Source organism: Euphorbia lathyris, chromosome 4 (genome assembly GCF_963576675.1).
Source record: "Euphorbia lathyris chromosome 4, ddEupLath1.1, whole genome shotgun sequence".
Classification (NCBI taxonomy): Eukaryota; Viridiplantae; Streptophyta; class Magnoliopsida; order Malpighiales; family Euphorbiaceae; genus Euphorbia; species Euphorbia lathyris.
In genome coordinates this window covers 11,757,460-11,829,548 of record NC_088913.1, presented here as the reverse complement: position 1 = coordinate 11,829,548, position 72,089 = coordinate 11,757,460, and the positions used below count along the sequence as shown (strand labels likewise).

The window sequence follows — 72,089 nt, the reverse complement described above, 5'->3', positions numbered from 1 at the left end:
GAACCTCCAAGCCAAACTATGGAATTTGAATGCCCAATTAAAGAAGCTACAGGATAAATGCGATCCGGCAGCCGAACATAGGGAGCTAGCAATCTCTCAACAAATTGATGACCTATTGCTATGCAAAGAGATAATGTGGAAACAACGGGCACGGGTCGACTGGCTACAAAAGGGAGATCGAAACACCACGTATTTTCATGCGAGATGCACTGAACGAAAACACAATAATACCCTGCGCAGAATCAAGAATACTGAGGGGAACTGGGCCACGGGGGACGAACGAATAGCACAGGTAATACTGCAGTATTTTTCTGATCTATTTACAAGTTCAGACGACGCTGGAAGAGAGGATTTTTCTGATCTATTTACACATTGCAGTATTTTTCTGATCTATTTACACTGATATTGTGCAATATATACTGAATATTCTTAATTCTGGAATCATGCCTGAAAATCTGAACCACACTTTCATTGCTTTGATTCCTAAAATTAAGAATCATGTGGAAACAAAGGATCTCCGACCAATAGCTTTGTGCAATGTGCTATATAAAGTGGTATCGAAAGTCCTAGCTAACAGATTGAAAGTCGTTCTTCCTGAAATCATACATGATACTCAATCTGCGTTTGTCCCTGGAAGGCTAATCACTGATAATGCCATCATTGCTTTTGAGGTCTTCCACAGTATGAAATCAAGAACGGAGTAAAGGGCAATTTTGCGCTTAAAATTGATATGAGTAAAGCGTATGACCGGATAGAATGGGATTTCTTATGGTTAGTTTTGGTTAAAATGAATTTCCCGACACAGTTTGTAAAGCTGATTATGATGTGTATTTCAACGGTTTCAATATCTTTCCTGATAAATGGTTAGCCTCAGGGTCTTCTACACCCAAATCGGGGATTAAGACAGGGAGATCCTATTTCCCCATATTTGTTCCTTATTTGTGCCGAGGCACTGTCTGCCAGCATCAGGAAAGAATTAGAATCGGGTTCTATACATGGAATTAAATCCAGCAGAAACGGTCCGTGTATATCTTACCTATTTTTTGCAGATGATTCCTTGATTTTTGGCGATGCAAATGAAGCTGAAGTTGGGAAAATTAGAACTCTACTACAGCGTTATGAACTAGCCTCCGGAGAAATGGTGAATTATGACAAATCTGAAGTATTTTTCAGCTCTGGCGTCCCAAATGTGAAGAGGGACATAATCTGTAATCTCCTCAGGGTTCGTGAGATGGGGGCATTCCCAAAGTACCTTGGACTACCTACAATAATAGGGCGCTCGAAAAAAGAAATCTTTGCAAATGTACGGGACTGGACAATCAGAAGAATCCAGGGATGGAAAGAGAAATTGCTTTCGACAAGAGGGAAGGGGTATTAATTAAGGCAATCATTCAGGCTATACCACAGTATATCATGTCATGCTTCTTGTTACCGGAAACTATATGTGCTGAAATTCAACAAATGATAAGTAAGTTCTAGTAGGGTGGAAAGGATGGCAAGCGAGCTATGCACTGGCTCTCATGGGAAGCGGTGTGCCAAACGAAGGAGAAAGGGGGATTGGGATTCAGATGGATCTGATCTTTCAACATTGCCTTAATTGCTAAACAATCCTGGAGAATCTTAACTCGGCCTGACTCATTATGCTCAAGGGTGTTAAAAGCAAAATATCTTACCAATTCGGACTTCCTGACTGATGTCGCCTGTCCTAAGCCGAGTTATTTCTGGAGGGGACTGCTGAAAGCTAAAGAATTTATGAATGAGGGGTTGCTATGGCGAATTGGAAATGGGGACTCGGTGAAAATTTGGAATGACTACTGGCTCCCCACGACCAATGCAAGACGGCCACTGGTTTGTAAGGTAAGCCTGCGGCCGACTTTTGTCAGAGAACTTATAGACCCGGAGACTAAGAAATGGGACACAATGATATTAAGAAGGTACTTCATCGATGACGATGCAAGTGAAATCCGTAAAATTCAGCTAAGCTTCCGACACCCAGTGGATGAACTATACTAGGGAGGTTCAAAATTTGGAGAATTCACGGTAAGGAGCGCGTACTACATAATTGAAGCGAAGCGTCAAACACAATTAGACACCCTGGAACAGTCAACAAACAACGCTCAGCTGCAGAAAAATATATGGAAGATAAAGCTGCCGACGAAAATAATCCACTTCATGTGGAAACTATCCAAAAACATCATGTGCTTCATGAATCTTGCATCTCATGGTATTCAGGTGTCAAAAATGTGCCCTTTATGTTTATCAACTGATGAAAATGTTTTCCATGTTTTTATTAACTGCAGGTGGTCACGAATGTTCTGGAAATCGGCTGGTTTATCTACACGCGTGGAAAAGATTTCAGCTCAAAATATCCAAACATGGATGATCAGCTGTCTTGAGGCATTAAAGGAGCAAGAAGAGCAACGTATTTGGGCGATGCAGTGCTGGAAATTGTGGTTCAGAAGAAACAAATTCATTCACGACTTGAAATGGCTAATTGATGCGGTCTTACAACAGCAAGCAAAAGAAATACTATTGGACTGCCGGAGATTAACGCCTGAACAGACAACCCCCCGTTATCCCAATGCTGCCAGACCGCGACTCTACGAGAGTTTGGTCGTTCCCCCAGTTGGTGTGATTAAAATAAATAGTGATGCCAAATATGGGGGCCAAGGCCAAGCGTGTAGGGTGGGTTTGGTGGCCCGAGACTCATTGGGGAAAATTATGGCGTCCGTCGGTATCCCGATACAGAGCTGCGCTTCAGTTGAAGAAGCAGAATTGCAAGCCATCCTCGAGGGTATTTATCTTGCGAGGGATTGCAGTTTCAACAAGGTCATTTTCGAATCAAATGCAAAGATAGTAGTGGATGCGTTAAACTCGGGATCTCTCCCACAATCGTGCATTCTGTTTATCTATCAGGATGTTCTAGCATGGTGTTCGATCTTTCGCGAAGTGTCATTCTCATTTGTACCTAGAGAGGGTAATCGTGTAGATCATCTAATAGCTGAATGGGCGACACCACTAACCCACTCTTTATTCCTTATTGAGGATGTTTCCGCCCCTATTTGACATTTAGTTCATTCTGATGTAAACTTTCCTACTGATTAATCTACTATTTTTTCCAATAAAAAAGTAAACATATTTAATATTCAATTTTTATTGTCTTTACCATTAAAAAAAGTAAACATGTTTAATTTTCTATTAGTTCTTACCAAAAAAAAAAAAAAATTTCTATTAGTTCAATGCTAGTTTCTAAAAAAAAATAATAATATTTTTACAGTTTTAACGCGTTGGAGGCTAAAAAATTTTTGCCCAGCCCTAACGGGCGAGACTTTGAAAATTTACCGTCAACCGCACGGTTAATTTTGAATTATTTTTTTTTTGACGTTTTGAAATTTATTTTACTGATATGTTTGAGCCCCGGGTCATCTGGGGTCCTGGTTCCGCCACTGAGGATTCCTAAAGGATGAGACAAACGCTAAACCTAAATAAACACTAAAATATACAAGTATTGACACACGGTCTGGGACCTTAACTATTATCTCTAAACCTATTCTTATCCCTTCTATTCGGTCATAAATCATAAACTGACTTAGAGAGTGGTTGGTTGCTCATTTTCATGCTCTTTTTTGTCTTTTCACTTCAAAATGGAGAGCTTTAGGTGTTTAGTTAGGAACTTCTGTTTGCCTTTTACACCTAAAAAGTAACATTTTACGAAAGCAGGGAATCCATGCCTTTTAGAAAACAGATTTTCCCAACAACAAACAATAGATAAAACAAACGGGCCCTTAGACATCAGAGTGGGTTCGTCTAACCCCGGTCTCATCTGACCTATATACTGTTTTGTAGGCTCATTACAGAATTGGATCATCGTAACGGCTTTGACACATCAGCAGAATCAAATAATCAGTTACATTAAATATGCACCTTTATTATTATTATTATTATTGTTCCCTAAATACCTTAGTACTTAGACGTTTTTAATATTTTATTAGGACAGATAGTACATAGTAAAATTCGTCTTTGAAAACTCAACTGAAATTGAATTTAATACCTTGTTGCATGTGACAAAAACTCTAATCCTTTTATTTTTAAATTCAGAATATGTATTATTTTAATAATCTAAATACAGTATGAAAATATGTGTTAGGTACATTTTTCAATAAAAAATAATTGGGTAAATTACACTTATGGCCACTAAAGTTTATTTATTTACATGATATGGCCCTTAAATTGAACTTGATAATCGTGTATTTGAACCTTGACTAATTTGTCTCTGTCTTGCTGAATCTTTCTTGTTTTGACCTGTAAAACAGTTAGAAAAGGCTGGAGACCGACGAACTCGCTTCGATGCCAAAGTCAGTCAATTGCTTATGACTTTTCTCTCTCAATCTAATTCATGCTAAAACATATTTTTTAGTATAGTGAAGATAGTAATAGCCTAGGAAAAAGAATCAACGAGGGAGCTTATCTGTATGGAGGTGAGAATTGATCCGGTGAGCGCAGGTATGGATGCTCAAATGCTAGAGGTCAAGGATACTGGCTCCCCACTTTGTGCACGCATCTTGCGGGAGCCAATGTCTTCAGGGTTCAAATGTCCATACTTAGAGAAATATGATGGAATCAGAAATCCAATGACCCTTGTAAACAACTTCAAAAGTGCACTGGAAACTACTAAGGCCACTGATGTCGTTATGTGCCACCTTTTCCCGACCACTACGAAGGAAGTGGCATCCTACTAATATGAGAAGTTGCTCGCGAGATCCATTCAGACCTTCAATCATATGGTGAATGAATTTTATCAACACTTTATCACATTCGTCTCTGAAAAAAGTCATCCAAGATCTCAACTACTTAGCTCAAGAACCTAGAAAAACCCTTTGAGAATGGGTGGATCGGTTTCAGAAAGTAGCATTCCAGATCTAAAACCTTAGCGTTGGTGTTGTTGTCTACGCTATGTCAATCTTTGTCCCAAGAATTAACCACGGGAAAGCCCAAAACATTCCCAAACCTAATGGAACGGGCCAGAGATTTCGTTAAATGGAATGGCCACAGACTCAACCCCTTACAAAAAAAAGCACTAGTGCAAAGGATCATTTGGATCTAGATAATAAGACGCACAAGGAATAAACCATAACGTAACTTCATGTCTCCCAATGTCTCTAGTAAATAGGTGTTGTAATTATTGGAAAATAACAAGCAACACATTAAATATCCCTTAAAATTGAAATAAATTAGAGCGACACGGAAACATGGCATGTTGTGATTTCCATAAGAGTGAGGTTCACGATACCAAAGATTGAATATAGTTGGAAATCAAGCTGGATAAAATGGTCGAAATGGGAATACTTGACTGCTTCTTGAAGAAGACATCAAAAGTGCTTACTACCGAACAAAAGAAATCACTAGTTATGGAGCATGCTCCCCAAGGGTTCATTAATGCGATTTTCGGAGGAACACCAAGTGATCATAGGACAAATAGAAAAAATTCCTATAAAGATAAGCAAAGGCTTTAGGAGTTGAACTTTGAGTTTTCGTTCAGCAGTTTGAAAAAGATGCTTGAACAAGCTCATTAGGATGCCCTGGGAAGCAATAAGGCATATTGTGACTTCCACAAGAACGAGAGTCACAACACCACAGATACAGGATAGTTAGAAATCAAGCTGGAGAAAATGGCTGAAAGGGGAATACTTCACCACTTCTTGAAGAAGTCATCAAAAGGACATGTTACTCAATGAAAGAAATCACTGGCTATGGAGCATGCTCCCTGGTAGTTCATTAATGTGATTTCCAAAGGAACACTAAGAGATCACACAATGAATAGAAAAAAGACACAAGCAAAGGCTTCAAGAGTCAAACTTTGAGTTTTCATTCGACAGTTTGAAAAACACACGTAAACAAGCTCACGAGCATGCTCTACTAATCGACATGATCATCGAGAATTTCACCGCTCGAAATGTATGACATGGGTAGCTCCACAAATATCATCACCAATAAGAGTTACGAAGCTTTCAAGATGAACTAGAATATACTTGTTCCGACCCAATCTCCTTTGGCTGGAATCAATGGCCACACGATCTGATTGCTAAGAAGCATCATGTTAAAGATAGAAATTGGTGAGGGGTCAATTCGACTTCGGCTAATTGGTCGGATTTTGGTTCTGTGATTCAACACTGTAAAAAGCTTTTAAGCATAGGTATGATTTTCAAGTGTCTTTTTCTCCTAGGTTAGCGAACTAGACTGCACATACTATAGCTCGTAATGCCCGTTCCAATACTAGTCAAAATTTTTCTTACTCGGCTCCCAAGCGCTTTGTAAGAACTCTATGATTACATTTAGGGTGTTAACGAGCCGAGCCGAGACCGAACCCTGTCAGGCTCGGCTCGGCTCGGCTCGAAACTCGATGAGCCTTGAAATTTCAGGCTCGGCTCGAGCTCGAAAAGCTCGCGAGCCTGAAATTTTTAGGCTCAAATCGAGCTTCACACATGCCCGGCTCGAAAAAAACTTGCGAGCTCGATTCATCTGTATTCAAAAGTGTTTTTTTTCACATTTTCTGAATTAATTTTAACGTATAATAGTTTAAAACTAAATTTGAACTTTATAAAACAAATTATACACTACATTCAATTACAAATTCAAAAGAAGTCATCTTTAAAAAAAATTCAAAAGAAGTCATAAACTCATAAAATTAAAGAAATATATAGTTTACATTAAATTCAAGGCTTAATGCATACCCAGCCTCCTAAAGTTGTCCATTTTATTCATTTAAACCCCCTCAACTCAAGGGACATCCTTTTAACCCCCTTAACTTACCAAAAACACTACTATTTGTGATCATAATCCTACGTGGCATTGACTTGGTCAGTGATTGAGCTTCACGAATTGAAGGCGCGTGAAAGCCCTAAATTAATCAATTCCAACAGTTAAAAAAAAACCCATATTTAATACACAATTAATCAAAAAATCCCTAAATTCCATTCTCTTCTTCCTCGACTCTTCTTTTCCTGTGAATTCCACTGTGCTCATCTTCTTCTTCGCGTGAAAGCAGCTCTTCTTCAGCAGCTCTTCTTCGCGTGAAAGCAGCTGTTCTCATTTCACTTCAGCCGCTCTTCTTCACATCGCGTTCTGTAATCGAAATCGAGTTTCACGGATTTTCATCTTCGTCTTCAGCGTTTCTTTTCTTCTTCACGGATTCCATTTTTCTGGTTTTTTTTGTGTTCTGTAATTGAAATCAAGTTCAATTTTCATCCGGTCAGCTGTTATTGAAAGAGAAATCTGTTCATTCGGTCATTGGGCTTAGTGAAATCGAAATCTTCTTTTCTTATCGAAATCGAAATCTGTTAAAATCTGTTAAGATCTTTGGGAAGTTAAAAACGAAAACGAAAAATAAAATTGAGATATAAAAATTAGAAGAAGTGAAGGGGAAGAGAAATTAAACCTGGAATTTGTGATTGAATCATTAGGAAACAGAAGTTGTTTGGATTCCTGGAAAATGAAAGCATAACACAAAGAGAAAGAGAAGAAAGGAGAAGGTAAAGGAGAGAACAGAAAGTTTTAAGTTTTGAGGGTTCTTTTGTCTTTTCACTATAATTGTTAGAGGGTATTTTAGACTTTTTCTTTACATTGCTGACATGTCAAAATTTGCTGCCACGTGTCGAGTACGTGTAGTATACGAAAATGAGTTCAGCTCAACATTTAAAAAATAGGGGCCAATAGTAGTGTTTTTAGTAAGTTAAGGGGGTTAAAAGGATGTCCCTTGAGTTGAGGGGGTTAAATGAATAAAACGGATAACTTTAGGGGGTTGGGTATGCATTAAGCCTAAATTCAAATAAAACATAGACTAAATAGGTACTATTTAAAAAAAAGTTATTTATTACAATTTTTCATATTTATTAATAATAAAATATATAACATATTATAAATTAAATATTAATAAAATATATTAATTAAAATATTCGAGCCTGCTCGCGAGCTTTCGAGCCAAACCTCTCTAAGTTTGGTATTGGCTCGTTAATGTCTCGAGCCGGTCGCGAACTCAATTCGAGCCCTATCGAGTCGAGCTTTGATCGAGCTTTGACCGAGCCGAGCTCGAATAGTTCGCGAGCCACCCTAGCTGATTAACACCCCTAATTACATCTTAATGAAGTTTCTATTTCTCTTTTTTTAGAAAAAAAAAGTTAAGACTTTGATAAGCTCAACCCCATCACCTCATGAAAATGTCAACTTATTGGTAAATATTACTTCCCCGTTCCTTTTTATAAGTCATTATAGCAATTGAGTTTTTTTCCAAAATATAAGTCTATCTAGTTTTCCAAGAATTTTTAGTTTAGTTTTCCGGTCCAAGCATTAAGTTTGTTTATCTTGTTCCATGTGTTTTTTAATATTCCAATATTTATTCTCTAATAGTGACATTAGAGAGAAATTTCTTTAGTTAAACAATGTAAAATCATTAATTTCACTTCATATCAGTAGTTATATTTCTTAATCTGTGTGAAACAACCTAAAATGACTTATAAAAAGGAACGGAGGGAGTAATTAATTTTCTTTTCAAAACTATTTCTCAATCCCAATAAAACGATTTAAATCTATTGGATCCACAACACAACCAGCAATATTTATTGCATAATATAACCACATTTAAAAAAGAAAAAAAACACACACACAAAAAAAAAAAAAATTAACAACAATTAATGAAGCTTAATTTAAAATAATTATTTTCAAGCTGATGTCTCCAAAACCACAGCCACCAACTTTTCTACTTCTCCACAATTACTTGTCTTCTCCTTTTCCCCCAAATCTAAACTTCCATTCACACTCTTTGACTTACCGGCGGCGATCTCAACGCTCCTTCTCCTAACCTCATCAACGAAATACTGAACATTCCTGTCGGAGGAACCCCCTTCCGCCACCGCTGCCTCTGCCGCATCCTTCCATTTCAATGCATTTCTTTTCAACTCCTCGGCTTTCGCCCCGACTGTTGCCTCGAGCAAGCATTTCTCTACCTCGTCGCGGGGAATTAACCGGTTCTCGGCTTCTCCTCGGCCCATTAGGACACCGACCTTAAAGACGTCGACTAAGTACTTAGCGTCGGTCACTTGATCTCCCCATTGAGGGAAACATACCACGGGCATTCCGGATGAGAGGGCTTCCATTGTTGAGTTCCATCCGCAGTGAGTCACGAAACAAGCGGTTGAACGGTGAGCTAATACCTGGCGGATATTATAATAAAAGTTATTATTGAGCGTTAAAAAGTAGGATAAATTATATACATGTGGTAACCTCCAAGTAAAGTGTACAATCAGTAATTGTGACCGGTCACGTGAAGTCAACGCACCACGTTAGCAATTTGACCTCTATAAAAATCAAAACAACCGGTTAACGCAAAGTCAACATGCCACGCTAGCAATTTTAACTTTTATTGAGGTCAAATTGCTGATATGGCATGTTAACTTTGCGTTGACCGGCCACAATTACCGGCCGTACAATTTAGCAAATTGACCTCCATAAAAATCAAAAGAACCGGTCAACGCAATGTCATCTCGCCACGTCAGCAATTTTGACTTTTATGGAGGTCAAATTGCTGATATGGCGTGTTAGCTTCGCGTTGCCTGGTCACAATTACTTTTATATGCAAAATTGAAAGTTCTACACCAAAGCGTGAAATATGACACAAGTTGTACACCACGTATGTAATTTATCCTTAAAAATTAACTTAAACTTTTACCTTCTCCTGCGGACTCCATTGAACGATCTTCCCTTTATCTCCGGCTTTTTCAAGGAATCCTTCAGGCAAATGAAGAACTTCGTAACTGGAATCCTTGTGCGGAGGTTTCATCACCCACAGGAATGAAACCCCTGAATTCAATAGCCCGAACGCGATTTCGTCCCACTGATCTTGCTTCAGGTACACCACACTTCCGAACGAAACATACACGACCGACGACTCGGGCTTGCTGTCGAGCCATTCCAGGCAGTCATCCGCCTTCATTATATCACCTCGGACGGCCGAGTTGGGAGCTTTCGGATTCATGAACAAAGGCCCAACTGTCTTAATCGGACAAAGCTTGGAGATATATTCAATGATTTCAGGTTCTAATTCCTGAAAAGACTCCATCAGGATACAAAAAGGCTTGTCAAGATTCTTGTATTGTCCCAAAATTGCCCTTCTCAGAAAAGGATAAGGAGTTGTCGGATACAAGAAACTCGGAATTTCATCAAACTTCAACAAGGGCATACTTGGTAATTCAACATCAATCTCAGGATTTTCTTCATTAGGGAAAGGAACAAGGCCATGATAGTAATGATAATAAGCAGAAAAACAAGCACAAGATTGAACCCAAAGCATCGCCGACGGAACACCGACGGATTCCGCTACGTCGGAAACCCACGGAATAAAAGGATTATTAATCAAACAACTAATCGGCTGCCCGTTTTCCGCATTTCTCTGAATCATTTCAGGGAAGAATTTCTTCCCAACTAACTCAAGCTGAGGGAGGTACAAATCAAGATCCTGACGCCTCGTTTCATCATCATCCCACCCGTCTTCGAAGAATTCAAACCGGATATATCCATCACCGACGGGTGTAGGTTCGTCGGAAATGCTCCCGGACTTCCTCATTTGTCTGCCGGTGATTTCGGGTGTGGAAAACGTGACGAGTAGACCCTTGGAGGCGAGACGTTTTCCAAGCCGAAGCAAAGGATTGACATGTCCTTGGCCTGGAAAAGAGATAAGAAGAACATGAACAAGAGGAGATTGATCAGACCCCATTTTTTTAAAAAAAAAAATTTGGAAGGTAAAGATGGGAAAAGAAGTGTTTGAGTAGAAATGGGGGAAAGGGTGCAAATTTATATAGTAAAATAAAGACTGAATGTGAAAATGTTAGTTCAATAAGTTTTATAGATGTATATATGACTGTTAGATACCTAGCTAACTTATTTTTTTGCATAACTGAAAGTTTGTTATTTGTTGCAGAGAAATCAAAATAGAATTCAATGGAACTACATTAAAATAAAAACAAATAATAATAATAATAATAATAAATGATGAGTAGCGGATAACGGGTACCGTACCAACGGGTACCCGACATTACCCGACCCTAATAGGACTACCCATATTTTGTGTGAGACGAGTATGAGATCAAAATCATCATCTGTGACGGTTATGGGAATATCCCATGATACCCGGTACCCGTTATCTGTCATAAATCTTTTAGGTTTAATTTCAATTAAAATCCCGTGGTTTCACGTTTTTTTTGCAGATCCGTACATGTGGTTGACAAAATTTTAATTGTGCCAAATTTGACTGATAACGATCTCAAAATGAAAATTTTGAAGAATTAAAGTTGTTTAGTATTATATTTAGTTCAAATAAAACCCATGTGGTTTCACTAATTTTTAGATAAAGGACTATGGTTTACTTTTTGTCAAAACGAGGATTAAGGTTTTCAACTTTAACAAAATAAGGACTTTTTCGATTGATACTATTAAAATCACCTTTGACGACTTCAAAAATGACATATTTTAAGAACTACTAATATTCTAAGTAACTTTAATTCTTCAACTTTTTTATTTTGAGATTGTTTAGATGATGTTTGGTAAAGAGAGAGAAAGTTAATGTTTAGAGAGAGAAAGTTCCAAAAAAGATGATTTTCGAAAATCGAAAATGTAGTTCCATAGAAAATATAACATTAAACAACTTTAATTCTTGAAAATTTTCATTTTCAGGTCGTTAAAGATGGTTTTAATAGCATTAATCCAAGTTTGAAACCTCAATCCTTGTTTTGACAAAAAGTAAACCACAGTCCTTTATCTGAAAATTAGTGAAACTACAGGGGATTTATTTAAAATTTACTCTTATATTTATTATGGAACTACATTTTTTATTTTTCAAAATTATCGATTTTGGAGTTTTCTCTCTCTAAACATTAACTTTCTCTCTAAAAAAACAAATATAAATGACATCAGACCTAAAAAGTTTAAAAATTAAAGTTGTAAAATATAATTTAATTCTTGAAATTTTTTATTTTAAGGTTATTATCGACCAAATTTGAAAAAATGAAATTTTGCCAACCACATGTACCGTTCTAAAAAAATGTGAAACTATGAGGTTTTATTTTAAATTAACACAATTTTTTACATATTAAAAAATATTATCGTTTTTTAGATGTAAGATTTAATATTCAAACCCTATCTTTTTGTTAACATTAAATTGTTTTATTCTTATTCATTAAAGTTCAATTTGTTCAATTTTTAAACTGATGATATATTAAATTTATATTATTTAAATTTGTAATAATTTTTGTTTTATGTATTGATTTTTAATAGGTAAGGGTATCCGTGTGTACCTGTGAATTAAATGCGATAGGTATATTATACAAAAAAGTATACCCACTAGGGTAATGAAACGGGTACGGATAATTAAAAAATAAAAAGATAATAGTTTGAGATTGACACAGCCTGGGAGTACCCTATCCATTGACATCTCTAATAGTGGGGTGAGAGAGAGATGTACGGATCCGTTATATTTCGTCCATTCAGAGACAAATCTAAAGGAGAGCCAGGGAAATTTGAGTATCCATATCGTCGAGAACCATTGGAAAACTACATAAAAGCTATGTATAGAGTTTAATTTTCCTTTTTTTTTTTCTACAAAAGCACTATAAATATATCAATTGAGTACTCGTAGATCACCAAAAAACGCCCCAAACACCTTATGTTAGTGAATCATTGATCTGCCAGAGCGTCCATTAGAATCGGTCCTTTTTATGCATTTGCAAAAACGTGTCTGTAACTTACGAGTTTGATGTTTCCTCCATTCGGAAGGATAAACTTTTTGATTAAAAAAATTCAAATTTATCTATATGACAAATATTCATAACAAGACTTTTAGTTGCCTCTTTATCCTATTATAACTTTATTAACCTATAAAAAAATTTAAAACATAATCAAAAAGTAATAAAATGAATTACATTTCTCTTATTTATTAACGGTTTTAATGAAAATTCGGTCTTTATAACTAGAGACAACTTCTAATCCCGCATTTACAAACTTTTAAATCATCGATATATTTTTACAAATACTGAAAACCAAATTATATATTTACATTTTTTATTTATCTCTATAATTTAATGTGCGTTTTTTTTATGTAGTTGTGAAACTTATCATACGACAGTTTGAGAAGAGGATACCAATTAATAAGAGATGATTGGTGTTAAAAAAAATTAGATATATATAAGTAGCATTACTTAATTAGACGGATATGCGTGACGAGATCCGATAAACATTATAATTAATCATATAAGTATTTTATATATGGTCTTTAATTAAATTCTTTTATTCCTTTGAATTTATGGTGCATACTACTACTAGTACATCATATAATGCGGCAAAGTGGGGATAGGATTTCATGTGAGGAATGATTATTAACCAAGTGATAAGCTTTTTTTTTTTTTGTAAGCCTTAAATATCTCCAACTCACTTTTTTTTTTAGGGTAATTAATTTATTAGTCCCTATATTTTGATAAAATACACTGCTTAGACCCTGTATTTTAAAAAACACACGGTAAAGTTTCTAACTTTTTTTTTGATGAACTGTTTAGTCCCTAACGTTTTTCTCGGTGAACTGTTTAGTCCCTGCCGTTAGACTCTCATGAAGATTCTGTTAGTCAATTTGGATTTGCGTTCTTCTTTTCCTTTATTTTCCTTTCCTTTAAACTCTACTGCATCTGAAAGAAACTTTGAATGTTCTTCTTCTTGATTTTCTTCTTAATCGTTCAAATTCGTAAGCATTGAGTCTGTTCTTTTTCTTGTTCTCCATACAAATAGTTTCTTCTTCTAAATTGGATTTCTTCTTCTGAAATTTGAAGGTAAATAGTAAAAGGTAATTTAATCATTTCCGAATTCATAAACGGTAAAAAAGCTAACAAACAGACAGAATGACTAAACAGTTCACTGAGAAAAAGGTTATGAACTTTACTATGTATTTTTTGAAAATACAAGGACTAAACAGTGTGTTTTATTAAAATATAAAGACTAATAAATTAATTACTCTTTTTTTATTGGCCTTTTTTTTAGCTTAAAAATCAACTTGAAGAGATTTTTAATAGCTTGTCAAATTATTATAAGTTTTTATTTTTTTTAAGTAGATTCATTTTTTATTATTAAGGAGCTTTCTTTTCACTTTAACCCGCTCTTTATTTTATTTTTTATTAATAATTTATTATTATAGATCTACATCAATGATCGATCATGGGTAAAAATAGGGAAAAGTTTCAAAATAAAAAACATATGATGATCAATCGAATATGAATATGATAATTTTAATAATAAATAAATAAATAAAAATGAATATGATGAATGTAATTGGAAATGACATGTGTTTTAAGTAGAGGTGGTAATTTCGTGTCAAAATCGTGTTATCTCATATAGATGTTCTATATAGTTTTATATATTGTAAATGCTAGAAAAATGATTTTCGTGTCAATCGTGTCGTGTCAGTCGGATTGTCTCTGTAAATCGTATTTTCGTGTTAGAAATTGTCACCCCTAGTTTTAAGGTCTTAAATGATTAAGACTCCTAAACTTGTCGAAAAAATTTGGTCGACCCCTTGAATTTTCAAAGTATTCCGATAATCCTCTAAACTTGTTTAACATATGTCTCGATAGCCAACATTATGGCCGGAGGGCCCTTAATCCCCCAGCCAGTCCAAAAACACATCTTAGGACCCATTTGTTTTACCTATTGTTTGTTGTTGTTGTTTGTTGTTGGAAAAAAATCATTTTTAGAAAAATAGGGATTCACTGCTTTTGTAAAAGACTGTTTTTCAGGTGTAAAAGGAAGACACAGAGTTACTAACTATACACTTAAAACTCTTCATTTTGAAGTGAAAAGACGAATATGAACATAAAAAATAGCAACCAAACACCCACTTAATAAGATCCGTGAATGATTTTGAGTCATCTCAAAATCCACATCATTTGAGTGGTTGGTCCCCATCCACATTAGAACTTCCCCACCCTAGTCTAGTAGTCCCCTTTCTTTTCCAAACCCAAACTTCAATTTATTATTTTTGGATAAATAATTTATTAGTCTTCTTCTTTCTATTTAACATAATGTTTAGTCCCCCTATATTGAAAAACATATTATAAGGTCCATATCCTTTGTCACTGGTAACCTTTTGGTCATTCTGTTTATTCTTTTAGATTTTTAACCGTTATATTCGGCATAACAAACAGACAAAAAATAACAGAGTAATATGATTATTTTATATCATACTATAACTGTCCTGAAAACTAAGATATATTTGGTTAAAAATCTAAATAATAGACAAAATGACCAAATGGTTAATGATGACAAAAGATAGGGACTCATAATGTAATAAGTAGAGTAAATAGTGTTTTACGTAAAAATGTCGGGACTAATAAATTTTTTATCCTTATTTGTTCTATTGAGTTTTTATCGCTTTTTCGTTAAGTTGTTTCTCTTATTATTTTATTCTTTCTATTTCTCTTGTTCACTTGTTGTTCGTCTACAATGTCAACCTTCCTTCTAAAAAAAATATCATTTTTATATCAATTTGTCATTCATTTCCGAGTTTTCATCCCCTTTTCCAGTTTACATTTTTTTTGAATTTTGCCTAAGATATTTTCATTATTTTCTCCCTTCCTGCAATTTTATAATTATAGGTTTTTGTTTTATGAATTCGTATTATCAATTAGCTTCTGAAATTGTAGGTTCTTAATCATCAAGATTTGATATGAAATTATTAGATACTTATTTCTTTATATATATGTATAGAGTGGTGACTCTTATTCTCACTCTTTCTATTTCTATAAAAACAACAAATCCATCATTTTCAGCTATGATTATAGTGAAAAATAAACTTTTAAACATATAGATTTATTACCTCTGTTTTATACATTAAATCTAATATATTTTGATTCCTTTAATACATGTGATTAAAAGTTATTAAAAAAATTCCCCCCCGTGAGACTTACTCTGCGTCCGTCCTCCCTACTTGCTTAAAATATAATATATTAATCTCTCGGTTAAAAAAAAAAAAATTGCATGTGGAAGGTATATAGCACACGCTTTGGAAAACTCAAATAATTTAACATATAACCAATACGTTGGACTTGGACTGACACGTAGAAAAAAAGAAAAGAATTAATTATTCTTTTTGTCACCGTGAAAGCTCTAACTTTGTGAATTATGTAATTAACATTGTTCACTTTTAGTTGTGTTTTAATTATCTGGTACACCAGGAGGAAGCGTTGTTACAACTGGAGCAAAGAACAAAAAAAAATTATGCTCAAGCAATAAGAGATATTGGATTTCACGGTGAAAAAAATAATTAATTACCTGTTTCTTTTTTCCTATGTGTCACTCCAAGTCAAATGTGTCATTTATTTATCGATTCATTTGATTTTTTCAAGACGCGTGCGACACACATTTCACATGTTGTTTATTACTTTGTAATGGAAGGATTAATTAACTGCATTTTAAGTAAGTTGGAAGGCTATCAGAATATTATAAACAAATTGAAGGCTATTGAACACTCTAAAAGTTTATAAGACTACTCATTTTTTTTGCTTTGCTTTTGTTTTTCCGTTACTGAATAATTTTTTAAATCAATCTACTATTATGGCCGGTTTGATAGTTCTCTTTTATTTGAAGTTTATTTTTCTTTCTTGTGTTTCTCTCTATATGGGTGGTTGTGGTTTGTCTCCCTATATAAGTGTTTTCATGTTTTTCTTCATAGAAAAACAGAAGGGTTTTGTCTACTATCACATAAATTTGGTTTATTGAAAGATTCTGAAATCATTTCTGGAGACAAAGACTCTAAAATCGATTATGGGTGGAGTTTGTTTCCCTATGTTGCGCAAAAAAAAAAAACAGTCTCAAATAGTGTTTATCATTGATTTATCAGAAGATGCAGATTCAAACTTCTATAATATATTCTTTGTATTGTAATTTTCTAATTGCTTAAATTGAGATATATTTTTTTAAATGATAATTTTATTTATGAAATTTCAAGTCATGATATAATGTGAATTACACATTTCAAGTTGAATAAACATTTATATAAGACGGTGCATAGTAATAATATAAAAAATTATTTTTGAATTTTATATATCAACTTATACTTAAGTTAAGTCAAATGGTTGACAATCTGAAAATAAGATGTTGAGTAAATAAGCCTATTACTTGGTCCAAATAATATACATAAACATTATGTGCATTAAATAGTTGTTGGTTTTATATGTACATTAATTTATGAGATAAGGTGGATAAATTAGATACGTGGTTTTATATTTTGATGTACAATTTTTAATTTTATATATAAAAAATATATAATTTATTGGTAACCTCTCATTAAAATATATAAACGGTAATTGTGATTGGTTAACATGAAGTCAATGCGTCACATTAGCAAATTGACCTCCATAAAAGTTAAAAGTTGACCGGATCAACGTAAAATCAACGCATCACGTTATCAATTTTGACTTTGATGGAGGTTAAATTGCTGATATGGTATGTTGACTTCGCGTTGACATGTCATAATTACTGGCTATACACTTTAGTGGAAGGTCAGCAAAAGGTTGTACAGTTTTGTATACAAAATTGAAAGTTGTATACCAAAGTGTGAAAAGGGACAAAAGTTATACACCACATATGTAATTTACCCTAAAAATACTTCTAACGTTTACAACCAAGAGCAATTTTATTTTTATTATCTAAAATGGTACAATTTTACCCTTAACGTTGACAACCAAGAGCAATTTTACCTCTAACATTGGTAAGTTAGGTCAATTTCATACATTATTATAAAGCATAAATATTTTGTTCCTTATTTTGCACTAATTGCATGTCAGTTTGCTTAAAAAAAATCATATTTCCTGTGATTTACTAATAGAATTTGAGATTAATATGTATAAATTCGGTGAAATATTTTAATTTTTTTTTGTCAAAGTCGTACAAAAGACGTATATTTTTGAATTTTTTTACGTCTAATCATATGTTTATGATCTGTTACTAATTATTGATAAAATAACGCACATGTAAAATGTAGATGACAATATTCATGATCGAGAAGACAGTTTGATGAATTATTTTTTAAATTTATCCAACTTGACAACGTTATGAGTAAATATTGATGCGGGGAATCTCTCCCTAAGATCGGGTCCGGACGAGGAAAGTCGGAGGAAGAACCAAGTACGAGCAACAAGCGAGTAAGGAGGCCAAAACAGTGCCACACAAAAGCTCAGGCACGCTCCGCGTGGTTTATAACACGCTCTGCGTACTTGAATGTTTGATCAGGAGATAAGTCCAGAAGGTCATCTACACGGGGCTTGGATTAGGCACGCTCCGCGTAGGGGGAAAACAAGCTCCGCGTGAAAGAAGAAATGATCCGGAGAAAGTTCAGAGACCAATCCACGCGGGGCGTAGAATTAGGCACGCTCCGCGTACCTTCATTTTAAGGAACTTGCTCCTTACTCCAGCTTCCTCCCTAATTATAATCCTGCCACTCCTTATTTACAACCCATGCCACTCCCTATTTACCATCCATGCCACCCCTTTACTTTCAACCCATTTTACCCCTTTTAAGTTTTATATAATTAACTATAAGCTTTACCCTTTTTGTAATTTGCCAATTAGGTTTTGGATGCTATAAATGCATCTCTTTCTTTGTAATTGTTTAACTTTTATCAAATAAAAATTAATCATCTTCTTTGTGAAGCTTTTGTTAAGGTTTGAAACCTTCAACAATGGGGAATCTTTGATTTTCTACGGATTTAATCCATAAAACCCGGGATTAACTCCTTCTAGTTTAGCTAGAGAAGAAATATCTTTGTGAGTTTAAGATGAAAACTCTCAGACGACCTTAATCTGTATTAGTTGGTATCAGAGCCGATCGTTTTCCTTAACAGAGACTTCTTTCGACTATGGTTCAATCAAGTTCATCTCATGGATCCGAAGAAACCACCATCAAGAGGGGAGAGTGATAAGTCTTTGAGGATATTTTGGAGTAAAGGGTTTGAAGAGAGGTTTAGAGAAAGTAGTCGGAAGAGCGATGAGTCTTTGAGGATATTTCTAGCCGCTTGTGAAGGTCTTAGACTAGAGATCCGAAAGGCTGCCCAACTAACCTTGGAGGTCCATCCTAAAGATCAATCACCAATCTTTTCTCCTTCACACATTGAGGAGGTAAATCCTAAACTTCCAATTTTTCATATTGAAGTTGTGGATAGACCCATTACTAGGAAGGAATTGGTTGTTTGTGATGTTGAAGTGGGTTTAGATTCTTCTTGTGAATTTGTTGATACTGAAATTGTGGAGGAGGATTTAAATTCATTTGTGGATGAGGAGGAAGGGATGCTTGTATGTGAAAACATGGGGGAGGTTGAATTTGTGTGTGCTAATAGTGAGAAAACCCATGTAGCAAGGGATGCTCCCTATGTGTTTGATGAAATGCCCCTTAAGCATAACTTTACTTATATGTGTGAGGAAAGTGGGGGTGTTATTCTTAGGGAAGGGGAGAGTGAGTTTGCACTTGTTAATCTCTTTGTGGAGGATGAAGAAAGCACATTATGTGTAGAGATTGATGGCTATGGTGATAGGAGAGATGTTGGTGGTTCAACCATGTTGGGTGGTTGCATGTCTTTTGAGTCAAGCGGTGTAGCACATGAATTAGTCGGCTTGAGCTATAGAGAGAAGCAAATGGAAACGATAGGTCATGGGAGAGAACGGATTGAGGACGAAGAGGAGAGTGAAATTGTATATGATCATGAAGAAGATGAGATAGAGAAAGGAATTAAGGAAGGTGAGCGCCGAAACATAGAGTGGAACCGGTATGGGGCCGCTTATGAAGAAGAAGAAGGTGGAGTTTCTATGATGAGGGTGAGCTTCGACACGTTGAGTGGGATCAACATGAGGCTCCTTATGAAGATGAGGAAGGTAGATTCCATTATGATGATGAATTGGAGGACGTTGAACGGGACCATAATGAGGATAACTATGAGTATGATGGGAGTAGGTTCCGTCATGAAGATGAGTTTGGGAATATTGAGTGGAGCCGAAACGAAGAAACTTATGATAGGAAAGAAGGTTGGCTCGAAGATAGCGATGAATCAGAGAGTGTTGAGTGGGGCCAAATTAGTGAAGCGGCAACTCTAGAAGTCGGGAGATTGTTAACACAAGGCAAAGAAGGAGTTGATACAAGTGTCCTTGGGATCACTATAGAGTGGGTTGACAAGTGCCGTCGGAATATTCCATTTGATATCGGTAATGAGAGAAGGGAAGTTGTGACCAATGTCCATGTTCGTGAAGTGGAGATCAAAGGGGTCTGAGGTTGGTCGGTTCAACATGTCGTGGGAGTGTGGAGGAGCCTCCAAGACATTGTGGAGAATTGGTTTGACCAACTTGGACGAGATATTCCGTTTGATGTCGGTCGAAGATTAAAGCTAGTATCATGAGTATAAAACCCGGGGTGAGGCACTAGTTGAGATTTGGGGAACGGTTCAAGGAGAAGGAGAATCCGACAATATGTGGAGTGGACCTCTTGAATTCATCTCGAACGACACCTTGGTTCGATTTGAGGGCTTGGTTCCGCTCACAACGATCCACTACAAACGGAAGACGAAATCAGCAGGCCTCTCCATCCAGCCATCGATTTCCATTCATCGTCGCCACCGATGTCCAACTATTCATCAGTGCCAGTCACCGCTGTTGAATGTATAGTTTGATATAGGGAAGATTATGGAGATAGAGAGAGATAAGTAATGGCACAATTAATGGTTTGAATCACCTTAGTGATTATGGCTCAGAGGCCTTGTATTTATAGTGAGCCAATAGTAGTTTGTATAGGAATACAATACACAAGTATAATCGTATTAGAACTCTACCTAGCTAGGGTTATAGACAAATTGAAACTCTAACTAGATAAGAATCTATTTACAGAGATAATAGGAACATTATCGCTAACACCCCCCCTCAAGCCGATGGCGGGCACGAATAAAGAGGCGAGAGCGTAGCATCGTGAATCGAGCTGGAGCTAGCGGCTTGGTGAGTATGTCTGCAACCTGATCATCGGTGGGAATAAATCTGACACTGAGAAAACCTCTGTGAACTTGTTCACGAACAAAATGATAATCTAGCTCAATGTGCTTCGTACGTGCATGGAACACTGGATTTGAGGTGAGATAAATTGCTCCAACATTATCACACCATAGCTGAACCGGGGTGGGTAAGGGAAATCCGAGATCAGAGAGAAGAGATTTGAACCATAGGAGTTCTACTGTGGCATTTGCCACTGCCTTGTATTCACTTTCTGTTGAGGATCTGGCTATTGTGGGTTACTTGCGGGTCTGCCACGATACAATGCTGGATCCAAGGTAAACACAGAAGGCACCCGTGGATCGTCGATCATCAGGACACCCTCCCTAATAACTATCTGAGTAACAATGGATGTGCTGTATTGGTTTGATGGACATGACTATGCCAAAGTTTGATGTGCCCTGAATATAGCGTAAGACCCTCTTAACTCCTTTCCAGTGCTCATCAGAAGGACAGTGCAGAAACTGACATAATTTGTTAACTGCAAATGCAATGTCAGGACGAGTGAATGTTAAGTATTGAAGTGATCCCACAATGCTTCGATATTCATCTCCAGAGGTTAAGCTGGTGCCTAGCTCCTTTGAAAGTGTTGGCGTGGTGGCCATGGGTGTTAGTGTGGGCTTTGAGTCAATCATCTTCACTCTATCTAGGATGTCAGCCACATACTTGGCCTGACACATGTGAATGCCTTCCTTCTCATATCTGATCTCAATTCCGAGAAAGTATTCTGCCTTGCCAAGATTGCGAATGGGAAACTCATGTTCGATGGCTGCAATAGTGTTAGTGATGTGTGCAGGGTGGTTACCTGTTATAAGTATATCATCAACATAGCACAAAATGTAAGTCTTTTCCGTGTCGGTGCGTCTGATGAACAGAGAGTTGTCAGCCTGTGACATTTTGTACCCAAGGGAGAGGAGGAATGTTCGAAGGCATGTGAACCATTCTCGCGGTGCTTGCTTTAATCCATAAAGACTCTTTTTGAGAAGACAGACATGATCTGGCCGGTCACTATCCCGAAAACCCTGCGGTTGTTCCATATATATTGTCTCTGATAAGTTTCCATGAAGAAATGCATTAGAGACATCCAGCTGATTGATGAACCAGTTTGCTGCTGCAATGGCAAAGACAGACCTAATGGTTGTAGCTTTGATTACTGGACTGAATGTTTCTTTGTAGTAAATCCCAACTTTTTGAGTGAATCCCCGTGCTACCAAACGGGCTTTGTGACGATCAATGGTTCCATCAGACTTCTTCTTTGTACGAAAGAGCCACCTGGAGGTGATGACATGCTGATCATGTGGTCTCGGTACAAGTTGCCATGTGCCATTGTCCAGAAGAGCTTGAATCTCTTCAGACATTGTTGTACGCCATTCGGGTTGTTTGTTGGCTTTACTGAAGCATGTGGGATCCACTGTACCATTTGGATGTGTAGCTAAAAGTCCCTCAAACCTTCCTCTTGATTGAAGAGACGACTGTCGAAGCTGCATATAATGTTGTCGTGGACTAATCAGCGGTGCATTGCGAGGTCTGGGCCTTTCAGTTGGAACAGGAGCAGGTGGTGCAGTTTCAGGAGGAGGAGAATCTGTTTGTGGCATGATGTTCTCTTCATGAGGTACTGCATTCTATACTTCTAGTGTGGTGATGTTCACAGCATCAACTGGTGTGCTAGGATCATTCTGAGGAACGGGTGTTGATGCAGCAGTGACCACTGGTGACAAACATTGGCGTGGAGCTAAAGGAGCAGTGTTTGTGGCTTCAGAGTCAGGGGAAGTAATTGGGGTACCAGGATGAGGTCCAGAGTGGACAGGTGTGATGGGTTGGGAGCATGAAACTAAGTTAGAAGTAGATAATATAGGATTGGGATTAGAGAAATTACTTGGATACGGGCCGAGTAAAGATGGTAGTTGACACGATGTGCTTACCCCCGAGTTGCTAGATGAAGGTGATAATGCAGTGACTGCTGATGCAGTGACTGCTGATGCAGGAAATACTTCTTCATTGTGCTGCACAAATTTGCAGATGTATATGCGTCCGGTGGCATACTCAAGACAAATATCCCTAGAATGATTTTCTGACGGACCAAGGTAGACACATAGTTTGGAGCGAAAATCAAATTTGTGCTGGTTGTATGGACGAAGAAGAGGATAGATACCACTGCCAAAAATACGTAAGGCCTTATAGGCAGGCTGTTTCTTGTAGAACAAGAAATAGGGTGAATTGTTGTTCAGGATTTTAGTGGGTAGGTAGGTGATTAGCCTAATGCTGTGTATCATGGCATAGTTCCAGAATTTTAGAGGTAAGGATGCATTGGCTAGCAAAGTAAGGCAGGTGTCAACGACATGTCTAATTTTTCTCTCAGCTATACCGTTTTGTGCATGAGTGTGAGGGCATGCAATTTTGTGTATAATGCCATGTCGTTTGAAAAAAGGTTGTAGTTTTTGAAACTCTCCCCCAAGATCAGAGTAAATATTCTTAACCCTTGCACTATACTGATTAGAGATCATGGCATAAAAATCACAGAAGGTTAAAAAAACATCACTCTTATTCTTTAAACAGAAAACCCATCCAAATCTAGTGAATTCATCAATGATTATTAAAAAATAATAGTGGCCAAGACAAGAAACAACTGGAGCTGGCCCCCAAACATCCAGATGTAAGTTCTCAAAGATAAATGTGCTAGAGCGACTAATAGATGGTAAAGGGCTTCTAGCAAGCTTGCCTAATGGACAAAAAGAACAATTGCTAACTGGTTTTGAAGAGGATAGATTGTTTCCTTTGAGAACTGAGCTGACTGTCTGATTTTGACAATGTCCAAGCCGTGCATGCCACCTTTCAAAAGACACCTTCTCTCCAACTAGCGCCTCCTTTAGGGTGGGTGTAAGCACATAAAGCCCATCTTTACTCGGGCCCCGTAACAGGATTTCCCCAGTTGTTTGGTCCTTCACAAGAAAATGGTTAGGCCAAAATTCAAAGAAACATGAGTTGTCACGGGTAAATTTTTGAACAGATAATAAAGATTTGGTAAGCTTGGGAACAAGTAGGGCAACATTAATTTTCAAATTATTGATATTTGAATTTCCAAAGTGAGAAATTTGCAAACCTTGACCATTGCCAAACTGAACTGTATCATATCCTGGATATGGCTGCATTTGATGAAGTTGAGTTGGATTTGCCGTCATGTGATTGGTTGCTCCTGTGTCTGGATACCACGGCTGATTAGGACCCATGAATGGATTTGGTGGTTGTTGCCATGCCATGTGCGCTTGTGGTCCAGGATTGTAGTATGCTCTTGAATTGTTCTTTGGTCTTTTGCACTTGTCAGCCCAGTGGCTTGGATCACCACAATTGTAGCACTTGCCACTTCTTCTCTTCTTTGGATTCTGCTTCTTTGATTGATTAGTTTCCATGGTGGATACATTGGCCTCCCGATGTGCTGATACACCATCGGGCTGAAGCAGAGTTGTCTTTCTGGTTGATTGAATCATGTCGTCAACTGTCTTCAAGCTGTGCAAAATCTCTTGATAATTGATGTTTGTACCGCGCTGAGTTACAAGATTCTGGACAGTGGAGCGATACTCTTCTCCCAAACCCTTGTAAAGAACTGACGGTAGTAGATGTCGAGGGTAAGGATTCCCTGAGGCAGCCAAATCATCAAGGATGGACTTCACTTTTTGCATATACGCAGTGACAGACATTCCCCCTTTCTCAAGCTCATGTAGTTCGACTCCCATCTGAAACTGCTTGCTGCTTGTAATAAGCCCGTAGGCATCCTCTAAGGCTAGCCAAATATCATGTGAGTATTTGAAATATGCAATCTCAGAAAACACCTCTTCGGTGATGTCACAAATCCTGTTCTAGGAATAAATTTGGGTGGAGGTGGTGTTGAACTAAGAATGTGAGAAAGAAGATGATAGGTTTGAAGGGTAGATTCCATGGACATTCTCCATGCTTTGTAGTTGTTCGGGGTTAATTTGATGTTAATGTTGATATTTGTGAGTGGTTGTCTTGGTTGTTCAACATGAGTGGAGATAGGTTCTGGATGGACAGGATTGTTTGTAGTATGAGGGATGGAGGAGGAAATAAGATTGTGTCTAACATTGTTTGACGGTGCATCAACAGTATTGTGAAACGAATTTGAGAAGAAAGATGGTGAGGGATCATGGGATAATTGAGTATTGTAACAAAACGGTGAAGTATGAGATTCAGAAATAACCTGATGTTTGTTACTGGCTTCAGCTGCCTGATACGCTGCTAGGGCAGCAAGAACTGATGGAGAAAATAGGGTTGGAGGTGTCGCGGATTGTTGCAATTGAATAGATGGCTGCTGAACCGAAGCTTGTTGATTCCGAGGAGGCGGAACAGCCGCCTGATATGCCGCAATGGCGGCTAGCACCGCGGCGTCGGCGGCGGACGTTGTCGGTGTTGGTAGCATCGCGGTTTGCACAAACCGCTGATCGCACGCTGCTGTCGCTAAAGGTTCTTTCACGGGTTGGACAGGAGCCGCGGTTGTCGTTGGGAGCGCAGTCGGCGCGCGGGCGCTGGCCACTTGAAACGCCAGGAGTGCGGCTTGGACCTCCGGCGATAACGAATCCACAGCGGCTGCCATGGTGGGATTTTGCGCGATCTGCGCAAATGGAGCAGCAGCTGCGGTCGTTGGAGGAACGGTGGTGGGCGCGCGGGCGCTGGCCGTCTGATATGCGAGGAGCGCAGCTTGTACCTCCGGAGGCAGCAAGTTCGTAGCGGCTGCCGCGGTTGGGATTTGCGCAATCTGCGCAGATGAAGCAGGAGCAGCAGTCGTCGGGGGAGCCGTAGTGGGGGCGCGGGCGCTGGCCGCCAGGTACGCTTGGAGTGCGGCGCGAACTTCCTGAGGGAAGTAATCGCCCACCGTCTGCTGTTGCGGTGGAACTGTCGCGGCGGGTTTGGCGGCGGGTGCGGCTAGGAAGTCGGATTCTCCGGTGACAAAGGGTGAGGTGAACCGCCATCCCGAAGATGCAAACGAGCCTCCGAGGGCGTCGTCCGTGTCCTGAGCGGCCGCGGATGTCGTAGCGGCGGCAGGTGCGATGGTTACGGTAGCCACACCGGTGGCGGCGGCGGCGGACGCAGCAGCATTTGCGGCGGTGGTGGTGGCGGCGGCAGTTTTGTATTGAGAATAGGTTGGTGATTGAGGATGATCAGAGGATTCGGAAGATGCGAAAGTTGATACTACTGATACCATGTTGAATGTATAGTTTGATATAGGGAAGATTATGGATATAGAGAGAGATAAGTAATGGCACAATTAATGGTTTGAATCACCTTAGTGATTATAGCTCAGAGGCCTTGTATTTATAGTGAGCTAATAGTAGTTTGTATAGGAATACAATACACAAGTATAATCGTATTAAAACTCTACCTAGCTAGGGTTATAGACAAATTGAAACTCTAACTAGATAAGAATCTATTTACAGAGATAATAGGAACATTATCTCTAACAGCCGCTTCACACCATCCCGTCGTGTCTAACCCAGCTTCCGGTGACTGTAACTCAGGCGAAAAAAAGCTTTGAATTTGGACAATGTTTTTGAGTTTCATATTATCTGCTGGATAAGAGTCTGTAGACTGTGTATAAATTCTAATTGTGTAATTTTTGAATCATGAATAAATAAAAAATTGCTTGCCGGAATATCTTTGTGCTCATCTTTTGCAGATTTGTGTATAAATTCCATATTAATTGTCCTCACAAACCATCTTCAATTCCCTAATCCAAAACCACAGAACAAATTCCAGTAAGCCAAAAAATTAGGACTAAACCATTCTTTATTAACAATAAATGAAACTCTGCAATTATAATTTCCTTCCCCAGAATTAATCCATCTTCATGACGCCTTGATGAACTCTGCAATTTATTGAAATTATGGTCCATAAAAGACATTGTCGAAATCAAAAGGTTTATTTTTTACAGAGTTACAGTTTCAGTTTCAGTGCCGGAAGCTGGGCCGGAATTGCATGAAGCATCAACCATCACTCATGACTTGTCGGAGATTGACGGCGGCATTGGATGAAGTTCGGCGGCGGTAGATCTCTAGTGATCAAGATTGAGTTTAGAGATAGTAGTTAACGTACTGAACATAATGCTCATGCCTGCTTATTTATAGTGTTTGATTAGATTGTCACCTTTTTAGTAATGCTTATGAGTTTATCTCATTGGATTCTGGACGTTTCTATTGTGATCGGGGCTAAAGCCATGCGTGTTGGTCTTAGCCTTGTTTAGATTTTGCTAAGCCGTTCATTATTGGCCCTGGTCTGCTGATGTTAGTTATAGACCTTGCTTTAGATGTCATTTTGCATGATATCAGATATCTCCATATTTAGAGTTTACATTCTTTCAGGATTTATTTTGTCATATTTATTTTGCTAGGATGACATTTTTTGCTTTTTGTCTCTCAAAAATCATTGCGTTGAAATTTTTATAGTGTCATCTATTTGAAGTTCTTAAAGTTTGTTGACGTATATATTTCTTTAGTTGCGATCGCAAATTAACTACTTTGGACACATGTCCTTGTGCCTTCATTCATGATCAATTATATGATCCCAGATACGCGGCCATGAGACATTCAGATGGTCGTACGTGGGTTGTTGTCCATATCTTTGACACTTCGTCTACCAATACATGTTCGTTCCTTCATCGGTCTTTATATGAATCCATATCAAGCAATTCCATGACCATTTGCCAAAAGTTTCCACGGAAATTCAAAACATTTTCACGTTATCAAATATTAATTTTATTATCGATTTTTAGAATTTTATTTATTATGCTATTTAGTTTTTTTTGTTTTTTTTATTAAATCTAAAACTAATGAATGTTATAAAAGTAGGTATCTTCTGTGCTTACTTTGTTTTTTACAAAGTAAACTTTACTTTGTTTTTTCTACATGAGCTTACTTTGTTAAAGTTCACCACCATTCAATGGTGGAAAAAATAAGGGTAATTAATTTATTAGTCCCTATATTTTGACAAAACACACTGTTTAGTCCCTGTATTTTCAAAAACACATGGTAAGGTCCCTAACCTTTTTCTCAGTGAACTGTTTAGTCATTCCGTCTGTTTGTTAGATTTTTTACCGTTTATGACTTCGGAAATGACTAAATTACCATTTACTATTTACCTTCAACTTTAGAAGAGGAAATCCAATTTAGAAAAAGAAGCTATTTGTATGGAGAACAACAAAAAAAAAAGACCCAAATGCTTACAAATTTGAACGATTAAGAAGAAAATCAAGAAGAAGAACACTCAAAGTTAATTTCAGATGCATTAGAGTTTGAAGGAAAGGAAAAGAAGAACGCAAATCCAAATTGACTAACAAAATCTTCATGAGAGTCTAACGGCAGGGACTAAACAGTTCACTGAGAAAAACATTAGGGACTAAACAGTTTATCGAGAAAAAAGTTAGGGACTTTATCATGTGTTTTTTAAAATACAAGGACTAAACAGTGTGTTTTATCAAAATATAGGGACTAATAAATTAATTACCCAAAAAATAATTTACTTTGTAAAAAACAAAGTAAGTATAGCCTAACCCTAGAAAAGTATAATTTTGAATTTTTAAAGTTTACAAATTTAAGGTATTGGGTCTCTTAATTTTAAATTTTTTTTATTAAATTCTCAAAATATAATTTTGTGTTTTTCTTTTTCTTTTTATTTTTTTTATACAGCATTATGTGTTTTGCTTATCAAGCATTTTAACTTCGAATTTTCTTTTCACAAACCCTCACAACTTCATAATTAGAAACCGTTGAATTTATTTTTTTTTTCTTTTTAAAAAGAATTGTTACCAATGTTACTAATAAATTATATACATGGTAACATGGTGTACAACTTTCAATTTTACATATAAAATTATACATTTTTGGTGATCTATTACTAAAGTGTATAAAGTGTATAGCCGGTAATTATGACCGGTCAACGCGTCACGTCAGCAATTTGACCTCTCTAAAAGTCAATTTTTTTTACTTTTAAGAAGGTCAAATGACTGATGTGGTGCATTGACTTCGCGTTGACCTGTTACAATTACCGTCTGCAAGCTTTAGTAGGAAGTTACCAAAAGATTGTACAGTTTTGTGTGCAAAATTAAAGATTATATATCAAATTGTGAAATATGATAAAAATTGTACATCACATATGTAATTTATTCCAGTTTTACTATACATGTGGAATTTCACATTTACACAGTAGTATTGGTGTTAAAAGAGTTTGAATGGAACAAAATTGAAGTTAAGCTAATAAAAACATAAAATTCAATAATGAAATTGAAATTAAGTGTTGCCAAAAATTATGTGGCTTGGAATAGATGTGATATGCAGAGGAGGTAGTACGGGCAATATTGACTCGAATTGAATATTTTAGTGAGTTTGAGGTTATTATTAAGTCTTGTCGTTGTTTATTGGCTGAACATTAATATTTTTACCATTTTCAATCCAAAATCAGTCAATCTTTTTACTCACTCATTAGTTAACTACACCTATAATTTAACATTCAAAGTCCGCTTTTTTAAATTCTTTTTTTTTTATATGTCTTGATCACATGCACCTTAATGAGCATGTAAAATTTGCTCATTCACCGTTAGATCTAGGCTTATTAGAATCCTCAGGTGGAGATTCAAAGCATCCTAAACTTAGATTTAATAAGCCTATATCTAACAGTGAATGACCAGTTGCTCAAAATGACCAGTGGAGGGCAGTAGGTAATTGGAGGAAAATGTGGAGTATGGATATTCCAGCAAAAGTTCGCTACTTCTATTGGAGAGTTGCCCGAAACTGTTTACCGGTTCGTGCTAATCTACTGTCATGAGGTTTGTCAATTCCCTCTACTTGTGTGCACTGTAATAATGGATATGAAGACCTTTGGCATCTATTTGTTGCATGTCCATATATAAAGGAGATATAGGCTGACAGCAATCTGTTTAATCTAATTGATTCTATGTCTTTGGATGCTGATGGTTTTAACTCTTTATTTTTTGAAATCATCAATACTCAAACTAAAGATATATGATGCAAATTCTTAGTGATTTTGTGGAGTTGGTGGAAAGCTCGTAATGATAAGCTATGGAAATGTGAAATAACTAGGAGCCGTCAGGTTATTATGCGGGGTCTGGATTGCCAGTCTAATTGGGTGGCTGCCCGTAATCTTAGGAATATTGTTGTTCTGCAGGAACGGCCTGTGGTCTGTTCGAAGTGGCATCGCCCTCCTCAGGGTCTGGTTTGCTGCAACGTTGATGCTGCGTTTTTTGCTGCAGAAGGAAAAACTGGTTATGCTGCTGTTCTTTGTTCAGATGAGGGGCGCTTTTTGTCTGCTCGGGTTAATTCTACTGATGGTCTTCAGCTGGTACACGAAGGGGAAGCTACGGCTCTGTTAAATGCACTTAATTGGATTAAATCGGCTGGTTTTGAGCATGTGCTTTTGGAATCGGATTCGTTAACTCTTGTTCAAGCAGTTAATTCGTCTCTACCCGACGAAAGCGAGTTTGGTAATATCATTGCTCAGTGTAAATCTTTACTCAGTCTCAACAACGGTTTTTTGGTCCGTTTTGTCAAACGTTTAGCTAACGGTTTAGCTGATGCTTTTGCTCGGCTTTCCTGTTTACATGCTCTTCCTTTTATTTATGATGTTATTTCGCATGTAATCTCTTCTAGTTTGTTGAACTTTTGCTCGATTGTGGCTCATTAATCTATTCGGTTTAAAAAAAAAAACAAAGTTTTGCCAAAAATAAAAATAAAATAAAATTGTGAGAACCAAAAATCTAGCATTGACTGACAGTTAATGAGGAGGATGAAAATAAGGTGGATCAAACATATCCGAACCGGATGAGATTTGTAAGTCAACGTGGCATTAAAAAAGACATCTTAGCTTTTGCATTAATTTTCAGAACTATCATATGATTTTTATTTATTACAACAAATTTCTATAGCTATTACAAAATAACCAATTAATTAAAGAATATTTGATTGTCAATAGATCAATTTAGCTGGAGCAATCTCATATAATCTAATTTGAGGTTTCAAAAGAAAAAATATATATAATGCAATTTTTTTTTAGGCATTACACTTATTTAGGTTACAAACTAAAGAGTCAAAGTCAATTAGGACCCTAAACTATCAAAACTATCAATTAAGTTTCTAAACTAAGCAAAAATCATCAATTGAGTACTCACACTATCCTAAAATCAGAAACTGTAACTATTTAATATAGACTGTAATAATCTCTGTGTTGGTTTGAAATGAGTTTGAGTAAGAGGGTCTGAAACTGTTTAACAGCATGATTTTCGATGAGGCTTCAATTTATAATGTTTGTTTAGAATGTGGACTCAATTGATAATTTTTTATTAGTTCAACCTGCCGAATGATTTTGATATTTAAGGTCCTAATTGACTTTGAAGCCTTAGTTTAGGAATCCAAATAGGTATTATACTTTTTTGTTAATACATCATATATCTCCTAAATTTGTCAAAAAAAAAAAAAAAAAAACCTTGATTGTTTCCTCAACTTTTAAAATGTCATCGTAGCCCCCATCAACTTACTTAAAATGCAATCAATCGATAATAAAGAAGTAAATTGCACTCGAAAAATGTGTTTCACGCACTTTGAAAAAATAAAATGACAAAGATCAGAGTATGAGATTCTAATGTGAGATATGAAAAGTTTTAGAGGTGGATAAGTAAAAACTTCTTTTTTTTTTTATATATGTTAATCTATTATGGGAATTGTGTTGTTGTGACGTAATTTTTATTTTTATTTTATGTAAATAAATAGTATATGTTATATTTTAGTGTATAGTTGGAAAATAAAATGAAATAAAAGTTATAAAAACAGAAAAGAAAAAAGGATAAAAAGAATAAAAAGAAAAAGCTTGAGCAAGGAGCGATCCTAAGGAATAGCGATACGGTAAGAATGAATTGAATTCCAGAAGGAGTGACATTGGCTTATTAGTAAGATTAGAATCCAATACATGCAGACGCGTTTTAAAACCGTGAGGTCAGAAATATTGGATTTGGAGTCAAAACGGATAATATCTATGTGATATGGGTCAGATTGTTACGGAAATAGTAGATATAAGCTGAACCACACACATCTTAGACCAGCCTGTTGGATCGGAATCTCACTATGATTTCCACACAAATAAAATACTGATTTTACAAGCCCATTAGGGATGGGATCAGTTCGGTTACTAATCTAAACCGAAATGTCAGTTAACCGAACCTATATTTGTGTAATTCAAGAATCAAACCATACCAAATAACTAAAATAACTGAGTTTGACCAAACTAAAATTTTTTTGTTCGGTTCGATTACCAATCAAATAACTGAAATTTTCATATTTCTAAATTAAATATTTAAAATGTTATAAATTACCAAATTTGAACTTCGTTAATTTCGAATTGGAAATTTCAAAATTAATTAATCAAATACATGACAAATTACAAATTAATTCAATAATGTTTAAACCCAAACTTTTGAGCTTCCGTGTACAAATTGAAGTATAAAAAATATAGAATATAAGTAAAATTATATTTTTTTATTTAAACATAAATTTGGTTCGGTTTCAATTTAAATCAAGTTTTTCACAGAATAACCGAACCGATAACTAAATACCGAATACGACAAACATGATAATCGAACCAAATAAGGATTTCCATTATTTGTTCGATCATCAATTTTTGAACTTTTTGCTCAGACCTTACCCACGCATCAAATAAAAAACTCAAACATCACATTTTACATCATAATTCTCCTTTTCATAACTCTTTTTTGCTATTTTTTTCATTCTTGTTCTCTAGAGAAGTGAAAAATTCAATAATATGATTGAAAACATCTTCTTTTCCCGTTGAGCTCCATACGAAATCCAAATGCCCATAATTCTCTAAATAAAGCAATTCAGGTTTTGATTGCAAGTCTTTGATAGCTCTTTCCACGTCTATTGTATCCGCTAATGCATCGTTTCCTCCATAACCCATCCATATCGGCACCGATTTGGGTATCGCACTTAGGTTGAATGCACCGGGTTTCACCGAGCCGTACAATTTGCTGTTTGCGAGCATTCTGTAATCAAATTTCGAAAGTGTCCCCGCTCGAACCACTGGCGACAAGCATAACAAAGGCATTAAAAGAGTTTAAGTTTTTGTTGTAAATAGGGGGATTTTACGGCTCATGTTTTGATTGTCAAAACATCGATTTCAAAAGCAAATAACTTATACAAGTATCGGGTTTCGTGTCACATGCTAGATGTCAGCATTTGACGACACGCATGACATTTAATGTCGGTGTTTCAAATACTGATGTCAGATGATTAAATAGTTGGTACAGCATTTGACGACACGCATGACATTTAATGTCGGTGTTTCAAATACTGATGTCAGATGATTAAATAGTTGGTACACTTTTCTCGGATAAATTAGATATGTGGTGTACAATCTTTGTTATTTTTCATACTTTGGTGTACAATTTTCACTTTTGCATATAAAAATGTACAATTTTTTGTGATCTTCCACTAAAGTGTACAATTATGATCGGCCAACGCGCCACGTCAGTAATTTGACCTTGCTAAAAGTTAAAATTGCTGACGTGACGCGTTAACCTTGCGTTGACCGGTCAACTTTTGACTTTTAAGGAGGTCAAATTATCGACGTGACACATTGATTTCGCGTTGACCACAATTACCAGATGTACACTTTAATGGAAAGTCACTTAAATGTATAGTTTTGTGTGCAAAATTGAAAGTTGTACATCATATTGTGAAATAGGGTAAAGTACACCACATATGTAATTTACCCCAATTTTCTCAATTGTACTAGTATCTCATATTGAATCCGGTGATCTATGTTTTGTACACCGGTGATAACGGAAAATTATAATTATAGACAAAGGAAAACCCCTAGCCCACCTCACTCATCTCAATATGATTCAAACTCATGACCTCTATAGTTATAGCTCAACCAACATGCTAAGAATGAGAGTGTCAAATATGGTCAAACTTGGTCAAACTCAACCAATTTTGCATATTGTTTCGTTATATTTGTACCGATAAAAATAACTCAACTTTATTTTTTTGTCGCACTAGAGTTACCATTATAAATTTCCGACCAAGTCTATGTTGGAAAAACTAACGTCAGCCACTTTAAAGTCTACGAAACGTATATTGTGCTCGAATAATGCCACATCAGTAAAAAGGAACACCTTAAAACTTCAAGGGAAAAGTACAAAAATAAACCTTGTGGTTTGGTCCATTTTTGAGCTGCACCCATGTGGTTTAAAAGTTTGCAAAATGGTACCATGTACTTCAATCCGTTAGCAAATATAAGCATTTTTGTCTAACAGTGTTAAAAATGCTGATGTGGCAGTCAAAGTCAAAAAGTTTAAAGGGTAATTTTGTCATTTCATATATCCTATATTTTCTAATTTATTATATTTTTAAAATTTTAAATCTTACCCAATAAACAAGTGACACTTCATCTTTCCCCTCTCTAATCTCTCCTCTTTTCTCACCTCACTGTCGATGTTCATCTCCATCGTCAAGAGATCCTGGAATTCTCAATCACCGGCCGCATAATCTCAAGCCCACCTTTCCAATAAATTCCCACTTTAGCAGTCAAAAAATTCTGAAGTTGTACCCACTTCTCTATTATTCTATCAACAGCAACAAAAATCAATCCCCTTTTTCTCAGTAAATTCCGCCTCAATAGCACTGGGCAAGACTTGAATTCTTTGATAAAAAAAATCAAATTATTTATGACAAAAGAAAGGATAAATGATTGCCAGAAATATATCCACCGCTCTAAATGTTTTTATTCTCTTCTCCCTCTTCTGAAACGCAGAAGATGATAATGGATGTTTGCAAAAGCAGATTGAGATGGAAACTGTTGCATAAGAGAATCATCGTCTTAGAGACGATGAAGATGATACGAAAGGAATCAGAATTTCTCTTCTTTGTCATCGTCTTCTGGTGATTGAATAATTAGAGAGGTGAAGATTAAGATTATGAAGAGAGAGCTTGAAAAATTAATGGAGAGAGTTGAAAAGCCATGTTTGACAATGAAGGAAGTTATGGTTAATGAGTTTTGGATCGTTCTGTTAAATCCGATGATCAATTTCATCCTTTGCTGCGAATTCGTTCATTTCTTCGTTAACTGTAGATATGAATGATAGCAAACAGACCATAGTCATCATCGACGTTTCAAAAGAGAGAGAAGAGAACAACGAAGAAGAAAAGAGAAAATGTCAAAAATGCCCCTCTGACTTTTTGACCAAGGTTGCCACATCATCAATTTTTTAACGGTATTACAATTTCGACTGCTTTTGCTAACGGAACGTACCACCTGGTACCATTTTGCAAACTTTTAAACCACAGGGGTGCAGTTCAAAAATGGGCCAAACCACAATGTTTATTTTTATACTTTTCCCAAACTTCAAATTATAATATTCTTTTTAAATTACAGTTAGACTGTTTCGGTTGCTGACGCAACATTAATGGAACTGATACGTAACGTTTCAGACAAGAATTTTCACATGCACCTTAATGAGCAAGTTTTAGAATCTAATGTGGCCTAATCCATAGTCAAAGTCAAAGTAACGACACGTTATCTTTTCCAACACGCATAGATTTGGTCTGACAATTAGAGGTGGAACTACAGGGATCACAGAGTGTCCGTCCACCCCTTGAAATTTAGCGTTGTAATAATAATAATAATAAATGATATGAAAGGAAGTAGAATGGGCATACACTGGGCATAATGGCTGAGGTTTTTAACAGATGTTGGTTGTGCTCTTTCAAAATAAGAATCTATTCTTGAGGCATCAAGGCAGCAACTCTTTCCTGCAATATTTTTATAAAAATTTCACTCTCAAAATTAAATCAAATTAATTAGTTACCCAACAAAACAAAAATATGTAAAAAAAAACATTAACAAAATTATCTTATTAGGTAGTAATTAAGAAATGTAATATTTTTGGTGATAAAAGATAATTAAGAAATTAAGAAATTCGATCACGATATTAGTCTTTACTTACGTAATACACTGAAGGTGTGATGTACATAATCGACTCGATCTTATAATAGAAAATACATCATCCCTTTATCCGTAAAAGAAAGCGCAAAACCACACAAATTTTATTAAAAAAAAATACAAATTTAACGCTATAGTTATTGTTCACATAGAAAACAATGCAATCTTAAACTTAATGTTTACGAGATAGTGTAATTTCAAGTCTCATTAATGATAGATGAGTTTTCATAGGTAAATTACACCCATGGCCATTGAACTATATCAATTTTCACGGTATGGCCACTGAACTTCAAAATTTAACATAAAACTCACTGAACTTTACATTTTGTTACACTTGTGACCATTAAACTTTAACTAATTTCTCAAAATGATACTTAACGATCTCAAAATGAAAATATTCAAGAATTAAAATTATTCATAACGACATTTACCATAAAAAAAAAGACATTTTTTTTATGTTCTTGACTCACCATTTTTGGATCTTTCTCTCTCTAGAAATGCACTTTTCACTCTCTAAAATGCACTTTCTCTCTCCTCCAAACACCACCAAAATGACCTTAAAAAAAATCGAAAATTAAAGTTGTTTAGAATATCATTAGTTCTTGGCATTGTTTATTTTGAGACTGTCAATCGTCATTTTCTGGCGTTGATTGAACTTTAGTGGTCATACGTGTAACAACGTGTACAATTTAGTGGCATGTTACATTTTGAAGTTCAATGGCCATGAAAATTGATAAAGTTCAGTGGCCATGGATATAATTTACCCGAGTTTTTTTCATTACCAGAATATAAGCAATTTCATGTTTCATTAGGTGGTCAAAATGTTGTAAGTTTGAGGGGGTGACCGGACTATGAAACTTTGTATGAAAAAAAAAACTCATTTTTTATTAATTAAACTTAAAATTGCATTCTGTTAAACGTTAGACTTAACATTACAATAAACATACGGCTAAATTTATACTTTATCGGAAAAAAAAAGTAAGTGTTGAGAGATAGAGAGAGAGAAATACCTGCAACTGAAGTTAACAAGTCACTGCAATTTTTGTCAATATCACACGCTGACATAACTAATTCAATCGTTACTTGACTGTTAACAACAACAACAAATACGGAAATTAATTATAAACTTATGTTTCACCAGAAGAAAATATAGAACATAAAATGGGTAGCAAGAAAATCAAACCTTTTCAAGTTAAGTTCAGTTATCCCCAACCCCAATAGGAACTGTAACGAAATTAAAAAAATAAAAAATCAATCATTCTATGATAAAGAATTTAGCCTAGTGGTTGAGAGCTTACCTATGACTAAGGAGGTCATGGGTTCAAATCACATCCGGGTCTGGTGAGAATTTTTCTTGTTTAATGTAAGCACATTGTGCGCAATTTTTTTTATTTAAACTAGTGACCGAGTCTGAAAAGAGGATCGGGGTGCGATTGTAGCAATTCTAGGCCTTCTTTCTCGATAGAGGACTTCAACCTCCTAATTCTAAGGTAGATTTCAATTTGTTCATGGATGGGGTTAGACCGCGCCTCAAGCTGGCGCTCATGAACTTAGCCTAGTCAAAGCCCATGATCAATTTAATTGGGCTCGAGGTAGGCCAAACATGGATTTGAAAATTATATTCCGAATCTAATCCAAACAGATTCACCTTCTTAAATATTTTAAGTTTTTAAATTTATATATATCGGGTTGGGGCGGGTTCCAACCCGCCCTGTTTTCATAAATTTCAAGCTAGGATAGAATATGCAGGCCTAGGATGGGTTGGGTCTTATGTTATTTTTTCCTTTCCAAGCACAGCCTATTAGACACGGTAGATATCCAGGCTAGTAAACACGTCTATATATATAGCATACTCTTTTCCGTAAACCCTCCGCACTATATACTGTGAGATAATCTGTTGTCCCCAATTTGGTATTTCCTTTCATATCATTCACACGTAAAAAGATTAATATTTTTATGTTTGGTTCACATAATATTTTAAATAAATATTAATTTTTATCTGAGAGAGACATGAAAAGGGACACCAAATTAGGAACAACAAATTTTCTCTCATCTATACTAGACTTGGCTAATAAAAGATAGATAAATAAAGGCAAAAAGCATTATTACACCACTGATCTTTTAATTTTTGGTTAATTAAGTCATTGATCTTTTATTTGGATACATTAAGCTACTGATCATTTTTTTTTATCTCATTAAGCCATTGATATCCAAATTAGTAAGTTGTGAACATCTAATTCTGTTAAAAAGGGGTTATTAACTTTATCTGCATTTGAAATAATTAAAAAACATATTCTTTACAGTTTGAATTAAGGTTTTTGCAGTTTTCCTATAGCCACATACACATTACACATCTAAAACTACTTTCAAACAGTGAAAAAATACAAATTTTCGAATTCAGGTGAAATGAATAACAGTCTGTTAATCGAATTTTATGTTCAAAATTACTTTTTTTGGTCATAAAAAACTTAATGAAATAAAAAAAATAAATGATCAGGGTTTAATGTATCAAATAAAAGATCAATGACCTAATGAACCACAAAAATGAAAGATAAAGAGTCTAATGATGTTTTTTTTCATAAATAAATAATAGATAAAGTAAAAAAAAATTATTATGATTTGTCTGATTTGTAAATAAAACACATGATTTCAAAGTTTACAAATTAACGTCTGTGGTTTTTGTGAGTCATGACTACTGTAGATACCCATTAATCTGGTTGCGACAACTACAATTTTGATAGAATATATATCTAAATTTGCAAACTGAAAATTTATAAACTTTTAAATTATGAGTATGTCTTTATAAGTCGGACAAATCACATATATTGTTTTTTATTTTCCTCCAAATAATATATAAATGTATATCATTTTTCATTGATCGGATCGCATTAAGTGAAACCATTGTAGAATTAAGTTTTACCTCATCAAAACGCAAGTCAACCAAAGTATGAAGAAATGAAGCCTTTGTATTATTCAAGTAAGCTATTGGACAAAGGAGAGCAGCTGCTTCAACCATTTCTGCAATATTTGGCTGACTCAGAGCCGCTAAAGTCGTCACTGTTCCCTAGGAGCAAATAACAAAAAAAAAAAATTATATTTAGGACCAAATGTCCTGACAACTTCATTCAATTTTGAAATTTAAAACACACAGTAAGATAGGCCTGTATTGTATCAAGGGGCATTTTAGTTCAATCAGTTCCATGATAAAGCTGACCTATGACCTGCAAGCTCGTGAGAAAATTAACGAGCTCAAACTTAATATTCTGTTTGCGAGAGTTATTTTACGTTCCCCCTTATAAAAATGTTATTATTTATAAATAATGGAACCATGCTTGAACATTATAATCGAACTTGCTTATGAGCTTGCTGATGAACCTATAGTCGAGCCTGCTCTCCTTCACAACCTTACGGATAAATGTCTAGTTTCCGTAGGTAATTTCACTCTGAAAACTAACGTAATCCTACCGCATTGTCTATAGTTAAAACTTAGCCAAATCGGTGATTTTTAACATATTTTCGTACATTAACCCCCGAGTATTTTGTTCGGATTCTATTACTAGATGAATCGATGTACCTGTGAGTGTCCAATAATGCGAATTTTCTTGTTTGTTATCGAATATATGTAATCTAATATTACTGGAAGATCATACTGAGCCAAATCCTCCCAACTCCAGCTCCAAAACTCCTGAAATTGACAGTTTTTTTTTTGCATTAAACATAAGAATTTCAGTACAAAAATATAAAATTTAAGTAATCATAATAATTATAGATAGAGGGCGAGCCTTGGCGCAACCGTAAACGTTGCAGGTCAAGGGTTTGAATCTTAGGAGCGGCCTCTTGCCCAAAAGAAAAAGGCAGGGGAAGGCTTGCCCCCAATATACCCTGTGGTGGGACCACTCCCCAGACCCTCGCGTAGTGCACCGGGCCGCAGTTTTTTTAATCATAATAATTATAGATATAGATTATTGGCAACACCTTATCTTTTGGCGACAAAAAAGCGTTGCCAAAACTGAAACTTGTCCCACGGAAATTTGCAACCCAAACATCAAAGCCCTGATCTGCAAGTATGAACCCTAAAGAATCATCTTTAGAGTTCAAGAACCATGTATCACCTGCCTGTTTTTCCATTTTAATATTAGACACTCAATACAATATGAAAGTTATCAATAAATTAAGGTAAAGTTAATTAGTTTTAGAGAAGATTATAAAAGGAAATTTTGTAGTTTGGTCGATTCGTAAAAGACAGTATCAATGATTTACAATTTTACAAACAGGGGTTCTGTACATTGGAGTTTTAACTATCAGTTTAAACTTTTAGTTCAGTAATTCCGTGATATGGTATCAGATCTGTGTGTGTCAGATATCAATATGAATTGAGTTTTTAATTATCAGCTTAAATTTTTAGTTCAATTGGTTCTATGGTACGGTATCAGAGTCAGGATATGTCAGATATTAATATGAATTGGAACTTTAACTATCAGCTTAAACTTTTAGTTGAATTGGTTTCATAACATGGTATCAGAGCAATAGTGTGCCATATATTAATATGAATTGAACCTTTAACTATCAGCTTGGGTTTTTAGTTGAAGTGGTTTCATGACATGGTATCAGAGGCTATTTGACTAAGTGATTAAGGGTTTGATTCCTGACAAGCTCATTTGTTGATTAGGTTTCAGGACATGGTAATATGGGCGTGCGTGATGAAGTGAAGGTGAGGCTTGAAGAGCGGAATACAAAGTTGAAGGCCAAGATTGATGCACTAAAAAGATGTTCAGTTTGAAGTCGGGGATGAGGTCATGGTATATCTGAGTAAGGAGCGTCTAGTTAGTGCTCTGGGTAGCAAGCTTCAATCGAGGAAGTATGGTCCCTACAAAATCACTAAGAGAGTCAATGCTAATGCCTACAACATAACACTCCTGAATTGGTTGGGAAAGACGTCTCCCTCCTTCAATCTCTGCGACTTGAGTCCTTACAAGCCGGATGCGCCTCTCGAGTACACTGCAAGAGATTTGGGGTCCAACTCCTTTCGGAGATGAGAGAATGATAAGGGCATCAATGTGAAGGAAAGTGAAGAACCCCCTCAAACAAGGCTCACATGGCGTGTGAGAACAAAAACTCGTTGTGTGAGCAAGTGCAACAACCCGGAAACAGAGCAAAACAGGTAACACAATGTGTCACCCTAGCCACACAGTGTCTGGGGATTTCTCTGGGTTTTTGTTCTTCTTAATTGAATTTGCACGTCGTGTGAACTCTTGGAGTTTCAGTCATGTTTACTTCTGAATAAATTCACACGGCATGTCACTCTCGCAACACGTCGTGTGGACTATTCAAGTTTCAACCAGTACGTTGTGTGACACTACTTAACCAGCAAGTTCTGCCGAATTCTGTCATCTCTGTACATGCCCTATTTGTTGTTTTGCCACTATGTATTCATTGTCTTGTCATTTAGCTTAATTTCAACTTTACACCATCACCCCTAATGTCTTACGTGATGTTAGTAGTGCATTGTGGGACATTATGTCTTTTCTATCCTAGGGTTAAATATCTAATCAAATATACTAGGTTTCAAAACCTCTTTATTAGTTTACAATCAAAACTATCAATATCGTTACAATCTCTATCGGGAAAGAGTTTAACAAAGAAATATAACGAACTCTTCATTATACTTCATTCGAGATGCTATAATAGATAGAAATATCACCACAAAGAGGCCATGTAGAAGTAAAACAGGAGGGCCGCAGGTGCGGACAAGTGTACGATTATTCGACGATGAAACACGTTGAAGACTTAGCAAATAACCATCCTTTGTTTCAACCTGGAAAAATCAAAGTATAAAAATCCAGTTAAAGAGATTTTTCACAACAATATAATGACATAACAAGAACAAAATATTTGGGATCAATGAATGAAAATGTATTAAAATTATATAACCCAAATTTATTTCTTAAATAAGGTGTAAAAATATTCCTAATATTTACGGGAACAATTTTATTTTTAGCATCTAAAATGCTGCAGTTTTACTCTCTAATATTGACAGCCAAGAGTAATTTTACCTCTAACGTTGTCAAGTTGGGTCAATTTGAGAAATAATTCATCAAACTGTCTTCTTGGTCATGAATCTTGTCATCTATACTTCACATGTGAGTCATTTTATCACTCATCGATAACATATTACATATGATATTACACGTGAAAAAAATTAAAAAATACATTGTCTTTGGTACGAGTTGGACAAAAAAAATCACCGAATTTATAAATATTGATCTCCAATTCTATTATTAAATCACAAAAAAATATGAAATCTGTTTTTTTAAACAAACTGATATACAATTGGTGCAGAATAAGGAAAAAAATATATGTGTTTTATAATAATGTCTAAAATTAACTCAACTTGACAACGTTAGAGATAAAATTTCTCTTGACTGCTAATATTATGGATAAAATTGAACCATTTTAGACGTTATTGGTAAAATTGCTGGTGTTCTATGTTTGCAGTAACTTTTTTTTTTTTTTTGATGAAGATGCTTATAACTTCATTAGATTAAAACACAATAAATACAACAAAAAAACAACAGTAAGAAATCTATTCTTACAAGATTTACAAAGAGATTAAAACCGCTACAGAGATTATTTTTGCAGTAACTAATATTCTTATGAAATATGTTTAAACATAAACATTTATTCTGAATACAGGATAATCTCAATTCTAATATATATTTTCATAAATAAACAACTTGATTTTCTAAAATAAAACAGAAATGAAGATATAGAAATAAAGACAGAATGAGAGAATTACAGTTTGTTGGCTACAAGGGTAGCCGGCGGCTCCAATTAGAGTAGTGCACAGGTTACCTGCCGGCGAAAGGCTGCCGGAATTTTCAGTTTGGGAGGTGGAATTTTGAAGGGAGATTATAGAGATGAAAAGAAAGATAATTAATGTGAAAATATTAAACATTTTGATCTCCTTTTCCTAGGATTGAATTAGTCTTCCAAATCTTGGATAACAGTTTTAATTATGTTTTCCTATTTTTCTGCAGCTTATTTATCATAAAAAAAAAATTGTGTAATTAATTTATTAGTCCCATATTTTGACAAAACACATTGTTTAGTCCCTCTATTTTGAAAAACACACAGTAAAGTCTCTAAACTTTTTCTCAATGAACTGTTTAGTCCCTAACGTTTTTCTCGGTGAACTGTTTAGTCCCGACTGTTAGACTCTCATAAAGATTCTGTTAGTCAATTTGGATTTGCGTTCTTCTTTTCTTTTATTTTCCTTTCCTTTAAACTCTACTGCATTTGAAATCAACTTTGAGTATTCTTCTTCTTTATTTTCTTCTTAATCGTTCAAATTCGTAAGCATTGGGTTTGTTCTTTTTCTTGTTCTCCATACAAATAGTTTCTTCTTCTAAATTGGATTTCCTTTTCTGAAATTTGAAGGTAAATAGTAAAGGGTAATTTAGTCATTTACGAATTTATAAACGGTAAAAAAATCTAACAAACAGATGGAATGACTAAACAGTTTACTGAAAAAAAGGTTAGGGACCTTATCATGTATTTTTCAAAATACATGGATTAAACAGTGTGTTTTGTTAAAATATAGAGACTAATAAATTAATTACCCTATTTATATATATATATTTTTGGTATTTAAGTAATACTAATTAAATTTGTGTATAAATGAATGTGATATGATCTGTTATTTTTCCTTTTTTGGTACTCTTTCCAAATTATATATATAATCCGATTTTAATATTGTTTTAGTGTAATTTTTTTATTTTTTATTTTTGACATGTGAGGTGGAATTAATTTTTTTTGGCATAACACTCATTTGGCTCCCTAAACTAAGGCTTCATAATCAATTAAGACCCTAAACTATCAAAATCATCAATTAGATCTCTAAACTAGCTAAAAATCATCAATTCAGTCCACATTCTAAACAAAAAATTTCAATTGAGGTCTCATCGAAAACCATCCGGTTGAACAGTTTCAAAACTTTCTTCCCCAAACCATTTTAAACCAACACGGAGATTATTACAGTCTATATAAAATAGTCACAGTTTCTGTTTTTAGGACAAGATAGAGACTCAATTGATGATTTTTGCTTAGTTTAGGGACCTGATTGATGATTTTGATAGTTAAAGGTCCTAATTGGCTTTGAAGCTTTAGTTTGTGGACCAAAATGTGTATAATGCTTTTATTTTTTTATAACGTGATTTATTATTTCTTTTATTTTTGTTTTAGTTAATCTTTTTATTTTTTATTTTTGACATGTAAGGTGCAAAAATACTCATAACGTTTACAGTCAGGAGTAATTTTATCCTTAACGTCTAAAATGATGCAATTTTACCCATAACATTGGCAGCCAAGAGTAATTTTACCTCTAATGTTATCAAGTTTGGTCAATTTCAAACATTATTGTAAAACACATTTGTTTTTTTATTCTATACTAATTGCATATCAGTTCGTTTAAAAAAGATTTCATATTTTATGTGATTTAATAATAAAATTTAAGATTAATATTTATTAATTCGACAAAAAATTTGAATTTTTTTTTTCCAACTCGTAAAATAGACAGTATATTTTTTAATTTTTTTCACTTCTAATTATATGTTTATGATCTGTCACTAGTGAATGATAAAATGACTCAAATGTGAAATGTAGATTACAACATTCATGATCGAGAAGACAGTTTGATGAATTATTTCTAAAATTGACCTAACTTGACAACGTTAGTGTCACGTCCATGTCTAAATTTCTAGAATTTATACCTTGATAGTAATATATATTATAATTATTGGGTGTGTGAAGTCAATTTGGTATTATAGGAAAAGTTTGGAGTTAATTTGAGGGTTTTATGTGTAAATTAAAAATTAGGATAACTTTTAAAAGATTATATAAAGATGGAGGACCAAACTGGATGTTTGCTAAATTTGGGATATATATCCCAAACCTTCTCTCGTACAATCCACCACCACCATCATTTTTTCCTTTTCCTTTTTCTTTTTCTTCTTCTTTCTGCTTTTTCTGCAAATTCATCGTTTTTCGACCGTTTCTCTACCGTTTTTTTGATTTACGGAGATTCGACCGTCCGAATCACTCGAAATTTAAAACATAACATCCTTATGTATAGATCTAAGTCCAAACCGAAGAGTTTTTGAGTTTCGACAGTGTTTGGAGGGAAACTTCTTAGACAGAATTTAGAGGAGAATTGATCGGATGTATTTTCTTCAATTAGTGACCAAGGTAAGTAACTATCAACTATATTGTAAGTTTTATGTATATAGATATATATACAATCAAAGATTTTCAGAAAGTGATATTAGGGTTATGCAAGAATTTTGTAAAATTGAGGTTTTTCATGATTTTGCTTTTTATTGTGAAATTACGGTTCAAATGAAGCTATTGATTATGCTTCTATGTGAATTTCAGATTTTACTTGATTCTGTTGATTTAAGGCTTAATTTGGTTGATTTACATATATACATATATGTTTTTGGTTTCAATACATATCTATATTGAACAAAATGAATTTGATGATTTCTTACGAATTGTTTTTGGATTGAGAAATCTGTTGCGGTTATTGTTGTTATTATTTTGGATTGAATTCCAAATATGATTTTTATGAGTTGTGATATTTCGATTAAATGGTTTTGTCCATCTAGGATTGCCCGGGGTAGGAGTTGTATTTGTAAGACCATATCTAACGGCGGTATGGCCAGAGTGCACGGCTGGTAGTCCTAACTGTTAGGCAAGGAACGAGATATAAATGAGATATCTCGATATTGTTATGATTGATGTTATGATCTACACGGGTGGAATTCGAGGATGGATACAATATTATATATTTTATATGTTTTTGGTTTAGTACTTTGACTATATTATGAACTTAAGTTTTGAGTATATTTTATAAGGTTTGATGATTATATTATAAACTTAAGTTTTGAGTATATTTTATAAGGTTTTGATTAAATCCCTTTATAAACATATATATGTAGCTATGTTAAGTAAAGTTGGTTTTTATAGCTGATAGTTTCGTACTGAGATTTTTGTCTCACGTTTTTAAATGTTTTAATGTTTTTAGGTGAGAAAATACAAGATATAGAGAAGGTTACCAACCGATTAGGCGAGGTTTGGAAGTTGGCTGCTTATTGTTAGAATTATGGTTAGAACTTTGGTATTTCGATTGTAAGATAATGATATTTGGATTAATTGGAGACTTCTAAGTATTGATTATGATCTTTCTATTTCACGCTCGATGCCGATTGAGGTCGTCTAGGGTCGGGTGTGACAGTTAGGGGTAAAATTGCTCTTGACTGTCAATATTAGGGATAAAATTGCAGCACTATTTTAAACATAAAAGTAAAATTACTCTTGACTATAAACGTTAGACGTAAATCTTGTTAATCGTGTTAGTCGATTGGTACAAGTAATTTCAGTAACAAAATGTTGATTTGGATGGTTTATAATACAAATATGTCATATGTCAAAAAATAGTGTCATGTGGAATCTCCTAACTTTTTTTTTTTTTGGTAAGAAAGGAAAGGAAAAAAACAAAACCAACAAAAAACATACACCGGGATCAGTCTAGGAAGGGAATCTCCTAACTTTTAATTCAACAAAAAAAATATTTTTTTAATTCAATATTTTAACTTATAATTTTATGTAGTATAATATTTTTTTTATATATGGAGCTGGAGTGATACTATATTTATATCGTAATTCATTTTATCATTGAAATAGAAAAAAAAATGATGACGTGACTTTATTTAAATAAAAATAATATTTTAGTTATTTTATTGACTCAAATTGAAATTTAGTGACGATATTAGGAGTTCTTATATTAAGTACCGGGTTTTTCATGTCACTCGGAGGACCCCCAATTCACATTTGGACATGTGTATTGTGACCCCACGTAATAATTAAAATAGTGGGGCCTCTTATAATATGCGTGGGTCCATGTTCCACGTGTCAAAATATGTATGGAAGGTCCTTCATTTGACATGGAGAACCATGTACTTCTAATAATTTGCCCGATAGTAGACAAAATCGATTGAGAAAATTTATAATTGATAATAATGCTTCTGATGAATTTGACCACTTTGATTTTTCTGTGAAAGATTTTTAGACAGGGAGCCGTATAATGAATTGTAACAGTGTGGGGGATCTTTATCCAATCACATAAAGACCTTTTTATCTCATGTTTTATGGCATGTATTTTGGGACACCAAAGGGCTAACATTTTGAACTCCCTCGTACAAACTTCTTATAGACCTTTCTTATTGCTACAAAATCACAAGTATACTCTATTTTCTTATCTTTGTGTGCTTATTTTCGTACTCAATTTGAAAGGGAGATCAAATGCTTTCGATGTGATAATAAGGGGAGTATAACAATGCTCAATTTCATTAATTTTGTGAATTAAATGGTATGCGATTTCGATTCTCTTGTTCTCATACATCCTCTCAAAATGGCAAAGCCAAAAGAACAATTTGCCCCTTAAATGATATTATTCATATAGTTCTTGCCCATGCCTCCTTACCCTCTCCGTTCTGGCACCATGTTACCTATTTTCTCAACATCCTACCTGTTAAGTCCAAAATATACCTAAAATATCATATATAAATACGTTAAATTTACATTGAAAACGTGCTAATTATATTCATTTGGAATACTTTTACGTCTTTATTTACTTTTTTGATACAAGGTACTTAATTATTTGGTTAAATCCAAATAGGAGCTAAAACGGAGCTAAAATGGAGGAAAAACCTAAAAAACATACCGAGAATACGTATCAGTCAGAAGAACGCTCAAGGAGGACAAAAAGCAGTCGAGAGACAGGGAGACAAGTCCCTGTCGCGACTGAGATTTTCATAATCTCAGTCGCGACTTACGAAAGCCGTCACGAAAAAGAACGGAATCTTCAACTCGCCCCTGCACCCCTTGTCGCGACTGAGATTTTCATAATCTCAGTCGCGACAGCGAAGCATTCTGCACATATTTCACATGTTTTAATCCGAGAAACGCGTCTGTGCGTTTGGATAAAAGCGACCCTTCACCAACGGACACGGCCCATCATTTACAACCCTTCAACAACTATAAATAAGTGATCCATTTCAGAAATTAATGTTGTTGGTTAAGTTAGAAAAGTTAGAGAATTGAGTTATTATGTTGAGTTTCTGATTCAGAAAAGAATCAGAAAGTTAAATTTCATTTCTGTAAACAAACTTGATGTACACAAGTCGTTATTAGATTAGTTATAAACACGGTATTAGTTTAGTTTCAAAGGTTGATCAGAGACAAGTTTTCATTCTGGTAGCGGACTAACCAGTCTCTATTCCGAAGATTCAGCGAGAAGAATTAACGGCTGAAGTGCACAGGGTCTGACAAACCTATGGAGTTTTAGGGAAAGATTGACAACCCGGATCTCAAAGTTTTCATCGTAACGCTTTCCATGTTTCTACTTCTCTGTTAACTTGTGAAGATTCACATTTCATTAATGATATATTTATTTTATTCAATACATTCTTTCTGTTGTTATTTTGATATTGTTCTGACAAAATGATTTTCAAAATGATAAATTGGTGTTTTTATTAAAACGTTCTATTCCATCTTATTCTTATAAGAACTTTGTTGAACACTTGACAGAATTAGTTTTTACGGATGATATGATCGCTGATCGCGGCTTATCGGATATAAAATACTAATCTGATTAAGGTAGAAATCTGCTCCAAACCAGAGAGATTTCTACAGTTCAAAGTCATTTAATTGAATAAATTCCTATATTATTACATGTCCATAATCTTACCAAAGTTAAAGTTGTTTTCTTTGCTTTATGAAAATAAGTTTTATACATTCTATTTATTCCAATTACGGAAGTATCTGTCTTGTAATCAAAATCTCAAGACGGAATTGTTCTCTAAACTCAATATAATATTCTTATCTAATCCTAATTTACCCGAACCAATTCAATCAATTAAACGATTTTCTTTTGTTAAACCTAAACACGTGAATAAAACTGAATCAAATAAGGTTTTATTCTTTGGGGAATCCTTTTGAGAAAACTCAATTAACTCGAGCTTCCCATTTTGACAAACCGAATTGGACTCTCGAATTGATTCGTCTGCGGCGGAACCACGATGAGACTTCAATCTGGCCCATAGATTTCCCAATTCCCTGAAATATGTCTCAGTGTTAGATAAACCTTCATGAATATCTTTAAGCATAGAGTTTATCACATCGAATTGCGAGGTTGAGTGTGGGCATTTGTCATCCATGCGGTCGTCCCACCGATGACGACTATGAAGCATCATACCATGAAACAAATCATTAGTAACAACATAAAACGAAATAAATTATTCACAAAAAGAGAAAATAATATTTACAAATGCTTAAACTAACAATAAAACGTTTTTGTCTAATACTGCAAGAAATTATAATTCCCCGGCAACGGCGCCAAAAACTTGATAGCGCGACGCCTAGTGGTAGAGTTTCCATGACGAAATGTATATATTATGAGTGCGGACTCTATATCTATGGATGTGATCTTTATAAATTGCTCTTAACTCTACTAGACGCTACGACTACTTAGGGGCAAGTGTACCCCGTCGTATCAAGTAATAATCCGGTTAAGACCGGGTATCGAATCCACGGGATTTATAATTACAAGTATTAGACGACTCGGTTTCGTATGTTATTTAAGCGGCGATTACTTTGGGGTAAAGTAAGACACAACTACACACTACTCCTAAACTATTAGTGAGACAAATTTATATAATAAAACTCCACGAAATGATATGGATGGCGGTAAGTTATAAATATGACAAACAATGACTCCTAATGTATATACGGTTAATGATTTACTCTTGAAATGACGACTACGTGTGGTGTGACCGACCCGTGAAGTACTTAGACTACGTGGTTCCTAGTCAAGGCGTGTCTAATGCTGGGGATCAGAAACTAGGGCCTGTAAGTTCCGTGGTGTGTCAATTCCTACGGTTTCTGGAGCGTCACTTCCGGTAGGGCAACACCTATATGAATCCCTAAAGATAGCCCGAATGGCGTCGGAAATCGAGTTCCCCTACACAATAGTCAATTACGAGTATCAAAACAAGTAATAAACATCAACACGTATATAGAAACGGAAATTGCAAATCACGTAATATAAATGTGGAAAGCATAAATGAGGAATACAACCAAGCCTAGTACATAGGAAGAGTGCAAGCTAATTAGCAAGCGAAGAGGGAAGAATCGGCCCTCGAAACTAGCCAACCGGACTCAAGGCCGTTTCTTAGGACTTGGAGGTGGAACTCTCGAGCTTGGTGACGGATGATGGAGCGGGATGTTGATGGAATGCCGAAATAACCGAACAAGCTCTCGAGGTGGGAGAGTTTTATTACATAAACTGAATCTTAAAACCAAAACTATACAACAACAACTATCTAAAAGAAGAAAATGTAGCTATGTTCAAGGTAAGGTCCTAAATGAGTGCTAGTCACTCTTATTTATTCATCAAGCTAGGGGAAAAATTGTAACTTCACAAAGCACAAGTATGGAGCAACATTATTTGGTGTAGAAATCCCATGATACGCCTCGCGTAAGGTGGTCTACGCCCCGCGTAAATGCCCATTCCGTCAGAAATCTCCTACATGTGGACCAATTCCATATCTTGTTGTCTCAAGCACGCCCTGCGTGGCTGAAGTACGCCCCGCGTGTTTGAGTCTCTGAAGTTTTATTGCTTGAATTGGAGCTTTTACGCCGTGCGTAGCTAAAGTACGTCCCGCGTAAAAGAGTTGACTCAAGGAGACAGTGCAGTCTGACTTTCAGGATTAGGCCAATCATTTCCGACATATGTCATACGCCCCGCGTAGGGTGGCATACTGTTATCGTCATAATTTATAGCATTTTTAGTATTTAATTACTAGCTATTTTGTACCATTTTAATAAATTTTAATGATGGTTTTTGTATTTTTCTTCATTTTATGTATCTAAGCCACTTTATGTGTTTTCTAGGCATTTTCGCAAGGTTTTCGGTACAAATAACCAAGTCGGGGCTTAAGGCGGCAGCTCGGGAGTAAAAGAGACAAGAAAAGAGGATCTTTAGTGACACCCAGCGTGCACTTCGTCGCGGATAGGTGCTGCAAGATAAGAGTCTAATTGTTCACACTAGGACAGATTTGACACATTTTCGTATTTTCAACTTTTCTCCCTCATACGGACTCGGATTGAGGCGATTCAAAATGCGTTGGAAAGCTAAGAGAAAGATGAACAAATGTTTAATAATAATCATCTCCAAATTCGAAGTGCATCAGGCCCAGAAAATTATCCAAAATTGATGAATATGTTGAAGCCTAAGATTCCTTTGACATTTCAACTCCTAAATTATTAAAATCTTCCCCCCATGCTCTCTTAAATGCTAAATTCAGATGATAAGGAGTGGGAGGCCATAAGGATGACTTGGTCTTTGGAATTTTGTGTACCATTTTACTATAAAAGGAGGCCTTGGGTGCCATTTGAAGACGCACCAAGCTTAGGCTTAATTCTTCCCTCTATAATGTTATTTTGTTGATTCTTATCCTTAAGAATTAGTTGTTTGTGTTGTTCTTATTGTTGTTAGAGTGTTATTTGTGCAAAAGTTCATCTAATAAAAGTAAGTTTCAAGTTACCGAAGAAGTTCGTTCGGTAATCGTCACTACGGTTTCTTCTAAACTTTAATCTCTTTTATTAATATGAACAATATTATCTATCTTTCTAAAATGTGTTTTAATCTAATGATGGGCTAAACCCCTCTTAACTAAGGCTAAAAGTGGATCTTAACCTTAATTATGTGGTAATTACGTTTAACCTATTTAAGTTATCTTTATCCTTTTGGAGAACTAACTTATGATTCTTAATGCTTGTAGGAGATGGGCCAACTCTCTACTTGGATATAATTAATCGTTTATATTGACCGTGATTAAATTGATTAATCGAAATTCATAAGTTGGACCTAATGACCATTTAGTGTGGCTTGTTAGTTTTCCAAGGTTTTTCATGAATCTTATTACAAATCTTTAATTTATTACTTGAGCCGGACCAAGGGAAAGTAATAAATCGAAGGTTTGGAAATAAGAAAACTTAATGCTTCTTTGGATTAATTACTTGAGCCGGACCAAGGGAAAGTAATTAATCGAAAGTTTAGAACGAATTACTCGAGCGGTTTTTCTTGAATCTTAAGTAATCACTTTAGCCGGACCAAGGTAAAGTAGGTTAAAAAGGTTTAGATTTAATCTTGTTACAAATCTTAGATTTATTACTTGAGCCGGACCAAGGGAAAGTAATAAATCGAAGGTTTGGAACTAAGAAAACTTAATGCTTCTCTTGATTAATTACTTGAGCCGGACCAAGGGAAAGTAATTAGTCGAGAGTTTAGAACCGATCTCGAGAACTATTAGTTAATAAGAAAAATCGCCATCTTAAAAAGGATAAACAACTTAAAAGGGGTTAAGTGTTTTACCAAGCAAAGAGGTTAAGTGAAGCTAGAAGCCTTAGTTTCTTTTATTATAAGTAATCTCTCACTTAATTTGTGTAATTTTTATTTCACTTCTTGCTTAAGTCTTAGCTTGGTTGTCCAACAAACTCTACATTTCGGTTGTTTAAATAATAGATAGTAAGCAAAGAGATTAGTACTTATAATCACCATCCTCGTGGGAACGATACTCTACTTTCACTTTATTACTTGATACACGACTAAGGTACACTTGCCTTCACATGCACGTATACGTAAAACGCGCATCACATACGCCCCGCGTATGCTGAGTCAATTCCACATGGCGTCTACGGATAAGGCAATTATTGCTGACACCATATTTCACGCCTCGCGTAAAGGGTGATACGCCCCGCGTACCTGAGTAGATTTTTGCTCCTTGGTCGTACCTGAAATACAAATCTTGCGAGCCGAGTTAGCTTGACGTTTTTATTTCTTAAACTAATCAAAAACACGGAAAATTAACTGAAAGTACGAATTTTATTTTTATTTCTTTATTTTATCAAAACGCTTTATTTTGTAATTAAACTTATTTATGTTATCCAAAATCAATCCGTAAATCACGCTAAAAGATAGGGGTAAAATACCCCTATCAGTTACCTAACGAAAATCCTAACACCCATTTAACAAATTTCCTTGAAATTTGTGACACTTTTAAAATCCCAGATGTGACTGCAGAAGCAATCAAACTTCCCCTCTTTCCTTTCACTTTGAAGGATAGAGCCAAAGAATGGTTAACTTCTATGCCAGCCGCAACTTTTGCCACTTGGGAACAATTAGCCCAAGCATTTTTATCGAAATATTTTCCTTTAGCAAAAATCGCAAGAGTCATAAAGGAGTTAACATCTTTTTCTCAAAATGATAATGAGACTCTTTATGAAACTTGGGAACGTTTTAAAGAACTTCAACATTTATGCTCACACCACCAATTACCCGCTGAACTTTTAATGCAAACATTTTACAATGGACTAAATCCTACAACTAGGGGTTCATTAGATGCTATGTCGGGAGGGCTATTTATGAAGAAAACATCAGCCCAAGCAAGAGAACTTTTGGAGGAAATGGCAATCAACAACAGTATGTGGCCTGCGGAACGTGGACATATACCGGTGGCAAAACCATCATCCTCAACCACACCATCAGTTAAAGGTATAGTTGAACTTGATCCAGTCGCGATGTTACAAGCCCAATTTTCTGCTTTATCACACAAAATTGATAAGTTTATGGCACCACGTGATACCAATGGTAATCCAATCCAAACGGATGTGGATTACGAAAACATGAGTGAGGTCGAACAGGTAAATTTTGTCCAAGGGAAAAACCAATCTAATAATCCTTATTCTAATACTTATAATTCTGGATGGAGGAATCATCCTAACTTTAACTGGAAAGATAACAATAACAATAATGCAAGTGCTAATCAAAATCGTACCACTAATTATCAAAATCAGTCAAGAGATACGATTAGCACTTTATCTTCTAAAACCGACAAGTTTATAGATGCTATCAGTGGAAAAATAAGTAATCACGACGATGGTTTTAAACGGATCGAAAATAAATTCGATCAGCTTATTAAAAACCACTCATCTAGCATCCATAATTTGGAGGTTCAAATTGGTCAACTTGCTAAATCAATTCCATCCCGAAAAGAGGGAAGTCTTCCCAGCCATATGGAAGAAAATCCGAAAGAGCGGGTGAAGGCTATCACTCTTCGTTCAGGGAAAAATTATCAAGGGCCGGAAATGCCCAAAGATGCAACATTACCAGGAACTGATTTACCAAAGTCCAAAGAAGATATCTTAAACACAAATAGTTCACCATTTGACACAAGTACCAAAACTTTTGTACCCAAACCACCTTTTCCGCACAAAGTCCGAAATAAGGACTATGACAAACAACTTCTAACGTTTTTGGATAAACTTAAAAGTTTGCACATCAATTTAACGTTTATGGATGCAATCACACAAATTCCTAACTATGGTAAGTTTTTAAAAGATTTAATTTCAAAGAAAATCAGTTGGGAAGGAATTTCATCCATTTCGTTAACTGAAGATTGTAGTTCAATCGTGTCAAGTAATTTGCCCACTAAACTCAAAGATCCCGGATGTTTTACTATTCCGTGTAAGTTGGGAGATATTGAATTCCCAAGTTGTCTTTGTGATTTAGGAGCAAGTATAAACTTAATGCCATTGTCTATTTTTAACAAGTTAGGTTTAGAAGAAGATATCAAACGTACCAATATGGTTTTGCAATTAGCGGATCAAACCACTAAGAGACCATATGGTATAATTGAAGATGTTTTAGTCAAAGTCAATAAATTTATTTTTCCTACCGATTTTGTTATATTAGACTTTGCCTATGATGTAAATTGCCCTTTAATTTTCGGTAGACCGTTTATGAACACGGGACGCACTCTAGTAGATGTGTCGGAAGGGAAGGTAGTTTTGAGGATAGGAGAAGATAAGATCGAGTTTAATATGAACAAAGCGATGAAATACCCTATGGAGGAATTCGTTTGTATGAAACTTGATTTAGTCGAGGAATGTGTCAATGACGTTATTCAAAGTGAAGAAATAATTGAACCTATAATAGGTGAGAAATTAGAAGATAAGGACCCAGAGCCTTTGATTCGAGAAGATGGACCAGTTCTGCCTTCAATTGTAATACCCCCTAAATTAGAACTTAAAGAGTTACCCAATCATTTGAGGTACGCTTTCTTAGGCGAAGGCGATTCTCTACCTATAATTATTTCTAACAAATTAACAAATGATCAATAAGAAAAATTGAAAGGAGTTGTTAGAAATAGGATAGGAAGTATGGGATGGAAAATTTCAGACTTAAAAGGAATTAATCCTAGTATCGTAATGCATAGAATTCACTTAGAAGAGGATAAGCCACCTAAAGCAGATAGGCAAAGACGCTTAAATCCGAACATGAAAGAGGTAGTAAAAAATGAGATTACTAAACTTCTCGACAATGGAATCATTTATCCGATTTCGGATAGTGCATGGGTTAGTTCAATCCATTATGTACCCAAAAAAGGAGGCATAACTGTTGTAAGAAATGATGAAGGTGAACTGATACCTACACGAACCACCACCGGTTGGAGGGTTTGTATAGACTATAGGAACCTAAACAAAGCAACTAGGAAAGATCATTTTCCTCTACCTTTCATTGATCAAATGATCGAAAGGATAGTCGGTCATGCATTTTAGTGTTTCCTAGACGGTTATTCCGGATTCTTTCAAATTTACATTTACCCGGATGACCAAGACAAAACAACCTTCATATGTCCTTATGGAACATTTGCATATAGGAGAATGCCTTTTGGTCTATGTAATGCACCAGCAACATTTCAACGATGTATGACAGCAATATTTAATGACTTCATTGAAGATATAATGGAAGTTTTCATGGATGATTTTTCAGTTTATAGAGATTCTTTCGATGCATGTTTACAGAACTTAGATAAAGTATATTCTAGATGTGAAGAAACGAATTTAGTATTAAATTGGGAAAAATGTCATTTCATGGTAGACGAAGGAATTGTTTTAGGTCATAAGATATCTGAAAAAGGTTTAGAAGTGGACAGAGCAAAGACTTTAGTTATAGAAAAATTACCCCCACCAACCTCTGTTAAGGGAGTAAGATCATTTTTAGGTCATGCAGGTTTTTACAGAAGGTTTATAAAGAACTTTTCTGTAATCTCCAAACCACTTACTAATTTGCTTATGAAAGATTCAACTTTTGATTTTAATGAGGATTGTTTACAAGCTTTCAATACTTTGAAAACGGCTTTAGTCAGTACACCTATAATATCGAAACCCGATTGGAATCTACCTTTCGAAATTATGTGTGATGCGAGTGACTTAGCTGTAGGATGTGTATTAGGTCAAAGGAAGGATAAGAAACTTCATGTTATATATTATGCGAGTCACACATTGTCCGGTGCACAGTTAAATTACACCACAACTGAAAAAGAAAGTTAGCAGTAGTTTTTGCATGTGATAAGTTTCGATCTTACTTGTTAGGATCTAAAGTCATCATTTACACAGATCATGCAGCTTTATGATATTTATTTGCTAAGAAAGATGCAAAACCGCGTCTTATTAGATGGGTTTTATTATTGCAAGAATTTGACATAAAGATTAAAGATAAAAAGGGAGTTGAAAACCTTGTCGCTGATCATCTATCAAGACTTGAGGATGAAAACGGTCCCATCGGTGAAACATTAGGCATTCGAGATGATTTCCCCGATGAACATCTCATGCAACTACAAAGTGTCATAGCTCCATGGTATGCAGATATAGCCAATTACTTAGCTGCACATGTTGTGCCAGATGGATTGAATCCTCAGCAAAAGAAGAAATTCTTTTTAGAGGTTAAGAGATATTTTTGGGAAGATCCATTTCTGTTCAAAACATGCGGCGATGGAATACTTAGGAGATGTGTTAGTGAGTTTGAATATGACTCTATAATGTTGGAATGTCATGCTAGCGCTTACGGAGGTCATAACAGCGTAAGCAAAACAGCAGCTAGAATACTAGAATGCGGATTCTTTTGGCCTACTTTGTTTAAAGATGTCCGTTCATTTATTACCCGTTGTGATAAATGTCAAAGAACCGGGAATTTAGGAAGAAGATATGAGATGCCTCTCACGAACATATTGGAAGTTGAAATCTTCGACGTATGGGGGATCGATTTCATGGGTCCTTTTCCTACTTCTTTTGGCAAAAATTATATATTAGTAGCCGTAGATTATGTTTCAAAGTGGGTTGAAGCATTTGCAACCCCGACAAATGATTCTAAAGTAGTTGTTAAGTTTATAAATGCAATATTCTGTCGATTTGGAGTTCCTAGAGTTATGGTAAGCGACAGTGGTACTCATTTCGTAAATAGAAGTTTTGAGCTACTTATGAAAAAATACAGAGTACACCACCGTATCTCTACGCCGTACCATCCTCAAACGAATGGTCAAGCGGAAATTTCAAATAGAGAACTCAAATGGATACTTGAGAAAACAGTTTCGTCTTCTAAAAGAGACTGGGCACATAAACTTAACGATGCATTATGGGCATACCGTACTGCATTTAAAACACCTATCGGAATGACACCTTATAGATTAGTCTATAGTAAAGCTTGTCATTTGCCGGTAGAGTTAGAACATAAAGCATATTGGGCTATAAAAACCCTTAATTATGATTTGCAACGCGCAGGAAAAAAACGTTTGTTCGACTTAAACGAGTTGGATGAATTACGCCATTTGTCCTACGAAAATGCAAGAATTTATAAGGAAAAAGTTAAAAAGTGGCATGATGCCAAAATCAAAATTAAAAACTTTAATGTTGTGGATAAAGTTTTACTTTTTAATTCGAGATTAAAGTTATTTCCAGGTAAGCTAAAATCTAGATGGACTGGACCATTTTTGGTTGTTAAAACATTTTATTACAGAACTTTGGAGCTAGAAAAGTCCAATGGCGATCGATTTAAGGTCAATGGAAATCGTTGCAAGATTTATTTCGACGGAGCTCCAATTCAAGCAATTGGATCCGTGGACTACTTCTATGAAAAATAATTTATTTAGTTTTCATGTTTTTAATTTATAGTTTTTCTTATTTTATGTTTATAATTTTTATTTTTTTTCTTTTTTAATTTATTTATTTTTATTTTTATTTTTAATTTTATTTACTTTAATTTTTATTTTTATTTTGTGTACAAATAAGTTTGTCAACATTAAAATTTTAATTTAGTCATGTTTTGAAAATGATTTCATTAAGTGTTAAGTGTTCTTGAGGAATTAAAAAATGCAAAAATCTCAGTTGAGATTCCGAAAATCTCAGTTGAGATTTTCTGTTTTTTTCCAATTTGAAATAATTGTAAGGGATTACAGCCATCTGATTTTTCAAATTTCTGTCAGTTGATTCGAAGAGGTATCACTTTTTGCATCTTTTCTTTTTAACAGACACAACCTTTCACTTACATGTCTTATATATTCCTGTAGGATCAAACTTATTCCATTTTCATTTCATCTTTCTGAATTTCCTTCTCAAAATTCTCAATCCTACAGACTTCATTTTCTTCTCTCTCACAGACATGACTAAGTCTTTGAAAAATGTTCGAAAACACACTTCTGCTCAAAGCGGAAAATTGATATCTCTGATCGTTATGGCGCATGGTTTCCAATCTATAATCATGACGAAGGGAAACGTTTTCTGCAGTTTAGATATGCTCAATTCTTTGGCATGATGTATATGGATGAGTTTCTGAACGAGGAACTCGGGATAAGCGAAGATATGGATCGCTATCTGACTAATTTGGGATGGACCAAATTTGCTTCTATGAAATTTCCTATAATTGGGGATTGGGTTTTAGAGTTTTTATCCACCGTTCGATTCGTCAATAAGAGACGTGTTCGTCTCAGTTTTCGTTGTGAGGGGCAGGTATTCACTTTTGGATATCCAAAACTTCATAATTGGTTTGGATTTCCACCCCGAGACACAACTCAGCACCATCCTGGACGGGATATGACTTTTGCAGACATATGGAGGATGTTAACAGGATTTTGGCGATTCAATCCACGTCTTGCCTTCAACAAATCCATAAATTCTAACTCCATGCTATATTTACACAAATTCCTCTGTCATAGTCTTTTTGGTCGAGTCAGTAGCAATGTTGTGAAAGATACTGATCTTTATGTGTTAGGCGACGTTTTCCAAGGCAACTCAGTGAACTCCTCGAAGATTCTAATGGAGGGGTTAGTTGCTGCTTCCCGTTCGAAGAACCGGAAGATTGGGTTCGCCAATATCATTTGTGGAATCATTCTAGGAGCCAAGGGAACCATTTCTATCCCTTGGACTGATACGGAACCTTTCCCTATTCTTGACTACGAGTTCTTGGAGAACGAAGGGCTTGTCAAACGAGTTTTTCGTTCTGGTCCAACATTCCTTTCTGCACCAGAGAGGCAAGTCTTCATTCAAACGAAGATTGACAGGGCCAATGCACGTCGTTTTTCAACTTCTTAGGGATAAAATTTGAGTTTTTGTTGTTTTTTTGTATATATGAGTGTTTATTTCTGATTTGAGTTTTTATGAGTAAGATGATTTTATGTAAATATATATATTAAGGTATTGTTTATATTTTCTTTCTAATTAATAAAAGTACATTAATTCTTTATTTTATTTCTTTTATTTAAGGAACGACCTTTGGTTTTCCTTTAATTTAATGTTTCAGTTTTGTTTATCTCAGTTTTAGGGATTAATATTCACATTAATGTCACTTAATTATAAGAGGAATTGGTTTAGTCATGTTAAAAATGTCAAAAACAGTCCCCTTTTTACCCAGAAATTTCAGAATCTTAGTTGAGATTCTGAAATCTCAGTTGAGACAGCAACAGGGCAGCTTTCAGGCACAATTCGACCCCCTTGCCTACCTGCTGTCGCGACTGAGATTTTGAAAATCTCAGTCGCGACACGCGACTTCCAGGGACGGGATTTGGGTGACTTTTGCATCTTTTCCTATTCCTACTCTAATTACTTACCTATTCATCTATCCTAATCAATACCTATTACTTACACCTATTTAAAGCACCTATATTTACACCAATCAATCATCTTTTCTCTTCCCAATACCAAGATTCACTCATCTTCCCCATAAATCTTTACCCTATTCATCTTCTTCTTCCCTAAATCACCACCATTATCTTTTACTCTTCCTTTCATCCTTTCATATTTTCTTCATCTCTTTCACCAAATTTCACAAACAAAATGCCTAGACAAAAGACCGTTGCTAACAAAACTAAGGCCACTGAAGTCAATCGATTACGGGTTCAATATGGAGCACCGTTCGATATTGCGACGGAAGCCGAAGGACGCAAATTTCGCCGTTTTTCTAATAGCCAAATAGAGTTCGTCGACATGCTTTTCCTTGACACCGACATGGTAAACACATTTTCTTTTACCGAACGTGTTGATGAATATTTATCCGTTCTTGGTTGGAAAAGATTTTCTAGTATGCGTTTTCCTAGTATTAAATCGCATATTATTGAATTTTTGGTTACTCTAACCTATGACAAGAAGAAAGGAGTTATCTCTTTTCAGAATAATGGAGTTCGTTTTGACGTTGGGTATGCGGCAATGAACCGATGGTTTGGACTTCCTACTCGGAATTTTTATTCCAAACCAAAGCCTTTTAATTCACACACGATTTGGCAATCTTTAACAGGTTTAGATGTTTTTAATCCAAAGAACACTTCTAGTAAATTGCTTAAGGATGATTGTATCTTTTTCTTTCACAAGTTTTTATCATTTTCCTTATTTGGTCGGGTTGAAAGTTCAAAGGTGCAAGTTCGTGATTTGTTTGTGTTGGATAGTATTTTTAAGGGTTTGACCATTGATAGTATTGAGATGATATTTACTAATTTAGTTCGAGCTTCCAAGTCCCGCAATAAGCAAGTGCCAATGGGTAATTTAATTACCGGCATTGGTTTGGGTGCTCGGGGTGAATTAGTGGATTATCAAAATATGTCTCATGTTGGTTTACCTTCATTGGATCTCACGGCACTTCAAAGGGCCAATTTATTAAAGAAAATGGGACCGCCTGGCTTTATCTCTTATGAAGCTCGTACAAGACGTGTTTTCGCTACCATGGGTAGTGAAGCTTCGAGTTCTCAAGGTTTGGGTGCCCAAGATGATGATGAGGAAGATGAAGAGGAGTTTGATGAAGAAGGGGAGGAGGAGCATGTTGATGTTAATGCCAACGAGCAAGCAAATGTAGAACCGAATGATGAAGAACAAGTTGGATGGCAACGTGTTTTGACACAAATGAACGAGCATAACCGTCACATGAATTTGCGGTTAGATGAAGTTGTTGCCAACAATACCGAAATGAGTTCGAGGATAAACACGGTGGATGCCAATATCACTACTTTGAGACGTGAGCACAAATCTACTCATCGTCGGATGCTATCTTTCTTCCGACGCCAAGAAGTTGAGACTACGCCTTCTCCACCGCGTTCAACTTGATAGGTTTTATCCTTTCGGCCTTTAACTCATTTTCGTTATTATGTTTTGTCAAGTTTGGTACAATATTTTTATTTATGTTTGGTACAATTTTCTTTATTATTAAGTTTGAATGTTATCGTACTATTATTTTCAATTCTAATTCGTATGGTTTATTTCGTACTATTTTTCGTGTTTTATCGCTTTTTGCACCAATGAGGACATGGTCCAAATTAAGTGTGGGAGGAGATATTTCATATTCATTTTTAATTTTAAGTACGAATGAATGCAACGAATGAGAATGAATGCTATTTATTTAAATATAAATGCATATTGTTATTCAATTTTAAGTAAAATATAATATGCAACATTTTGCAAAATCAATTGCAACATTTTTTATATTAGTGCAACATTTTTCAAAAATAATGGCAGTTTTTCATAAACGTAAATTTTTTGCAAAATGTATTTTTCATATGTTTCAAACACTTTAACTCTCAAAATAATGTTAAGCATATTTTAAGGTTATCATTATTGATAGAAATAATATTTCTATACGGGCAATATTTTTACAAATCTCCGATACGATTTTATCAAAACGTCTCGAGTAAATGTATATAAGTAAAATTTCTTTAGTTTTAAATCTCTATATTACATCATGAATTCATGATAAATATAAATCTTATTTTCAATTTTCAATTAGATTTATAGGCATAAATCAAACTAACAATTTTAGCTTTTTAGCTCGATATTATTTTTCGTCTTACATTAAAAACCAATTGAAGTTTTTAAGGAAACTTTAGCCATAATACATGTTGAATTTCAAGTCAATATAGGATGAATGTGCTATTTTTCTTTTCCCAATTTATAATTTTAATTTTATTTTCGTGTTAATTTAATCAAGTAGTCGTATTCTTAACTTTTGGCCACAATTGAGACCAACCTTATCACAATCGAGGTATGAAAGGGAAGAACATTAAGTACCGTTTACTTTTGGCCACGATTGCGACCACCCTTATCACGGTCGAGGTATGAAAGGAACGTTAGAAATTAAAGCAAAATTAAACGTGTTTAAAGTTTTAAGTAACGATTGCGTCCACCCATGGCATGGTCGGTACCTCTTAAACGAACACAAAAGCAAATTAATTTATATTAAGTCACGGACGAGACCACCCTTATCACGGGCGTGACTAAGTAAATATATTAAACCTAAGTCCTTAATAAATTTATATTTGTAATAGTTTAGGTTTGGGAAAGGAAATTTTGTGCTTTTAATTGCCTTGAGACGAAAGATTCGAAAACATGCGTGCTTACACCGTCCCGAATACTTCAATATAAAAATTGAAATACAAGACGAATAATATATCTCTTTTACACTAGCTAGTTTGATACTTTGCGTATAAATTTATCATGAAAAGTTTATCTTTCGGTTTAACTAATTTAAAGAGGAATATATGGATATATGTTCTATTTATAAAGAGATTGATTAAAGAATAAATTCAGTGAAATTTTGTTCGGGACTAGCAAAAGCTTAAGTGTGGGAGTTTGTTAAGCCCAAAATATACCTAAAATATCATATATAAATACGTTAAATTTACATTGAAAACGTGCTAATTATATTCATTTGGAATACTTTTACGTCTTTATTTACTTCTTTGATACAAGGTACTTAATTATTTGGTTAAATCCAAATAGGAGCTAAAACGGAGCTAAAATGAAGGAAAAACCTAAAAAACGTACCGAGAATACGTATCAGTCAGAAGAACGCTCAATGAGGACAAGAAGCAGTCGAGAGACGGGGAGACAAGTCCCTGTCGCGACTGAGATTTTCATAATCTCAGTCGCGACTTACGAAAGCCGTCACGAAAAAGAACGGAATCTTCAACTCGCCCCTGCACCCCTTGTTGCGACTGAGATTTTCATAATCTCAGTCGCGACAGCGAAGCATTCTGCACATATTTCACATGTTTTAATCCGAGAAACGCGTCTGTTCGTTTGGATAAAAGCGACCCTTCACCAACGGACACGACCCATCATTTACAACCCTTCAACAACTATAAATAAGTGATCCATTTCAGAAATTAATGTTGTTGGTTTTTTTTTTATAACATGAACTTATATTAAACAACACAAGCCAAATCGTTTTGAATACAAATAGTAATACAATCAGGGAAATCTTCAATAAGAATTTCCATAACAGACAGAGAGCGAGTCCAAGCAGCTAAACCATGTGCAACAGTATTCGCTTGTCTTCTCTCAAACACAAACTCGATCGATATAAAAGAATGAAGAAGATCGAGAATATCATCACGAATAACACCCAACCAATTTGTCAAACCTTGATCTCCTTTAAGCAAATTAATAGATGAAATTGAGTCAGATGCCACTACAATATTTTGGAACCCACAATCACGAACAATACATAAAGAATTGTATATTGCTAAAAGCTCAGCATGCAGTGCCGAAATTGAAGATCTAAGAGGCCCACCACCAGATAACATCACATTTCCATAACAGTCCCTCACAACCATGCCAAAGGAAGCAGAATAGAAAATAATTGAAACAGAGGCATCACAATTTAATTTATACGAATTTGCACATGGAGGAAACCACATAGCTCGATCATAATCAGTCCACCTAGCACCATTCGCACCAATCAGATCAGCAATTTCACCAGTCTCTAGCAAACCTGGTGTAAAAACAGCAGCAATTCCCGCCCCAACTCCTCCATTTAAAGACAAACCAGCTCCTGAATTCGCCACACCAGTATAATTAATGGTTGGAACTGAAGTTAATCTTGATTCCTCATTCATGTCATGCCTTATCATCAATACATCTCCATCAAAGACTCCAAATTTCTCCGGATAAATTCCATTTAATCCTCCACCAAACTTAACCAATCCTGCTTTAAAAATATTAACAGAGTCCATAACAGCCGCCAAACATCTAATTGCTCCAAGCGGCCTCTTTCCATGTGCTAATTGATTTCTTTCAAACCAAATATAATGAATTAACCCACAAAAGATAACAAGCTCCCCCATTGACAACAAATTAAATATAGCAGAAAACCACTCCAAACAAGAATACCCTGTAACTTTATACACAGAATAAACCATATTCGCCTGTTTCCAATAAGATCTCATGTTTGGGCATTCCTTAAAAATATGAATTAAAGACTCGGAATGAAAACCACAAAATGGACAATGTCCCATTACCTCAATCCCTTTCTTCATTAGATTTTCATAACATGGCAATATATTTTTTGCAGCATTCCAGACAGTATGAATAAATTTTGAAGGACAATTAGTCTTCCACAGATTTCCCCAAAAATGATCAGGACCCATAGATGAAGTTGCAAACCTTGAAGAAATTCTCATAGCATCAAAAGCAACTCTATAACCAGACTTCACTAAATATTCACCATATTTTGAATGCACCCAAAACAAAGAATCAGTTAAATTCCTTTGACTTAATGGGATTTTCAAAATTGCCTCTGCTATATCAGATGAGAAACAGAAATAGACCAACTCTCTTTTCCAACAGAAATTATCAAAATCAATTAGACATGAAACATAATTTGTTGGAGTAGGATTCAAAACATACAAAGGTCTATGACACGGCACATCAGGAATCCACTTTGCCACCATCAAATCAATAGTCCTTCCATCTCCCACTCTCCAGCAACATCCATCCATAATAACCTGTCGAGCTTTAATTAAGCTCCTCCATACATGACTAGGACAGAAACCAATTTTTGCATCCAAAATCCCCTTCCTTGAAAATATTTATGTTTAAATACCTGTGAGCAAAGAGAATCAGGAAATTCCACAAACCTCCATACTTGCTTAGCTAATAACGCAAGATTAAAAGCATACATATTTCGAAATCCCAAACCACCCTCTTCCTTAGGGTAACATAGTCTTTCCCAACTCACCCAATGAATGCGCTTTTGTGAAGAATCATGATTCCACCAGAATCTAGCCATAATTTGTTGTAATTCATAATTTGGTTAAGTTAGAAAAGTTAGAGAAGAGAGTTATTATGTTGAGTTTCTGATTCAGAAAAGAATGAGAAAGTTAGATTTCATTTCTGTAAACAAACTTGATGTACACAAGTCGTTATTAGATTAGTTATAAACACAGTATTAGTTTAGTTTCAAAGGTTGATCAGAGACAAGTTTTCATTCTGGTAGCGGACTAACCAGTCTCTATTCCGAAGATTCAGCGAGAAGAATTAACGGCTGAAGCGCACAGGGTCTGACAAACCTATGGAGTTTTAGGGAAAGATTGACAACCCGGATCTCAAAGTTTTCGTCGCAATGCTTTCCATGTTTCTACTTCTCTGTTAACTTGTGAAGATTCACATTTCATTAATGATATATTTATTTTATTCAATACATTCTTTCTGTTGTTATTTTGATATTGTTCTGACAAAATGATTTTCCAAATGATAAATTGGTGTTTTTATTAAAACGTTCTATTCCATCTTATTCTTATAAGAACTTTGTTGAACACTTGACAGAATTAGTTTTTACGGATGATATGATCGCTGATCGCGGCTTATCGGATATAAAATACTAATCTGATTAAGGTAGAAATCTGCTCCAAACCAGAGAGATTTCTACAGTTCAAAGCCATTTAATTGAATAAATTCCTATATTATTACATGTCCATAATCTTACCAAAGTTAAAGTTGTTTTCTTTGCTTTATGAAAATAAGTTTTATACCTTCTATTTATTCCAATTACGGAAGTATCTGTCTTGTAATCAAAATCTCAAGACGGAATTGTTCTCTAAACTCAATATAATATTCTTATCTAATCCTAATTTACCCGAACCAATTCAATCAATTAAACGATTTTTTTTGTTAAACCTAAACACGTGAATAAAACTGAATCAAATAAGGTCTTAGTTAAAAAGCGTTCCCTGTGGGTTCGATATCTTTTATTACTACAAGTGTATACCGTGCACTTGCGGAAATCGCTCAACACTACCTCACAAAAATCTTGCCTACCAATCTCCAACCAAAATTTTTTTTCACCGGGATCCAAGTTACTCTCATCTTTGCATTTTTTTGGTTTTTGTGTTATCCTTTGATACCTTCTCCTATCCGAAACAAATATAAGCTCGCTCGTCACCTTGTGTATTTTTGGGGTATCCAATGAATCCTTGAGGTTACAGATGTTATGAGCTATCGAGTCGTAAACTTATTATCTCCCAACATGTTATCTTTGATGAGAATGTTTTTCCATTTCCTAAATTGCATTTTCCAACTCCCCCTTCTTACCATTTTTTGGATGCAGGGATTAATCTCATGTTTCAATACACCATTCCTCTTGGATATCTCCCTCACTCTCCCTTAGAAACTGAACTCTCACCACCCAATACACCAAATGATGATTACAACCTCTCTACCATTAGACCAGCCATGCCTTCCTTATCTCCTCCACCACAACCCGCAAGCCCTACTCTGCCTCCTTATATCGACAGCCCAACCAGCCCACTCCCACCAACTAGCATGCACATTGATGGCCCTCCTACTAAAAACAACCTCCCAAATACTCTTACCCACTCCCCTCAAATAACTACCCGCAACCAAAACGTCATATTTAAGCCTCGCATCATTCTAAATATTTTCTCTACCACTCCGACTATCATCTCTATTTTCCTTACCAATCCAATAAATGCATTCCATGATCACAATTGGAAAATGGCCATGCAAGATTAATATGATTCTCTTATTAAAGATATGACATGGGCCTTAGTACACTATCTCTCTAATGTTAACATTATACGGAGTTTGTGGATTTTCAGGTACAAAGCAAATTATGATGGGTCCTTTGCGCGTACAAAGCTCGCCTAGTGGATAATGGTATCATTTGGTGAGACTTTTAGTCCGGTGGTTAAACCAGCTACTATTCTGGATGTTCTAAGCATCACATTATCCAAATCGTGGAGTCTCCATCAACAACATTTCAAAAATACATTTCTTCATGGGGAACTCCATGAAACAGTATATATGCATCAACCTCTTGTCTTTCATGATCCTAAGCACTTTGATTATGTTTGTTTGCTCAAAAAAATCTCTATATGGGCTCAAACAAGCTCCTCATGCATGGTATCAACGATTTACGACATTTGTATCTACGTGGACTTTTTCTCACAGTATTTCATATCATTCTTTGTATTTATCACTAAGGCAAGGATATGGGTTATCTCCTTCTTTATGTGGATGATATTATCCTTGCTACTTCTTCATATGCTCTTCGGGAATCTATCATGTCTCGCCTGGGTTCCGTATTTGCAATGAAAAGTTTGGGTCCTCTCAATTATTTTTTAGGCATTTCTGTTACACGGCATTCTAGTGGCCTTTTTCTTTCATAAAGGAAATATGTCGCAGAAAGTATAGAATATGCGGGTATGTCTTCGTGTAATTCTTCCTCCATGCCAGTTACATTAAACAAAACTTCATTATCGACAATCCTTACCATGATCCAACTGAATATCGGAGCCTTGCTGGTGTTTTGTAGTATTTGACCCTAACAAGACCAGATATATCATGTTCAACATGTATGCTTATTCATGCATGATCCCAAAACAAAATACATGGCTGCCTTGAAGATGATTATTTGGTACATCAAGGGCACGATCGATCTCGACCTTCATCTCTCCCCTTCTTTGCTTAACACCATTGTGTCCTACATTGATGCTGACTAGGGTGGCTGTCGACACTCACCAGTCCACATGTACAGTGTTTATCTTATAGACAATCTGATCTCTTGATCTGCTAAGCGACAACCCACTTTGTCTCGATCTAGTGCTGAAACCGAATATAGGGGTGTCGCTAATGTGGTCTTTAAGACTTGTTGGATTCGCAATCTTTTTCTGGTACTTCATTACCCTCTCACGAAATCCACCTTAGTCTACTGTGATAATGTTGGATTCACAATCTTTTTTTGGTACTTCATTACCCTCTCAACAAGTCCACCTTGGTCTACTGTGATAATGTCAGTGTCGTTTACCTCTCCGGCGATCCAGTTCAACATCAACGAACCAAGCACATTGAGATGGACATCCATTTTGTGCGTGATGAAGTTGCACGCGGTCAAGTTCGTGTCTTACATGTTCTTTCCCGATATCAACTAGCAGTATCTTTACAAAGGGTCGTTCACTACAACTATTTGATGACTTTTGTAGTAAATCAATAAAAAGAGCTAAGCAGTACAACACAAATATAAAGTCATGCTTAGATTCACTTTGGTATACGCTCCAAAGCCAAGCTTTACGAAAGAAAGAGTCCAGGGTCCCTTTGACTTACCCTTATTCCCCTACTCACCACCAACAACGAGCACCTTCTTATCCATGTCAAGACACATCTAGTCTCAACGTCCGCCTTCCTCCCATTTCGACTAGGAGGATATATTAGATTATGTAAATAATATTGTATTTTTAGTAAGTTATTTTTATAATTAGTCAACAAACTTTAACTATGTAAAATAGTAAACAAACTTTAGCTAGATTATAGGCTTGATTATGTAAATTAGTCAACAAACTTTAGCTAGATTGTAGATTTGATTATATATATATTTTTCTAAATTAATCGACAGTTTATGGATAACTTGGAGGGATTGGATATATATTATGCCTTTCATCTTCTTTTTCAAGATGGAAAAAAAAAAAAAATTGAACTAAAATATGAAATACCTAACCTTGAATCCTTGATTAATTTGCATCATATTTAAACGATCCCAAATTAAACTAAACACATTTCCCATTTTCCATGAAATATATAACAACTACACAATGAAACTTTCCTTGAAAAACATTCAAGGAAATTATTTTTCATAAAACAAATTACTAACCATAAAATACATTTCTTTTTCTTTTTTTCTTACCAAATCTACAATATATATATAGATCTATATAATAATTTAGTGGAATACTATTTCACACAATAGCAGCAACTTTCACAAATTACAGCATAGTGAACTCAGAAACTACTACTACTAGTATTGTTTCCGACGGACCTGAAAAACGCAATCAAATCGTCGAAAACATCTTCCTTTGCACTTGTGCTGAAGAGGAAATCAACATGGCCATAGTGCTCCAAGTAATGCAACTGAGGTTTAGATGGCAACTCGTTGTAAGTATGCATCACATCTGTTATATCTGCTAATCCGTCGCTGCCTCCGTACCCCAGCCATATTGGCAATGATTTCGGTATCATACGAAGATCGAATACTGGTGGTTTGTTCTGACCGTACATCCTCATGTTCTTAAGTATTCCGTAATCGTAGCGTGCGAACGTTCCTTGGCGAATCACTGTTGAGAACCACGCAGAAAGAATTTAGTTGTGTGATCTGATAAAATGTGGAAAGTGCAGACAAGATTTATAGACTCACTCTGGAATAGATGGTGCATGTTTTTGCTAGAAGTCGGATGAGGTTCGTAATTGAAGAAAAAGTCGAGATGTGTCATGTTCATGCAACAATTCGGCCCTGCAGTATCATAGATATACTTCTTTTAGAATCGAAAGATAGCAAATAGATATCGAAAGTTCGATCTTCACTCACAATATATGTAAAATGAACAGAAACTGACTTCAAAATAACATCATGAATGTAAGTCTTTAACTTTGATGGATGTCAACTTATTCCTCAGAATGATCTAATGATTCCTACGACACGGACATGAATACGTGATGTTTCTCTCACCTTTTCCGCCCATCGAAAGGGCTGTTGAAGAATCAATTACACATATGATGATATGAATCATAATGTTCGTTAAGTTGCATATAGCATATCAAGTGCATTATCTTATCCTACAGAAACTAAAGAAGTACGAGGGAACATAAATGTACAATTTATAAGCCCCCTTAACTTTTCCTATTTATCATATTGAGCCCTCGAGTTTCAATTATGTCACAAATGAGCCCCTAAATTGTGGCAAAGCATTCCTCTCAATATCATTAGCCTGATAAGTTAGACTCAATATGCATCAAAATAATGATCGAGTGGGTTCAAAATAAAAGAACCGGGAGATCTCAATGTAACAAACATGAAAAGATGAGCGGCTTCAAAGAAGTTTTGCCTTATACCAACAACAAGGCCGCTGTTAGCGTGTCAAGTTTCAAATTTCGCATATCAGTTATATGGGGGGATCAGATGAGGGATAGGTAAGGCACACCATTCTACCCTTCTAACAGGCAGATTTTCGAGAAAATTACCAAATCAGATCCAGGACTGCAGCTTGAATATCAGAAACAACTACCACAGGTAGACTGATTCAACCATCAGAATTATATATATATATATATATATATATATCCTAGTTCTGTTAACCACATTGTTTAATCTAAAGTTTGAAAACAATCTGAAGAATTTTGCCTTCTTAATCCCAGAAACGGCTAAGAAATGAACTAAAACATGCTCAGAAACTTGATGATCACTAAACCAGAAATTATGATAGTACATGGGAAAATATTGATTGAACTGGTAGATACTAGAATGTGATTCCAAGTTAGAACAGCTCATAGTAATGCAAGATCAGACCAACTAACAGGGAACAGTTGCATTAGACAACACAGAGAACAACTTATTCAGTGAATTAAACAATCTAACTTGAGTCTATTATATCTTGACAGAATTTTTCAATGCCATAACCATATTATATGCATAGATGGATTGGAGGTATGGTTATCTGAATTATTACACTAATACCAGCTTAATTAATTCTAAGGCCATCTTGGTCTTGGTCCTACTTATTCGGACTATTGGGACTGGAAACTGATCCAGATTCACAGTGACTTCAAACACCTAAAATTGGCCGACAAGAAAACATCGATCCAGGATTCTCTTTGCAAATGTTTGCTCAAACAGAACTCCACAACATTATTTTTTCAAATTTCAATATCATTGTAAAATACTAACTGCAATTTCATAAAATTTTAGCATAGGTCTCTGTTCCACAAACCCAATTTGGAATTAAAACCAGATTTTGGTTAGAAAATAGCATAACCCTAAAATATAGAAACTTCAAAAAGCATGCAGCAAGTTTTCTTCCAAAACCCTCTTTTGCAATTTGCCTATATTTAGGAGCCACTATCTCCATCATGGTCACTATTCACAGTTGCGAAACTGACAAAAACCATTCAAACTTCCAACAAAGTTCATATCAATAGAGCCTTTGAACTAGACAACACATCATTTTCCAATTAGATATAATTATGGTAATTTGCTCACTGAAAAAAAAAAAAAAAGAAGAAAAGTTTGTTTGCTAGTAAACAAAATTATTGAATCTTGTGGAAAGAGAAAGGACCTGTTATAGCGGCCAGTATGTCATTACACTCTATATGACCACCGCAAACAAAATCAATAAGGTCAATTAAGGGTTGCCTGCAGACAAATACAATAAAACATAAAATGAGCACATCATATA

At 35.4% G+C, this 72,089-nt stretch overlaps 3 protein-coding genes and 1 non-coding gene across 4 annotated transcripts in view; all 4 read right to left on the bottom strand.

Annotated features, from left to right (window-relative positions):
• Positions 1-8,558: 8,558 nt before the first annotated feature.
• LOC136226614 (gallate 1-beta-glucosyltransferase 84A23-like) lies at positions 8,559-10,827 on the bottom strand. Its single transcript, XM_066015197.1, has 2 exons — positions 9,722-10,827; positions 8,559-9,206 (listed from the first exon to the last, which is right to left on the bottom strand). Exons 1-2 carry the CDS (start codon positions 10,763-10,765, stop codon positions 8,715-8,717), a joined length of 1,536 nt encoding a protein of 511 aa, XP_065871269.1. The 5' UTR covers positions 10,766-10,827; the 3' UTR covers positions 8,559-8,714.
• Positions 10,828-32,874: 22,047 nt separating this feature from the next.
• On the bottom strand, positions 32,875-45,174 carry LOC136227055 (triacylglycerol lipase 1-like). The gene is made up of 10 exons (XM_066015779.1): positions 45,089-45,174; positions 42,935-43,004; positions 41,840-41,953; positions 40,114-40,254; positions 39,713-39,823; positions 39,059-39,202; positions 37,322-37,362; positions 37,149-37,225; positions 35,856-35,948; positions 32,875-33,215 (listed from the first exon to the last, which is right to left on the bottom strand). The coding sequence occupies exons 1-10, from the start codon at positions 45,172-45,174 to the stop codon at positions 32,875-32,877; spliced, it is 1,218 nt and encodes a 405-aa protein (XP_065871851.1).
• An 8,310-nt stretch (positions 45,175-53,484) lies between these two features.
• LOC136228247 (small nucleolar RNA R71) lies at positions 53,485-53,591 on the bottom strand. The gene has a single exon (XR_010688576.1). It is a non-coding gene; the product is annotated as a small nucleolar RNA R71 (small nucleolar RNA).
• A 15,865-nt stretch (positions 53,592-69,456) lies between these two features.
• The window catches only part of LOC136226339 (triacylglycerol lipase 1-like), a 4,867-nt gene continuing 2,234 nt past the window's right edge, over positions 69,457-72,089 (bottom strand). The window contains exons 7-9 of the mRNA XM_066014781.1: positions 71,970-72,046; positions 70,055-70,150; positions 69,457-69,974 (exon numbers count right to left, since the gene is read on the bottom strand). Of these exons, the coding sequence (XP_065870853.1) occupies positions 69,643-69,974; positions 70,055-70,150; positions 71,970-72,046 (505 nt within the window). The 3' untranslated portion in view covers positions 69,457-69,642. The remainder of the gene's footprint in view (positions 69,975-70,054; positions 70,151-71,969; positions 72,047-72,089) is intronic.

Coding starts and splice junctions, on each gene's coding strand:
- LOC136226614 (XM_066015197.1), bottom strand. CDS start 10,765: ATGGGGTCTGATCAATCTCCTCTTGTTCATGTTCTTCTTATCTCTTTT. Junction 9,207..9,721: donor AATGGAGTCCGCAGGAGAAG/GTAAAAGTTTAA, acceptor AATATCCGCCAG/GTATTAGCTCACCGTTCAAC.
- LOC136227055 (XM_066015779.1), bottom strand. CDS start 45,174: ATGAATTTGCAGAAAAAGCAGAAAGAAGAAGAAAAAGAAAAAGGAAAA. Junction 37,363..39,058: donor TTGACTTGCGTTTTGATGAG/GTAAAACTTAAT, acceptor ATTTCGTTACAG/TTCCTATTGGGGTTGGGGAT. Junction 37,226..37,321: donor ACTGAACTTAACTTGAAAAG/GTTTGATTTTCT, acceptor TGTTGTTAACAG/TCAAGTAACGATTGAATTAG.